Below are 72,089 nucleotides of genomic sequence, written 5' to 3' on the forward strand. Positions count from 1 at the left end.
TTGAGACAAATAATATTTTTATATTAATGGACTTGGTTTGAATAAAAAAAATGTGTATTGGAGAAATTATCAATCTTCTCTTATGGCTTGTACTACACATGTATTAGTACAATTGAAATGCATGTCATTGTAAACAGTTTACGAATCAAATGATTTCTCATGAATACATGTTTACAAGGAAAGTTGATAATAAGTCCATCACCAGAAAACTTTAGAAATGAGTGAATCTTGTCTTTTGGAATGAATACAGAGTGATTTTGTGGTCCAATGCACCCATCATGTGGATAATTTAGATATTTCATGGTTTAAATTCATGAATCAACTAAATGGTCACATGTTTGTTTATTATCAACTTGCAATCAAGCATTTGCAAAATATTAGCACAATTAGTTAAGAGATCACTTCCCAAATTATCCGTTTAAAAAAATTAGTCTTGATAATGCTAGTGAATTTACATCTTATGTTTTTCATGAGTATTGTATGTCAATGGGAATTGAAGTTGAACATCCAGTACAACATATGTTCATGCTCAAAATGGACTTGTAGAATTATGAATAAAACGTCTAAAGTTGGTTGCAATACCATTACTTATGAGAGCTAATCTTCCAATGACTACTTAGAGATATGCAAGTTTACATGCTATAGGATTGATTTGCATCAAGCCAACAAGTTATCATAATTATTCTATTATGCAGTTGGTTTCGGTCAGTAACTTGATTGTCTCATTTAAAAAATTTTGTATATGATCGAATTTTCCCACCAAAAGGGACTATGATGAGTCTTTAGAAACGATTGAGAATATATGTTGGATAGGAGACATCTTTACAGTTTCATTTGTCAACTATCATTTTTATGAATAAGTTTTTCCAATATTAGGGAGAGAAAGAAAACAATTGGATAAGGATATTGGTTGGAATGAATTACCATTATCTCTCTTGATCCTCATACAAAAAGAATGTGAACTCGAAATTCAAATGATAATTCATTCACAAATTAGTCAATCAATTATCAAATATTTTTACTAACACAAATAGGGTAATTAAATCACATATACCAACTGCTAAATGCTCCAAATATAATTGATATTAATTCATAACACGATTAAAGCGTGGTAAGCCTATTGATTCCAAAGATAAAAATCCTCGAATGAGAAAAGGAACTAAAAAGACAAGATAACCTAATCGAGGAGGTGTGAATCACAAAAGATTCCTTTGACATAATTAATAATTTGGTTCCAGAAGAACCACAGGTACTTGAAATTGTTGAAAATAATGAGATCTCAATAAATTATGTCATGAATAAGATAATATGGAACCAAAGTCAACATTGATGATGTTTTAACATATAATATAACGATGAATGTTATGAGTGACAATGAGGATCAAGATTGTCGATAAAGAAATGATTGGCCAAATGGAAAGATGAAATATAAGCAAAATTAGATTTGCTTGTTAAACAAAAGGTTTTTGGACCTGTAATCCGCACACCTGAAGGTGTAAAACTCATTGAGTAAAAAATGGATTTTTGCACAAAACAGTATTATAAAGAATGATAATTATATGAAAATCCTTGAAAGATTTAATTTATCCAACAATGCAAATTCTAAAGTAGATTATTCAATAAAATTGAACAAGTCCCTTTTATGGATTAAAACAATCAAGATGTATAGTTTTCCTTGTAAGTACTTGTTAAAATAAAGGTACTTATCGTTGTATTTATGTGAAAATATCGAAAAATGAATTTTTCATAATCTTTTCTTATGCCTATAACATAAACATCGTTGAAACTCTTAATGAGTTCACAAAGGCAATTGATTGCTTAAAGAAAGAATTTGAGATGAAAGATCTTAGAAGTACAAAGTTTTGTTTAAGATTACAAATTGAATATTTAAATACAAGTGCTTTTTTACATCAAGAGGTTTATATAATGAAGGTTCTTAAAAGGTTATATATGGATAAGTTATATCATTTTTGCACTTTGATTGTGAGGTTATTAGATGTTGATAAATGTTCTTTTAAACCTCACAATGATGAAGAACTTCTTGGTTAAGAAATACCATAATTTTAATGTTATAAGAGCATTAATATATTTTGCTTATTGTACTCGATTTGATATAGTATTTGCTGTAAATTTGTTAAGCAACATATAATTCTTCACCTACTAGAAGACATTGAATTAGTGTCAAATATATATTTTGTTACCTTAAGGATACTTTGAATATAGGCTTATTTTTATCCAATGGATTCGAAATCAAATGAGTTATGTAGATGCAGGTTATTTATCTAATCCTCACAATGGTTGATCACAAAACAAAATATTTCTTCACATGTGGTGGCACAATGATTTCATGGAGGTCAGTGAAATAAACCATAATAGCAACATTGTCAAATCGTGCAACTTTTAGCATTACATGAGGAAAAATGGAATCAACAATCATATATGAAAACAATAATGCATGTATTGCTCAATTGAAAGAAGGATATATTAAAGATTTATTTACAAAGTCTTTGCCAAGGAGAATCTTTGAGCAATTGGTTTACAAGATTGGACTCGTCATCTTAAAGATGTAAGTTTACATAAGGGGGGGAAATAGAAGATGTGATGAATAATATTATATCAAAGAATGAAGAATGATGTACTCTTTTTCCTTGACTGGGTTTTCATCCCAAAGGATTTTTCCTAGTAATGTTTTAACGAGGCACGTTCTCTTATCAATGTACACCCAAGGGAGAGTGTTATGAAATTTATGGATGTCCATTGAGTTGTTAGCAGTTACCTATGATCCATTGTTATTGATGTTATCATTAGTATTGTAACCATTGAGTTGTATCCTTTAAGTTACCTTTTGTATCAATAAATAGGGACTTCTCCTATTGATAAATGACACACAAAAAATCAATCTCTACTCTCAATTCTCTTTCCCTCAAATATTTTATAACAATTTCAAGTTTCTATAATGGTATTATAATGCATTATAGAGTTTTTCGAAAATAAATTTCAAAATTAGTTTATTAGAAATCGAGATGTACTCTTCTCTTCAATTAAGAAATTAAGAAATTTCTTTTAGTATATAAAATAATAAAGTTTGGATTTACAATTTAGAATTATAAGAGACAGTAAACAAAAATAAATTTAACATTAAAATATAAAATATATACAAAAATTTAAAGTCTTTTTAATAAATATTTTTAATGTTTCTGATCAAAGATATACAAATTCAAAAGTTCAAAAGAATTAATCATTCATAACAATATAATAATTATTAGAAAATATAATAATATTTAATAACAATGTAATTATAAAATAACATAACAATATTAACTTAATAATATTAATTAAAAATATAAATTATAAATTATAAATTTTTTAGTAATAAAATTCATGAAATTTGAAATTTGAAATATATAGTAATAAAGTTTGAACTTTAAATTTAAAATTTCAAAAAACTATAAAAATATACTACTTAAGTTTGAATTTAAAATTCAAAATCTAAAAAAATTGTAAAAAAAATGAAGTCTTTTTGAAGGATCATTTTAAACCTCTAAACAACTCTCATATATTTTTAATCTATGAGAAAAATGTGTATTTAAGATATGAACAAAATATGGAGATGAAAAAAAATAATGAAAATATGTGAGTAATTATAATTAAAAATAATAAAAATTAAATATATGATATAAAATCATAAATAAAAATATAGTATTTGGGAACAAAATCTTAAAAATAAAGAGTTCAAAATGGTTACTAATAATATAATAATATGTTATAATTCATTATAATATTCGATAATAATATAATAACAGCACTAATATATTAATAATAGTAATACTAATTAAAATATGGTGTAAAACAATAAATAAATAATTGAACAATGACATCATTACTAAACTAAAAATAAATAATTACTATATTTAATGCAATTGTATTTTCAACCAATGTCAACTGTTAAGTTATTTATACTATTTACAATTTGCTATTTCAAAGTAAAGTTTATAAATAAGAGTTTGAAATATGAATTTACTCTACCATGAGACGAATATACTCTTCATACTATTTTTTGCATGATCCATCATTTGTAGTTTTAAATTATCTACTATTTACACTTGTTTGCACCGTCTAACATTTGTATTTTCAGAGGGATTAATAATATTAATATTAAACTTAAATGTTGATATTGTAGCATCCCATTTAATAAATAAACTTAATTAAATAAAATATCACATACGATATAGTATAAGAGTCACATAGAGGAGTATATTTGTATCAACCATTACAGTTACCCACGAATAGACTGGCAGAAAAATACTAGGCACACCAAGATGCCATGAAGAGAATTAAAAAGGGTCCAAAGGCTTGCTCATAAGCAAGGGATTACAAATTAATGAAAACTCTTCAAAAGTGGGCTCAACAGTGAACCCAACACCAAACCATGTTGAAGCATTCTCGTCGCCACTGCGATCACCAAGAGTTCCCATATCTACTCACACCAAGGGATTGGTGATCATTGCAAAAAGGAAAAACCACACAAGAAGACAAACACAAGCAATAAGGGTAAGCTAGAGTAAAAAGGTTTTTATCATACAATTAAGCATGCAATTTAAAAGTCAAGAACACATCAATCAACCAAGCATGTGATAGTAAACAACAAGACTCTAAGACTCAATTTATCCAGATACATATAATCGGTCAGATTCACTGGATGATTGCACTTGTGGTGGCCTTTACTGCTATGCAGAGCCATTGCCAATGGGTTTCACCCTACCACGCACAAGGTTAGCCTTTAAACATCTAAGGCCATTATCCTGCCAAAGATTAGGACCTTCTGCTACTCTCACCACTTGAGTCAGTTCGCTCTACGTGAGACTAACTGACTCTTTAGAGTTTCAGGATGCAATCCTTACTTGAATCCTTACCTAATTATATACACTAAGGCACCACCACAAAACTTTACTAAGAGATTCATGGAATTACGTCCATCACATAAGGCACCACCATGAGATCTCACCAAGAGGTTCATGGAATTACATCCATCACATACGGCACCACCATGAGATCTCCAAGAGGTTTATGGAATTACATCCAACCCATACCATAGCCATGTCTCACCAACCAACCATATATTTATCCTACATACCAATCTCATGGCAATATACAACCAACCACCCAATCATGTTTCATACGCATATAATACATGCATATTCACACACTTCATGCTTTAAATAGGGTAATCCAATCAATCATGTAACCAACAACTAAAAACATATAAGAAAGCAGCACCAGAGCACGTCATGCACAAATCTCGCTCAAGCAGGAAGCACTTGCTCAGGCTAGAGAGGTTCTCTCGCTCAAGCGAGCTCCTTTCACCTAGGCGAGAGCTCAAGTAGTGGAACAGTGGGGCTTTCACGTTTTCTCGCTTAGCCGAGACCTCCTTGCCTAAGCGAGATGACTTCTTGCTCAAAACTGGAGCTCGTCGTCTGAAAGACAACTTGCGCAAGAGCTTGGAAGGGTTTCTAATACTATCTCTTAGGCGAGACCCACTCGCTTGGGCGAGAATATCGGGTTTTCCCCACTGTTCGCGCATGCCAGACAGAAAACAACACGACACAGCATCCAGAAGCACAACCCACGATATTGTTCACACAAGCAATAGTAACATCCAAGTTTAAGGAACATGAATCAAACCAAACACATGCAACATATTCAAAAACGAGCAGAAACCCTAGCTTCCCTTACCTGAACAGTTGCAAATCCAACGAAAGCACACAAGAGAGAACACCGCAATTCCACTGCAACTTACGAAGTTGGCACAAAGGAACAAGAAAAACGAAACTAAAACCCTAACAAAGATTAAAGTGGAACCAAAGATTTCAACTGCAATAGAAAATTAGTTTCGGAGGTTTATAGCTCTACTTACATGGAGGGAGAATGCACTACAAGCTTGGAGGAAAGGAGGAGCTCACTGAAACCCTAGCAGAGCTCTTTGCTCCAACAGTGGAAGGGGGAACGATTCCTGTTTTTTGAGAATGGGGCAGAGTAAACGGGGTTAGGGCTGGAAAAGGGTTTTGGGCACCCTATCGGCTGGCCCTTAGGCCCAATAGTTAAGGTCATGCCCTTAAACATTAAAAGCAGAAAAAGTGGGTCTTACAAATATACTTCTCTCACAAATTTTAATGATAATATTAATATTAAAATTTTAAAGTTGTAAATTTATTTTAAAATATAATTGAATTAATATTAAAAATTTCAAAATATTAATAATATATGGTTCAATATTCATGCTAAAAACAAAATTCTGTAAATATGGTGTAAAAGATATTAATATGAATTATAATTTTTAAAATATTATTTGTACTTATTTATATTAATATTAATATTCAAATTGGATTAGACAAAGACTTCTATTTCAAATTTGAAAATTCAATACACTTTCCTTTTTCCTATGTATTAATCGAACAAGCACACAATCATATGTTTTCCTTTCTCATTAATAATATTATATTTTTCATTCCTTTATCTTCATTTTCTGTGGACCATATTTTTAAATAAGTTTTTTTTTACTACTTTCTTCTTGAATATTTGAAAGTTTGTGCAAAAAATGTGATATGGTAAATTATTCTATTACTTTTTTATATGTGTTGTTTGGCATTTGAAATTTTAATTTATCAAAAATTAAAACTTTTTTTAATGATTTTAACAACCGTCACATATTCTTCACCTGCCAAGAAAGCTTAAACATTAATTTAAAAAATAATTTTGAAAACATAAACATAAGTGTATTATTACAAAATGAAAATTAAAAATTTTAAAAACTTTTAAAAATATAAAAATAACTAACAGTATTAATTTCAATTTTTTTCTAAAATTAAGATGCATATTGCTAAATTTAAAATATAGGATAATAAAATTTGAATTTAAAATTCAAAATTAAAAAAAACTATAAAAATATGATAAGAAAGTTTTAATTTGAAATTTAAAGTCCAAACAAAAACAAAATCCAAACTTTGCCAACTATATAAAAATTATCTAATTTAACATATAAATATGGCACTTATATTTATCAAAATTTATTATCTTATTACAATGATTTGTTTTGTATAAATTTATATATAAAATCAAACATGACAGTAAATAATATATATATATATATAATATTTTTTATTTAAATTATATATATCAATTGATTTTTGTATATTATATATATATATATATATATATATAATTTAAATAAAAAATATTATATATATATATATATATATATATATTTTAAATTATTATAAAATCATTTTTTATTACTAAATAGAAAAAAATTAGATAAATTACATATTTTTATAATGATTTTAAAAAATAAGTTACATTTTTAAATTTAAACTACACAAAAAGAAGTAATGACTTTTTTTAATTAACATTTAAGAATTAAGAAAATTCAAAATTAAAAATATATGGTGATAAAATTTAAATTTAAAAATTAAAATAGCAAAAAATTGGTAAAAATATAATATCAAAGTTTAAATTTAAAATTCAACATACCAAAATCGTAAAATATTCAAGCCTTTTTAATGAATTTTTAAATGTTTTTAAACAATTTTCACATATTTTTAACATTTCATAAAAGTTTAAACAATAATTTAAAAATTAAATTTTATAACATAGATATCGGTTATTATAACAAAGTGAAAATTATAAATTCTTAAAGCTTTTAAAGATTAAAAAATCACTTATGATTTCAATTTCAATATTTTTTTGCAAAATTAAAATACATATTGTCAAATTTGAAATTCAAAATATAAAGTAATAAAGTTTGAATTTAAAATTCTAAATTGTAAAAAATTATTAAAATATGATAACAAAGTTTAAATTTGAAATTCAAAATCCAAAAAAACTGTGAAAAAACGACCCTTATCAATGAGTCCACCAAATGTCTAACCTTTGTGTTATTTGGAGAGTCCACTCTTTATATTTTTCGGCATGGTCTACGTTTTGTAGTTTTCGATCTTTACTATTTATATTTTGTATGCATCATCTAATATTTGTATTTTTAAAAAATCTACTATTTACATTTATATGCACAACCATCATTTGTAGCTTTATGTCATCTATTCTTTACATTTTTTTTGTATCATCAAAATTTTTGTTTTTATAGGATCTATTCAACAATATTTATATTATTCATCATTTTTATTATTAGAAAATCTACTTTTACATTTTTCTAATTCTCTACTTAATATTGTATTTGAAATTTAATTTAATTTCTTAATTTTATTTGTTGACATGTAAAGCCAAGGTGGTGTGTCTTTTAAAGATTTGATGAAGCTTTTTGAACTACTTAGAAGCCATTACCAATGGAATCAAGCCTACATTGATGAAGATAAGGAGATTTGATGGTATTCATGTTGATTAAGTCTGAAACGTGTGCTTTCCACATGGATAAATCATTAGGAAGGAGTATTTGATGTTTGTAATTCACATTGTAGACCATGTAGCATTAATTTGATGTATTTGGTCTTTCTTGTGTTTTTTAATCTGTTCAATAGTTTTTCAATAGATTAAAATGCGTCTTTTAATCTGTTGAATGGTTTTTCAACAGGTTAAAAAGTTGGTTGCAATAGTCATAAATTGTGACTTATTCAATCAATTGATTTATTTTTTAATCGACTAATTTCACTTAAGTCAAGTGAAATAAATCGATTGATTTGGAAATCAACCTGTTGAATTTCGTAATAGTTTGGCTATAAGTGTTGTGATTTTCGAAAGAGAGGTAACTTGATCATTTTTTAGCGCTAAACTATTCTGGAAACTTGGAAAATCTCTCTCTTTCGTGATCATTCAGACTGCAGCTATTGAAGATTGATCTTTGATCAATTCTTGGAGCTTTTGGCTTGCGTTTGAAGCTTGGAGAAGATGGTTTGTGGTTGGCAGGGTTGTGCTACCACTGAGGTTTGATCTTGCTCAAGCTTTGTGTGTGTGCCTGGTGGTTTTCCAGGTCTACAAGAGGGTTCTTGTTGTGCTGCTGTGATTCTTGTGCGATTTAAGAGTCTTGTGTGTGGTTTTTGCTTATTTTGAAAGTGTAAGAGTGGAAACTTTGTAAATCTTTTGAAATAGTGGAATGTCAGACTTGGGTTGCCTTGACAACCTGGTTGTAGCTCAGGTTTAAGTGAACCAATATAAAAATCTTGTGATCCAATTTTTTCTCTTACCCTTTTCTCTTGCATAATTATTTAAAGTTTAAAGAACTTGAGTTTAAATAATCTTTTTTCATATTCTTGAGTGTTTTGATGACATCTACAGCATAGAGCATGTTTGCATAATCAATTAGAACTTGTCTTGATTGTTCTTGTGCATTGTTTATACTTAAAATCTTCAATCTGCATTTTTGCATTTTTTTCAGTATTTCAATTGATTATTTTTCTGTTTCGATCGGTTAATTATACCAGTACATAATCTGTTTAGTAAAATCAATCGATTAACTCTGTTTTTGACCAATTGAAAGTATATTGTCCAGTGATTTTTGCATCCTAACTCGGTGATCAAATTGATTCAATTAAAGATAGTTTTTAGCTTTTAAAATAGCCTAAATTTTTAACTGGTCAATTCAACCCCCCTCCCTTTCTTGGCATTTCAACCATTTCAAAACTAACATTATTAACTCAATCTTATTATATTATTTAAAATAATTATGTATAATATATTTTGTTAAAAATATATATAAATATCTTAAGTACATTTTTATCATAAAATCAATTAAAATATTTATATTAAATTTAATTATACTTTTATAATTTAAATTTTCTAAAATCTCGTGTTTTGTCCCATGCATTGCAAGGATAGAGATACTAGTTTTAATATATTATTATAATTTAATTTCACAAAACTTATTTATAAAATAAGATTTATATAATATGAAATCACGTGTGCGGCTAAACGAAGGTTACTTTTGGGTGAAATGGAGATAAGGTCAATGTTATGGCAACCGGGCTTTATCGTATTCGTAAGGCATCAAATTTGTCATAAAGCTTCTTCAATTTGGTTGTCAAGGACAGGTTGACTTGGATAACACGGGAATGTCAGCCGAACCTTTTGACTAAGGACCCTAAAGTGGATTCCTCTCGTGTGTTGTGGGAGCCTCAAATGAAAGTTGCATCGCACAGAATATCTTTATTTATTATGCATACACCTTCATCAATCTTATTTCGGACCACTGTAAGACTACAAGCAAAGGATAGTTTTCCTGAATATTCCAGTACCTTCTTTAATTTTCTCACTTTTCCTTTCTATTTTAGCTTTCATTAATTTGGATTACAAATAAAAAATTGAAATTTTCTCAACACTTGGAAATTTTAAACTAATTAAATAAAAAAGTTCATCATTAGTATGATGATTCTAAATTGCAGGGTCTTAGTTAGTTGTATTAAAGGATTATGTTTGGAAGAAAACAAAATTCTAATTAGTAAAACCTGAACCAATGATTTTTTATTGATTTAAATTTGTTTAAATTTAGCTCAAGACCTCACTACTCGTATTTAGCTTTGATATTGATATCACACATGACTTCGAAAGTCATGATACTATTACTGATGAACATTTTTTCTTCTCATTTTGGACAATTAGAATAATTCTCTTGTGAACTTCCAGAAATCTCTTCTATGTAGCTTGGCAAGTGAATTTTAAGACACTATACATGATCTTTTATATGTAAGAACTATTGGTGGTGTAATTTGGAATCTTTAAAGATAACATTTATATTTATATCATTCAATTAAGAGAAAAATTTTACTTGAAACATATAAAAGTTTGCGTAGAAAAAAAAGTAATAGATATTTAATTAAAAATATTTAAAATTATCAAGAACTTACAAGCTTAATTAAGTTAACGAAAAATTCAACCTGAATAAATCCCATCATTATGTGAAAAAAAAATATTTTATAAAATATATACACAAGTTTAGTTAAATGAAATTCCTTCACTAGAAATCGTCATTTTTATATTACGATGAACTTACATCATTTACCTATATCATAAAACTTAATATAAAATAACTAATAATAAAATAATATCATAACTATCTCAAATCGGATATTTAAACCAACATCCTTTAGATTTAATTGTTTTATTCAAATAAAATCTAATTACCTTACAGTATATAAATTTGAGCTAACGTAATTGTTTACTATAATTGTTATTGTAAGGCCACTTAATTCTGCACCAATGTTTAAGGACCTACCCTAATCAGTTGGGCCTAAGGCTAATCCATAAAGTGTCTAAAACTCTTAAACCAGTCCTAACCCCCTCATTCTACACTTTTCAGAAAAAAAAAATAGCTCCCCCACTCTCTCGTAGAACTGTAACATCAAGCTCTGCTAGGGTTTGGTCCTATTCTTGGTCACACTGGCTTAAAACTCAATTCCATCTCATGTAAGTTAGTTCTCAACCCGTACTTTCTCCTTTCTAAGCTTTGTTTTTGTGGTTCTAGTTAGGGTTCCTCTGGGTAACCTAGTTTTGCTCTGGTGTTATTATTTTTCAGCTCACTAAACTATTCTAGGAGCTGTGGTGTTTTTCTACTCGTACCAAAACCCCTCACAATAGCTTTTCCAAGTAAAGGAAGCTAGGGTTTCACACTTTTAACGTATCTTGCTTATTTTTCAACTTTGTTTCGTGCTTTATGGTGATTATATGGTGTTTAAAATGATATGAACATATACTGTGCATTGCTCTTGATGAATCTCTGTGTTGGCCTACTTGAATAGTGGAGGAAATATGATATTCTTGCCCAAGCAAGTGGGTCTCGCCTAAGCGAGAGTATCAGAAACCCTCTCAGGTACTTGTGTGAGTTGTTGCTCAGGCGACGAGCTCCAGTCTTGGGCGAGAGTTCATTTCGCTCAAGTGAGGACGTCTCGCAGAGAAAACGCGAAAGTGCCACTGTTCCATTGTTCGAGCTCTCGTCTAGGCGAAAGAGGCTCGCCTGAGCAAGAGAACCTTTCTCGTCTGAATGAGGTCTTCTAGCTTGAGCGAGAACTGGTGCAAGAATTGCTTTGTGACTATTCTTTTCCTTATTTTTAGTTGTTGGTTGTATGATTGGTTGGGAGTACCCTATTTAAAGTACGAAGTATGTGAATATGCATGTAATACCTGATTGTATGAGCTGGAATTGATGAATTTTGTATGATCTTTTGTATGGACCCTGATTGGATAGTTAGTTATAAATATTGGCATGAGATTGGTATGTATGATAACTTTATGTTTGGTTGGTGAGACATGATTTTGGTATGGTTTAGGACATAATTCCATGAATCTCTTGGTGAGATCTCATGGTGGTGCCTCGTGGCCAAGACGTAATTCCATGACCCTTTTTGTTGGGAGATCATGGTGTTTCCTCATGGTTAAGACGTAATTTCACAAAGGTTTCGTGGTGGTGCCTCATTCTATAATTTAGTAAGGATTCAAGTAAGGATTGCATCCTAAAACTCTAAAGAGTCAGTTAGTCTCACATAGAGCATACTGACTCAAGTGGTGAGAGTAGCATGATGCCCTAGTCTTTGGTAGGATAATGACCTTAGATGTTTGAAGGCTAACCTTGTGCGTGGTAGGGTGAAACCCATTGGCAATGGCTCTGCAGAGCAATAGAGACCACCACAAGTGCAAGCATCCAGTGAATCCGACTGATTATATGTATCCAGATAATTGAGTCTTAGAGTCTTAAATTGTCTGTTATCACATGTTTGGTTGATTTATGTATCTTTGACTTTTAAATTGTATGCTCAATTGTATGATAAACCTCTTTCTCCTTTTGCGATGATCATCAATTTATTGATGTGAGCAGATGTGGGAACTCCTCGTGGTCAACAGAGTGATGGAAACTTTGTTGCGTAACTTACCTTAGGTTGGACCCCATTACTCTGAGTTTTTCTTTTAAGGCATTGTGGCCTACGTATTATCTTGCCCATGAGCATGTATTTTGGGTACCGTTAAACCTTTAGTTCGTTTTGTTAATGGCATCGTGGTGTGCCTTAGTCTTTCTCTCTCTATTAGGTTTTTTTTTTTATAATTGTAAGGAGTGACATTTTTACTCTATGACAATGCCCTTTATATTATTACTAGCGTACACACAGGCGTTGTCACGACTGTATGTACGTATTTTTTAAATATGCATTATATTAGTAGGTGATGATATAAAATAAAATTATTTATTAAAAATAAAGTAAAATATATCAGAAAAGATGAGAGAATAATTGTTGATAAATAAACAAAAAGAAAAGATATAAAAATAGACCATTTTATAAAAAAATTTGTAAAAGTAATGGTTAATTTTCATAAATTTAATAAATAATTATATTTTAAAAGGTAAAATTGATATTTTAAAATATGGACATAAAAAATGAATTCTCTTTATATATATTATACATATAGATATAAATTATAAATTATGAGTGATGTTTCATTTAATTACGTTTATTTATTAAATGAAACGTTACATTGCGCAATTGCGCAAGACAATTACCATATGAATTAGCCTTTTGTCCAGTAAAATTGTTTCAAAGTGAAATTGTTTTAATTGTGCACTTCAAAAATAGTTTCTTTTACGGTTGCTTCAATTATTACTTTATTTTTTACAATTTTTTTCTTTATAAATTCGTGACAGACATCATCATTAGTATTTGTCTTTTAGTATTTGTCTTGATATCTCATTTATGCCAATATCTGAAACCACAATTATCATTTATCCTCACATAAAATTTTATTAAAATTTAATTCATAATAATAGAAAAAAGTATACAAAAAAAATAAAATCCATAGTGTTTCTATTGTTTTCCACCAGTCCAACTATACTGATTTAACTATCAATAAATCAACATTTAACACTCATAAGTTTCTTTATACTTTTATAATATTATAACTAATATATATATATATATATATATTATAACAAATTTCGAGATTTATGAGAGAATAATTTCTAATTAATTTTTCGTTGATTTCTTACAAAATATTTAGCAAAAAACTAGTGAGAAAACAACGAGATACTGAACTCATAGTTAAATTATAAGTAGTTAATTAGTGAGGAAATTTCTCCGTAGCAAACCTCTAGCAAAATATTTGTAGCAAATCCCTAATTAATCTTTAGCAAACTATTAGTAGCAAATTCCTAGCTAATAGTAAAGTAGGTATAGCAAATTCCTTACTAATCCTTAACAAAATGTTTGTAGCAAATTCATAGCTAAACCTTAGCAAAGTGGTTGTAGCAAATTCATTGTTAATTCCTAACAAAGTGGTTGTAACAAATCTTTCGTTGATCTTTAGAAAATTAATCCCTAGTTAAATCCTCACTAATCTCTAACAAATTGGTTGTAACAAATTTCTCGTTAATTCGTAGCAAACTGATACCTAACTAATCTCTCGCCAATTGTTTTATTCGATCCCTACTTAATCCATAGCAAAATCATAACAAATTACATCAGGTCAAAATATTTTATTCTCTTATTATTTTTTACCTCCATTTATTATCGATATGACGTAAAAATATAATAAATTTTACCAATCAATTAATATGAAACATGTCAAATTTATCACATTCAAAATAGTCAAAATTAAGAAGATAATCAAAGTTTTTAAACATCATAAATAAAATAATTATCAACATACATGATTAATGCCACTTGCAGAGTATACTTGTTAAAATAAATTAATGTCAAATAGGATGGTGACTCTTGTTTCTAAATCCGTATTTCATTCCCGAGGAAAATAAATAGAAAAATTATCTTATGGCAAACTTTTTTTACAAAGTTTTTATGAATAGAATTAAATAAATTAATTTTTTATTTTTTAATCAAAATAAAGTAATAATAGTAATATTTTTTTATTTAAAAAGGTAATTTGTCAAAAGTTTGTCAATTTTTTTTTTTAAACTATCATCTTCCAAATAAATAATAGGCAACAAAAGTCCAAACTCCATGGGTCAAATGTAAAAGTTTTCATTAAAAGAAGTTCATTTCCTTTCTCCTGATAAGTAGGGCATAGCAAAATACATACTATTCCATCACCAAACCCCAAATAATCATAGATGTTTAATAAAAAAATAAAACATAGCAAAATCTTTTTATAACTAAACCCTCGCTAAATAATGAAAAATTAATAAAATATATATTCCCTCGCTAATTAATAATTTTGTTATAATAATATTAAAAATATTATATATAAAATTTAACAATTTTGGTATTGTGTTAGTTTAAAAATGAAAATAGAATAAGTATGAGTTAAATCATTATTATTTATAAATTAAAACTTTTTAAAAATATTCCCGTAATTAAGTACATTAATTAAAAAAAAAATCTATGTCAATAAATTGATCAATCTAATTATTGGTTTGCAATACAAGCTACGACTTCTAATCCATAATAAATATTAAAATCAATATGATTTACCTATTTTTTATGATTGAGGAAAAAATTGACTTATTTCGTTTCCTTATACTATTGCAGCATTCTGATAGTGGGATTTATGCATTGGACGATATTTATTGAAAATACTTTATTAATGATGTACAGAAAAAAAAAAAAATTATGGATAGAATCCGAGATGTGACTAAGGAAAACTGGTTAGTATTAACTAGTATTAAATGTGTATTTGATTCTCGAGCCTCTAACCACAACCTCGTCCACCAAATTATAAAATCTAAACCGGACCTGCTGCTAACAAACAGATTCGATTGGTGGATAAGTTTTGATTGGAATTTATATCATAAATGGATGGATTTGATTCAATTAATTAAAAACTTGAAGATCCTTGTTAATTTGATTTAGAAGTTTTAGTATAATAGGCAAAATTATTATAATTTTATTAAAAATATTAATTTTGTTAATTTTGGTTTAACTCTTTCAATTATTAAGAAAAGTAAACACGTACTTTGTCTTTAGTGATTGTTATCTGTCTTTATAAAAAAAAAACATTAATATGCATTTATCTTTTAAGAGAATTTTATACCTTTAGTTGTTTATTTTGTAAAATTAAAATTTTGTAGTTTCTTTAAGAATAATTGCTTACTAACATTATTATTATTATTATTATTATTATTATTATTATTATTATTATTATTATTTTAATAGATACATACGACAATTACTAAAATTTAAATATATGTTCAATTAATTAATTATTTACCTTAATAAAGAGGGTTCAAATAAAACAAATGAAATTAAAGCTTTTCTATTAAAATTATTTTTTTAGGCAAAGAAATTTTAAAATAATTCTAAGGCTTAAATAGTCATTTGATCCTAGTTTTGGTCGACTTTTTTCACTTTGGTCATACTTTTTGTTATATTTTTTCAATAACTCCTTTTCGTTAACTCCGTCTAAATCATTAACGGATGTGAACAGTAACTGTCACGTGTCATTTTTTGATTTTTTGATTTTTTTTTAATTTTTTTGATTTTTTTTTTAATTCTTTTAAATGTACACGTGTCAAGATCATATTATGTCACGTGTCATTATTGATTTTTTATTTTGATTTTTTAATTTTTTTTAATTTACTTTTTTTAATTAAAAAAAATCCACGTGTCAAACTAATATCATGCCACATGTCAGAATCAGATTTTTATATTGAATTTGGTCCTAATATTCGTTATTTTTTTTAATTTGGTTCTAGTTTTTTTTTAATTTAGTACTTTTTTTCCTCTCCAAAGACAAAATATAATTTGTATATAAACGTGGCTTAATTGCAGTTATATGAATATTCTTATTAAAATACATTTTTTATTAAATATTTTTAATTTAAAATTAGAGTTGGTTTAAAATTAATATTTTTAACCTCTTAAAATTTTAAATTAATGGTGTTATTGCTTTTTTTTCGTTTTAATTTTAAACTAACGCTAATTCTAAATTAAAAATATGCATTTTAATATATATAAATTAAATTTTGTCTTAATTTGGAGATGAACAAAAATGTTAAATTTAAAAAAAAATTAGGACCAAATTGAACACAATTAACGAATATGGGACCAAATTGAATATAAAAAACTAACTCTGTGGCATGATATTAGCTTGACACGTGTATTTTTTATAAAATTAAAAAAATTAAATTTAAAAAAAATTAAAAAAAAATTAAAAAAATTAAAAAAAATTAAAAAATCACAAAAATGACACGTGGCATGATATTGGCTTGACACGTGTATATATTTTTAAAAATAAAAAAAATTTAAAAAAAAATAAAAATTTAAAAAAATAAAAAAAAAATCACAAAATGACACGTGGCGGTTACTGTTCACATCTGTTAACTATTTTAACGGTGTTAGCAAAAAAGACTTGATTGAAAAAATATAAAGAAAAGTATGACCAAATTCAAAACAATTTCAAAAATATGACTAAAATGAAAAAAGTCGATCAAAACTAAAACCAAATTTAAGCTTAATTCTAAAATAGGTAAAAAAAAGTTTGAATTTTGAAATAGGAAGTTGAGAGAATTAAAAAAATGACATGTGGGATTGTGCTAATTGTATTTTTTGTAAATGACAAACTTGGGCAATGCAGAGAAAGGCATGAAAAGCTCGAGAAACAAAGTAAAACGCACGGAAAACAAGGTTAATTTTTTTTTTATAAACTTTCTTTGTAACTATGGGATGAAATGGAAAGTTCAAAAATATAATAAACAATAACTGAATATCTGAATTGCATAATTGATTCTCTCGATCCTTTCACTGCATAATCAATTTCGCAGTGTATATAATTTAATATATTACTAAATAATAAATTATATATAAAGTTTTTATAATTTTTATTATAATATAGTAAATAATAAAAAATAAAAATAATACAATAATAAATAAGATAAAGTAATTAAGCTAAAATTTATATTTTATAAATTAATTTACTTTAATATAGTACTATTTTAAAATTTAATTTGTTGTTTATTCAAATTTTAGAATATTTTTTATTTTAATTTAAAATCTATTTTCATTCTAACTTATAATTTACAAATTAATTTTAAAATATATGAAAAAAAATTATTTTACCAAATCAATTACATATTCTACGAACTTTTTTATTATTTTACCGTTTTTTCTATTGAATTTGTTTTCTAGTAAAATATTACGTCTGTTTTAACTGACATTAGTCTTTTCAAACTGTCACTTTATACATAGTATAAAATGACGGTTTTTACAGCGGTTCATCTTAAACTGTCATATTATATTTTGTGATGACAAGAATTATGATATTTCTGGAAATCATCGCTCAAATAAAAAATGACGGTTAAAAATGACGTAAATTACAAAAATAACTGTCGATATTTACATTTTTTTTTTGTAGTGTTTCCATTTTTTTTTTCATTTCCATCCTTTCTCATTCTCTTAAATACATCCTAATCCAAACATATCTTAAAGGATTTAAATTATTTGTTAAATAAATTGACACAAGGAATTATAGTTATCAAAGAGTGAGATGTAGAGAACACTGAAAATTTTCAAAAGAATAAAGAAGGCATATGTGGTTACATGTCTTCGAAAATAAGACCGTTTTCAACAAATATGCAACATGTCAGTGCGAAAGTTTTGTGTTGCAAAGAAAATTATCATGGAAATGGAATTTGGAATAAGAACTTAGTATGTAAATAGAAGCTAAAAGTAATGTTTTAGGTGAAAAAATTAAGCAGTTAAATATGTTTTTTTTTTTCTAAATTATTATTAAAAATTTTGTTTTATTTTTAAACTAAATTATAAAATATTTAATTTTTATATTTTATGAAAAATAATGTAAAATATCTTTATATTATAAAGAACAAGAACTAATACTTTATAATTTAATTTAAAACCTAAATATAATTTTTTATAATAATTTAAAGATGAAAAATATATTTAATCCAACGCTGAGAGCACGAAAAATTTTCTAAAGCAACAACAGGGACAGACAAATAGAAAATTCCATGTTGACATTAACAATTTTATAGCAATTATTCAAGTGGTTTAGATAATATCTTAGTTCTATTGTGTGCCTCTAATTAATCGAGGTTCTTCTTATGTAGTCTCCTATTATTTATTTTTCTAGTACTTTCTTTTTTTTAAATGTATGCATTTTTACTTTGATTACTTGAAATTTTACATGTAAGACATTTTTTTTAACTAATTAAAACATATTGCAGGTTTAAAGCTTTGTTTCTAAACACTTTTTTTATAATATAACTGTAACACCCCGTTTAATAATTATTTTTAATTCAAATGAATGTCACACAGATAATATAAGAGACAAGTCCTGGAGTATGAACACCACTCCTTACAATATCCAGAAATACTTAGAGAAATCCAAGGCACACCAAGATGCCAATACAAAACAAAGTACAAGAATTGACAGTAAACAATTGATACTCCAAAAACAAGGTAATACATGGGCCATAACCCTAAATAAAACTCAGAGAAACGGAGACCATCCCAAAGGAGCTAAGCAGCGGAATCATCATTTCCCTGTTGACCACGAGTAGCTCTCGCATCTGCTCACATCAATAAATTGATGATCATCGCAAAAAGAGAAGAACCACACACATAGCAATCAAACAAGCAAAAAGGGAGAGCTAGAGTAGAAAACAGTTTATCATACAATTCCATATCATTTTACAGTCCAAGATGCATATGTCAACCAATCATGTTATGTCTTTTCAAACAATACACTAAGACACGACTCATACGGATACATATAATTAGTCGAATTTAGCGGAAGCTTGCACCTGTGGTGGACTTCCCTACTCTACCGAGCTAAATGTTATAATGTCTCATGCCCCCCATACAAGGTTAGTCCTTAATAAGTTTCAGGCCTCCTGCTACTCTCACCACTAGAGTCAGTACGCTCTTTGTGAGACTATCTGACTCTTTAGAGTGTCAGGATGCAACCTTACCTTGAATCCTTACTAAATTATATAGATGGGACACCACCATGAACTCCCACTAACAAGGGTTATAGAATTACATCCCGACCAACTGAGGCACCACCATGAGAACTCACCTAGAGATTCATGGAATTACGCACTAACCCAATGAGGCACCACCACGAAACTATCGTGGAATTACGCCCTAACCACATACAAATCATATTTCCAATAATCATGTCGAATCCTTTATCATGCCATAACCATGCCACTTTGATAACCAAAAATCCCATTCAAGTCACATGCCAAGATCATACCAAACTTATCATTCACAACCAATAAACCATATCCCTCATGCATAATCATTCTCCTAATGCTTTTAACATAACAATCCAATCAAACATGTGCCAACCATCAAAGAACAGAGAAGCGACAAAATAGAAATGCACCCTCACCCAGCTCCTCGAGCAGAGGGGAACAGTGGCTTACGCGTTCTCTTGCTTAGGCGAGACCTCCCTGCCTGAACGAGATAGACTCTCGCTCAAAACAGGAGCTCGTCGCCTAAGCGACAGCTCACGCAAACAACATGGGCGAGTTGCTGCAAATCTCGCTTAAGCGAGACACATTCGCTTGAGTGAGAAAACCAGAACCCTCCACTGTTCACGCAGGCCAACATCAATATTCCATCAGAGTAAAGCACAAATTTCATTCACAACATTGTACACACCATACATACATCAGAAATACGAAACATGCCAAAAATGGTAAAGAATCGATTTAAACTAAGAAACTCGACCCCAAGCTACTGAGTACGACGAACCTCGAAACAGATTCACGAAGTGAGTAGGAGCTGAGTTTTTGAGCTAGCTTGACTAGGAGGGGACCAAACCCTAACAGAGCTTTCTGTTGGGAAGAAAAGGTGAGTTGTAAGCACTATTTCGCAAAAGTGAAACCAGAATGGGGTTTTGGATGCTTTAGGGGGCCTTGGCACTCAATGGCTAGTCTTAGGCCCATCTGATTAAGATAGGTCCTTAAGATTTAGGACAGAAAAAAAAAAAATAAAGTGGGTCTTACATTAATTAAGACTTTAAACTTTATAATTAATTAAAATGTGCAAGTTTTACTATTATGCATTTATTTATGAAATTTAAATTCTCATTAAAAATAAGCATACAAATATTTCGTTCTAGAATTGATTATTGTATTCATTTTTATGATTTATCATAAGGTTATTTTACTCTTTTATTGTACTTTTCCATCTAAACCAAATTGATAATCTTAAATTGTTAGTCTAAAAACATTCACAATTAGTATTCATTTTGTAATGAATAAAATTAAATGTTTATTTTCATGTTATAATCATGTTTTGCTAATTATGACTTTTTACTATTAAATTTTAATATAAATACGAGTAATTAATTTTTAATAATAAATATCAATATAACATTTATATAAATAATATATTTGGTCTTAAGAGAGAGATAATATTTCTCTATTTTGTAAAAAAAAATATTCGGACAAAATTGAAACAAATAGAATGAAGACTAAATTGAAATAAATAAATATTTGTGGGGACTAAATTAAAACAAATAGATATATCTAGAGACTAACTTGAAATCAAGAAAATGACACTTGGCAGGGACATTGACAACGTAACACTGATAATGCCACGTGAGACACAAAGGATCTGACACGTGGCATTTTTTTTAAATTAAAAAAAAATTAAAAAATTAAAGATGACACATGACACGGTGTTAACAGTGTTAATAATCTTTTTCTACAAGAAATCTAATGGAAACAATTCTTCAAAAATTGGGACGAAATTGAATTTTTTTTTTTAAAAATAGATACCAAATTGAAATTTCTGAACAAAAGTAAACATCAATCTACTAAATTAAAACAAATAGATATATATAAAGACTAAATTGAAATTAAGATAATGATACTTGACAGGGACATTGACAACGTGACACTGACAATGCCACGTGCCACACTAAGGATCTGACATGTGACAATTTTTTTTTTAAATTAAAAAAAATTAAAAATTAAAAAAAAATAGAGGTTGACACATGACGCGATATTAATAACATTAATAATCTTTTTAAAAAAAAGATCTAATTGAAACAATTCTTCAAAAATTGAGACGAAATTAAAAGCTTTTTAAAAATAAGTACCAAATTAAAATTTTTGAACGAAAATAAATATCAATATACTAATTAAACCAATAAATTTTTGAACGAAAATAAATATCAATATACTAATTAAACCAATAAATGTATAATTAAAGTGGACATATAACTATCATCTCAGTTTATAACTTCCAAGATCTAACTATAGTCGTAAAATATATAAAACCTTGCTAATTTAACTCCAAAATTTATTTGATCACCAAATGTATGTGTATTTTGTTACGAATATCTATTTGTTTCCAGAGATACGCAAACATGTTGTTGCAAACGTTCTCTAAATCATGCAGGAAGAAACTTTCATAGGGAGCATCGATCAACAACGACACATTATTCACTAGAACTAAATATTCAATTTTCCTAAAAGTTCACCACAATTAGGCCTTTACTAATGAAGCCATCAACATTTAGCATACATGAAGATGTAAGAGAAAGTTTAGATGTAGCTAGATTCGCCATGTTACTATAAAATGCAGCGTAAATTAGAGCTAAATATTAAAAACCATTTGATTATTTCATTATCCAAACTTACAAACCACAAGACGCACCCAAAAAGAAACTACAAGCCACACTATGCTGAAGGCTCAGTTGCAGCCACGGCAATGCCTGTAAGACATGATTCTGCTTATTCTACAACACATGATCTTCAAAGAAACAACGTAGCTTCAGGATATGGAGAACATGTATTACTGTGTCTCACTCTTATTACACAAACCTAAGATCATAGAGAACATCATAGATTTTAACAAAGATAGAAGCTCATATTCATGGAATGGGAAAGATAACAACTTTTCCCGTTGCCCTGTTTGTTTCGAGATGGGCAAATGCTTCAACCGTCTGAGAAAATGGAAAGGGGCTCTTGGGGTCAAGTATTGGCTTCAACTTACCACTCTCAAAATAGGGGTTTAGTTTCTCTAAAATACCCCCATCAGTACTCAGAATGAACAATATAGCTGGAGGAAACCCAGGTGGTACTATGGTCACAACTTTGCCTCCTTCTTTCAAAGCCTTGAATGCCTGTTCAGTTTGCCCTATTTTGGAGTTTAGAAAAAAAAGTTAGTGTTCCATAAGATGCATGATCAACTTCATGGTCTTCTGATAAAAGAATGGGTTCAGAATCTGACCTACTGTATCATACACCACATCAAACTTTTCAGACAAGTCTTCAAAATTCTCTTTAGTGTAATCAATTGGCAAGTCAGCCCCCAAATTGCTCAATAATTCAAGTTTCGTACTGCTAGCTGTGGCTGCTACCTTGGATGCTCCATATACATGCTTTGCAAGCTGTGTCAACAAGGCATTATCAATTACAATCACTTCCCATGAAAATTACTGTTCTCTAATTTTAGGCACTACTTTGTGTAGTTTGGAGGTGCTGCACCATGTAAGCAATGTCAAAGCCATTCAATAAAAGAAAATGAGATAATTTGAAACTAGTGTCCATCTTAATAGATCTAAAAAAACAAATTGATTAATGAATGAATAACATTGCAAGAGGTGTTAGTGTACCTGAATAACATGGGTTCCAACTCCACCAGCACCTCCAAGCACAAGGATAGATTTCCCTGCAGAAAACCCAGTTCGTTCAAGGCCTTCATAAGCTGTCTCAAGTGTTAAAGGAAGGCTAGCAGCCTCAACAAAGCTTAGACTCTGTGGCTTGTGAGCCAATAATCTCTCTTCTGCAGCAGTGTACTCAGCCAAAGAACCAATCACTTTCGGATATTCCAAAGCTTTCAAATTTATATCACCATAAACTTCATCCCCAACCTTGAATTTCTTCACTTCACTTCCCACTTTCACCACCACTCCAGCAACATCAAACCCCGGAACAGTCTTCACATCAACCCCACACATAAAATAATTAATAAAATCAAATAAAAAAGAAGAAATTAACGATAAAATTAGAAATTCAAAAATATCGCACTATTTTATAAACTTGGCGATTCTATTCTATTTTCTAGTTGAATATATTTTTGGCCATTTTATTCTATTTTTGGTTCTTGTCTTACTAAAACTTACAAACTAAAAATATATTTATCCTTTCTAAAAGGATATGAGAAGTCACGTTCAGCCAAAATATTAAAAAAGTAATGCCTATTTGAAAACTAAGTCAGTGTTTTGCTGTGATTTGTCAGTGCTCAAACGGTCTTTTGGAGAGAGTGTAGGCATGCTTACCTATTTTTTAAAGCGTTCGGTTGCGCATTTGATGAAATTTCTTATTTCAAACTGAATTTTATTTGTGATAAATATTTTTTTATAAAAATGCAATGCTTTTGCGTACCTTGTCAAAAATACATTTAAAACAAAAAATATTTCATGTTGGTAAAATTAATTAGTTTTGAATCCCTTCAGCATCAATTCAAATATTGTAAGTGAACGAGAAACAAAACTAAAATAATTGGTCAATTAGAATCTGGATCTGAGCAGTCAATCCCCAAACTCCGTCTATGATATGAGAGTTATATGCAGTATTTTCACTTTAATTTTAGTCAAATAAGGTTGAACAACACTTTCCTCGTACTTGGTGCAATACTTTCCTCGTACTTGGTGGTATCGACTTTAGTTTATGAAAAATATCACGGGTGACCCAATAGCATATTTAGGATAAAGAGATTAAACCTCACCGACAAAAACTATTTATATATCTCAAGCCAACTTGATTTATTTTTAATACACATGTTGAGTGTAAAGGTTAGTAATTAATAAGGAAAATGATATCTTAACCCACTTTTTTTGACCCACTTTTAACCCATTGCTTTAATCATTATTGGATCATCTTTTTTTATTCTTTTTAGTGATGTGATGTATGATCTAATGGTGATTGAAGTGGTAAGTTAAAAGTGGGTCAAAAAAAGTGGGTTAAAATATCATTGTCCAGCTAATAATGCGAATACATTATTTTGTACAACTAGGACAGGAAAAAACAACTTCCTTCTTAAGTCATCAGCAGATTCCAGTTTGACCATAACAATATATTACATATTATTATTTTACAAAAAATAAATAATCAGTTTAATATAATAAATATGTAGGAGTTTCGCTTTTAGTACAATAAAAAAGATAATTAAGTTTTAGTACAACAATTTGATTATATTGATTTCATTTAAATTTCGTTAATGCTTGAGGTAATAATACCATGTGTGTTTATTAAATGGACAATTAACTAATATAAAATTAACATTGAAAAATAAAAATAAATACTAAATTCACATAGGACAAAAGCAAAAAGTAAAAGATTCTAATGACATATTAAAGTTAATTTCTTTTAACAAAGATATATAATAATTCATAAAAGTTAAATATGTGTTCTATTTTCTTAAACATGAACGAGACAAAATTAACATGATTAAAATTATTATACTACAACTGTAACATATTTTAGTCAATTGTTTATCTTTTTATAAAATAACAATGATATTTTTATAAAAGAAATTTTTTTTTTTCGTGAAATGGCGAGTTAAGGATAAATTAACAGTGATCCTAAAAATGACAAAATATAAAATATAATGTTGGAAAAAGTTAGAAAAAGGGGAAAGAAATTAGGGGTGACGAAATAATGTTACTTACAGGTAAAGGGGAATCGGAGTTCTTGAAATGACCTTCCATTCTCTTGTAATCAATGGGGTTAATGGAAGCAGCAGCGACCTTGATGAGGACCTGATCTTCCTTCACCGGAGGTAAAGCCACGCTGTGGTTAAACTTGAGAACTTCGCCGGATTTCCCATACTCCGAGTAAGTCCAAGCTTTCATGTGTGAAGGCACTGATGTTGCAGCCATGCTTCTTCTTCTTCTGCTGCTGCTCCAACAAGGATGAAGGAAAATTACGAAATAGGTGACGGAAAGTAGGAGTCAGATGCAGAGTGAATACGAAGGGAAAGTGGTTTTAAGAATAAATATCAGCATTCTTCACTGGTGGCCATACGATTGTAAAAGCACGTTTAGCATGATTAATTGTTGCTTCGGAGTAATAATTCTTAATTACTGTCTCTTCATCGAAGAGAGTAGTTTATTATTATTATTATTATTATTATTATTATTATTATTATTATTATTATTATTATTATTATTATTATAAGTTAACTGAGTCAAAAGGCACGTGCATAATTTTACTGATTAGTTGAAAAGTTTTATTTCATTAATAAATATGAGAAATGTTTTATATTTTATTTAGATTAGATGATGAAAACTATCAAAGTGAGTGAAAAGGGAAAATAAGTATAATAAAAAATAGTTATTTAAATTAAAAAAAATAATAAAACAAATAGCTAATCGAATGTATTTTTTTATTTTTATTAAATACTAAATAAATATGTTTGATAAATATCACGATGAACAATAAATACCGATATTTAATAATAAGCTACTTTATAGGACACATACAGATATCTAACCCGCACATACTCCTTAAAGATTAAGAATTAATTTTATTTAAATATTAAAAAAAATCAAGTTATAAAATTATAATTATTGGTATAACAAATATTAACGCTAAAAGAAAAATTTTCATTAAAACACAACTAATTTTGATGTTCAAAAGTTTTTAATTATTACATTAACTTAGATACCAATTTATAAAATAAAAGATTATCAGTTACTAAAATAATTAGAGTTATAAATAAAAAATTATAATTAATTTTTAAATTGATTTCTAAAATTTAACTAAAAAAAGAATTAGTTTATAAATTAGTCTTTAATTAATTAGTGATCAATTATAATTTTTAATTAATAATAGTGAATAAATAATTTTATATTTTTTAAATTAGTATCTAAATTATCAATATAATAACTAACGACTTTTGGACATTAAAATTGATGTTTAATGAGACATTTTCTTTTAGTGTAATAATTGACTTTATATATATATATATATATATATATATATATATATATATATATATATATATATATATATATATATATATGTTTTTGTAAGGCCTGTTAAGTTTGCTCATTGTCTTTTAGTCTTAAACTAAAAGGGTTGTCCTTGTAAGTGGACCTAGGGGCTGGCCCAGTAGATAAAAGTCAATCTTAGTTGCCCTAAGTCTCATTTTCCATTCATTTCAGAGAACCTAAGTCTGCAGCCGTCAACCCCCTCCGCTAAGGTGTTGCTTCCACTGTCACGTTGGGCTAAGAGGACTTGTACTCCATGTAAGTAACCTTCCAAACCGTGCTTGTAGCATTGCTGCGATTACGCTGAGTAACTCATTCTTCCCCTACTCCTCTTTTCTTTCCAGTACCTCGAGTTGCCCCTTGTGTTGCTGTTCTCCGCTGTTTAGGGGTCGAGATCTCGTGCTTGTAATTTTCCAGGTAGGGAAGCTAAGACCTTATTCGTATGTCCTGTTTCCTTCGTTGTTTGGCTGTTATTTTGAGTTTGTGTGGTTGGTGTGTTGCTAGTTTGGTTCTGAATGCTTGAAACTGTGGTATGAATATGTTGTTTGGGCTGGAGCAAGCAGCTGTTGCAGGAAAACAGTAGCGAGACCTGTGAATCTCGCCCAAGCGGGCCAATCTCGCCTAGGCGAGATGAACAGGGACTCGCCCAAACCTTTTTGCGCGAAAGGTCGCCCAGGCGACCCGTTCAAATTTTTGAGCGAGCGAACACCTCGCCCAAGCGAGAGGGGTCTCGCCTAAGCAAGATCCCGTGATGTTCTCTGGATGCTTCCTCGAGCCCTCGCCTAGGCGAAGGGGGCTCGCCTGAGTGAGCACGTCTCGCCTAAGCAAGACCCTTCAGCCTGAGCGAGGGGCTGGGCGAGGCAGTACGCTGTTTGGGAGCTTGTTTATTCTTGGATGATTGGTTTTGGTTTGGGTATGAATGTTATGATGGGAAACATGTATATAATGGAATATTATGTATGCTTGGCATGAATCATGAATTGTAGATGATGGGTTTGGTATGAAAATTGGCATGTGAACTAAATGAGATGGGTATTATTAAAGTGGCACGTAAGTGAGATGAGTTGGTTCCTATGTGCATGGATGGATTATGATGAGTTGGACCTGGAACGTGAAAAGATTGGCTTTAAAGGTTGATGTACTGGTTATATCCTTGCATGATGAATACTATTTGACTGCGTGATCATATTTTGTCTGTGTCAGTGCTTAATTCCTTGGGGTCTCTAGGTGAGACTTTCAGGGTTGCGCTTCAGTGGTCGGGATGTAATTCCATGGCCCCTGTTAGTGGGTGCCCATTGTGGTGCCCCATCTGTATAACTAGGTAAGGATTGCATCCTGATACTCTGAGGGGTCAGTTAGTCTCACTTAGAGCGAACTGACTCTTGTGGTGAGAGTAGCAGGAGGCTTGAAATTCATTAAGGGCTAACCTTGTGGTGACGGAAATTGATTCATTGAAACAATTGTAACACATAGCTCGGGGGTGAGCAGAGATATCCACCACAAGTGCAAGCATCTGCTGAATCCGACCAAGATTATACGTATCCAGATGAGTCGAGTCGTGTCGTAGTGTATTGTTTGGAAGGTCATAACATGCTTGTGTGACGTTTGTATGATGGACCAAGAATATGTATCTGACTTCATTGATGAAATGATTTTATGCTCTAGCTTACCCTACTTTTGTTGTTATGTGTTTTGCTTTGTGGTACTCTATTTTGCGATGATCATCAACTTGTGGTAATTCCGCTGCATCGTCCGCGTGGATTGGACTTTAGTTTCTTTTGGGATTTTCTTTAGGGCTATGACCCATGTATTGTTGGTTTTAGATTTATATACTTTTAGTCAAATCGTTATCCTATTTCTGTTGTTGGCATCGTGGTGTGCCTAGTTTCGTAGGGGTGGTGTTAAGGACCCCAGGACTGCGTTGTTATACTATTTATGTGTGGCGTTTCTTTTAGTTACGCGTATTAATTAAATGGGACGTTACAGTTTTGACATAAGATATTAAAGTTATTTTTCTAAAATAAATAATTATTTAGAATATATCCTTTGGAAAAATCATTTAAATTTATTTTTTTAAAAAAATAAAATTTATTTGCATTAATATTTTAGTATATAATTTTATTTAAATTGTACTTTAAAAATTAATTTTGTACTCATATTTTTAATACTTATACTTACATAATTTTATTTAAAATTGAAATATATATATATATATATATATATATATATATATATTTTTTTTTTTTGAGTATTTTATGCTTATGAATTTTTTTACACATTTATTTGATAAGTAATAAGACAAATATCCTTTTAGACAAGATGGATAACGGATAAACAATACCTATATTGTAACGTCTCATTTAATAGAGAATAAATCATATAAATGAAACATCACATAAAATATAATATAAAGAGCAACGCCATGGAGTATAAGTATCACCCATTACAGTTATCCAAAATATACTCGAAGAGAAAACTAAGGTACATCACGATGCCATTAACAAAACATAATGTAATAGTTTGACAGTTGACCAAAATACATAGGCAACACTGCCTACAGAGAGTACTTGAAGGAAAGAGATCCAACCATAGCCTAGCTACACTGTAGAGTTTCCATCACCCTAGTGACCACTAGGGATTTCCACATTTGCTCACATCAATAAATTGATGATCATTGCAAAGAGCAAAACCACACCCAAAATACACAAGCAAACAGAAAGGGTAAGCTAGAGTATAAACCATTTTAACATGTTATGGCACACAGATACTTAAAATAGATCATAAACATGCAACAAGATAGGCAAACACACATGTGATAACAAACAACCAAGACTCTAAGACTCAATTATCCGAATACATATAATTGGTCGGATTCACTAGATGCTTGCACTTGTGATGGCCTCTACTGCTCTGTAGAGCCATTGCCAATGGGTTTCACCCTACCACGCACAAGGTTAGCCTTCAAACATCTAAGGCCATTATCATGCCAAAGACTAGGACCTCCTACTACTCTCACCACTTGAGTCAGTCCGCTCTACGTGAGACTAATTGACTCTTTAGAGTTTCAGGATGCAATCCTTTCTTGAATCCTTACCTAATTATATACACTGTGGCACCACCATGAAACCTTACCAAGAGGTTCATGGAATTATGTCCATCACATACGACACCACCATGAGATCTCACCAAGAGGTTCATAGAATTATGCCCATCACATCCAACACCACCATGAAATCTCACAAAGAGTTTCATGGAATTACGTCAATCTTATACCATAGCCACGTCTCACCATCCAACCATAGATTTATCAAACATAACAATCTCATGCCAATATCCAACCAATCCACTAATCATGATTCGTACACTTATTCATGCCAAACTCATCAATTCTAGTCCATAAATCATATAATACATGCATATTCACAAACTTTATGCTTTAAATAGGGTAATCCAATCAATCATGTAACTAACAACCAAAACATAGAAGAAAACAACACTAGAGCACGTCCCTGCACAGATCTCGCTTAGGCTGGAAGCACTCGTTCAAGCGAGAGAGATTCTCTCGCTCAGGCGAGCCCTTTTCGCCTAGGTGAGAGCTCGAGCAGTGGAACAATGGAGTTTTCGCGTTTTCTCGCTTAGGCGAGACCTCCTCGACTGAGCGAGATGACTTCTCGCTCAAAACTGGAGCTCGTCGCCTGAGCGACAACTCGAGCAAAAGCTTGGGAGGGTTTCTAATACTCTCGCTTAGGCGAGACCCACTCGCTTCGGCAAGAATATCAGATTTCTCCATTGTTCGCACATGCAACACAGAAAGCGACACAATGCAACATCCAGAAGTACAACCAAGACATTTTCACACAACCAACAGTAACATCCAAGCTTAAGGAACATGAATCAGACTATACACATGCAACATATTTGAAAACGAGCAAAAACGCTAGCTTCCCTTACTTGGAATATGCTAGCAAAAGCAATAGTGCCCCAAGAAAGAGCGTTACAGCTCTAGGAATTGATTAAGGAGCTGAAAAAACGCATACAAGAACGAAGATGGGGTTATAAGGATAAACCTTATACTGTACAAGCACATACACGATGAAAAAGGAAGAAAAGAGATGTTCGACTTACTTGAAGAAGGCTTTCGACTGGCCCGTAGAGGAAACTAGCTCAAACCCTAGGAGAGCTCTAAATAGAGAGAAGAGTGTGTGAGGAGAAAGGGGTCGTCTTGCGATATGGGGGCATAATGAGAGGTTTAGGTCTGGAAAAGGGTTTTGGACATCCTATGGGTTGGCCTTAGGCCCAACAGAATAGGTTAGGCCCTTAACGTCATTAATAGATTATCGACGAATTTGATTAACCCATGGTAAAACAGTACTTACCCACGCTTTTGAAATCCTTGGTATTTATCGGCGATTTGGAACTCCTGGTATTTATCGGCGGTTTGAAAACCCTGGTATTTACCGACGATTTGAAACCCCTGGTATTTACTGAAAATTTTGAAACCCTTATTATTTATCAACAGTTTTGAAACCCCTAATACTTTGCGGCAATTTTGCAAACTTTTGTTAGTTGTTAGTAATTTTAAATCATTTATACTCTATGATAGTACTGAAAGCCCCTTTTCAATGTTTTTTATCCTTACAATGCATTATTTATTTATATTTTTACTTATGTTTCAATTTCCCTTAATTTTATTTGTTACATTTTTTTATGCATATAGTTTCTAAAACATATGATATGAAAAACAAAATTTCTAACATTTTGACATTTATTTATAACTACTAAAAGATCCAAAAGTAGTGAAGAAAGTTCAAGGAAAAATAAGACTTTGGGAGGTAAAAGAGACTTTATAAATGGAGATGAAGTTGCAAAGTTTCCCTATTTGAAGGTTGTGATAAAAGAGACATGGGCACAAAAGAAGAGAAAAAGTTATAGCTAAAACAAAAGCAGTTCCCTACTCTTGCACATAAATATTTTAAGAAAATTATTTTTAACTTTATGTTTTTAGACTTTATGTTACGACTATTTACATAATGGAAAAATACAAGTAGCAGCATCAAAGTTAAGACATATTTAGTCATTGACAAAATACTAAAACCATGTAACTTTTAGTAAATGTAACGACAAGGAACATAAACTTTTATAGCATTTTAAGTCACCAAAACCATATATTTTATACTATTCTTTGAAACATGAGAGGACATTTATTCTATAGTGTTAACTTCATAACATAATACTAGACTTGCCTCTTGACCTCCAATTGCAGCTGCTTGGTACATCAGGTGTAGAGATATTATATCCTGGCTATAGAAATAGCCTAAATTAATGCAACATGAATTGATCATTTTAGCAACATCTGTTCTACAAACAATCCCACAAAAATAATATTTGACTTATCTAGTGTTTATATATGTTAAACAAGTTGATAGTACTTATTAACCCATATATCAAATACATCCATTGAACTTCATTGGATGTCTATTAGAGTGAATGGCAGAAATAGAATCTTGCAATATTTTTCTTGTTATCATCCTCTGACATGTTACTACTAGAGCTTTGTCCATCTGATCTTGCATTTGTCCCTTCTGCACTTCCCTATTGTTGTCATGTTTCTCATTCTTCTTGCACCATGTGTTGTTCTTCATACATCCTTGCACCTGATATTGAAACACAAAAAAGATTGTTATCAATGTGTTTAAACTCGTACTTGAATTCCTAACAACAATAAGAGTAAGAATTTGAGTTGCCAAATCTTGATTAAGTTTCACACTCTCCTGGTTGCAATGTTAACGAGCGATGGAGCAAAGAAGGGAAACAAAATTCGGTTCCAATGATTGATGCATCTATACATAAGGACCACAAATCTAGTTTAAGGGTATTTACAATGGGAACACTTCCCCAAGATTAGCAAGATTGGATCATGTGTGCCGGACTTCTTAACTATTTGAAACATAGTCTTTATGTTCTTTTATGTGCAATTTGGATTAGGTACCTCTCTACAAAGCCTAATTACGTGTTTCTAGATTACACCAATATAAAAACATCCCAACATGTGAAGAAGGAATAGAATATACCTGTTCGATTTGGGGCTCATGTAGATTCCAAGCATGGTTCAACAGATCGTTAGGGTCAAAGTTATTCTACAGTGTAGAATCACTTGATGAAGGTTTTGCCACACACCAACTCTTTTGGGCTTCCTGTATTTAAAACAAACTATGAGCCTTCATTTATATTAATATGCAGAAGATACTAACTCGTATTGATATGGAATTTAGACAACTAAAAAGAGAAGATATATTAACGTAGAAAGGGAGAGAGAATATGAACTTTCAGTTGCCTTGCCTTATAATCCTTCAAAATCAGATGCCTTAAGTTACTAGCTGCAAGAAAAGAAAACTCATGATGGGCTATGATAATCAAACCAAAGAAGTATAATCATGAGCCCAAGATAAACACAACATACCCTTAATGAAAGCACAATATCTTACAGCATTACTGGAAAATCTTTATTGGGGAATTCTGATTTAAAAATATGTTAATCCTTAACATAACAAAATTGTTTATCAACCAAGTGCTAGGAAATTAATGATTTAGCTAGCGAGATTAACAAATCAAGTTACTAAATCTAGCTAAAACTCAAAATATGGTTACTTAAGACCTAAAATTAGCACTAGAATATACTAAAATTCAAAATCTGAAAATTGGTTTAAACTACTATATGGACTATCTTCTAACTATTTGGACAGCTTCAAAATTGCAAAAGAATGATAAAAAAAGCCCAAGTCACAACTCACAAATACCACAAATTCAAAATATGCCTAGTAAAGACCTAAAAACTAGAATGACTAAAAATGTGAAATCTGATAACCACATTAGAATTAAAATTGAAATTGCTATCTAACTACCTAGACAACCTTAGAATGATATAATAAATATAGAAATCAAGTTAAAACTCAACTAACAGTAAACTCAAAATTTTCCTAGTAGAAACCTTAAGTTTCTAAGCAAATTCTAAATGATGAAAGAATGCTAAAATCTACTCTAACACTACTAACAACAAAAACTAGAAACTATACTAAACAGAAAATAAAACTAAAATATAACAATCAAGATAAGTTCTAAATGCCAAGGGATTACCATACACTGAACTAACTACTACAATTTATTAGAAAATCAAAATCTAACTATTTTACTAAAACTAGTAAAAAAGGAAATCAAGAAACTGCATTAAGGCTAACTTCTACTTGAAACAGAATTTGCAACAAACTATCTTCACACAACTTCAAATTCATTGACCTAAACTAATTTTACTTCTACCTATTTAAGAAAGCATGAAATCTAAAATATGTTGACATGAGAAGCCAAGGTGGTTTGCTTCTTGAAGATTTGATGAAGATTGAATGAAGCTCGTTTGAACTATCTTAAAGCCATTACCATTGGAATGAAGCCTACATTGATGAAGGAAAGGTGATTTGATGATAACCATGTTGATTAAGGCTGGAACGTGTGCTCTCCATATAGTTACATAATTTAGAAAGTGTATTTTAAGTTTGTAATTCATGGTGTAGACCTTATAGCATTAATTAGATGATTTTGGTATTAGGTATGTCTTTTAATTTGTTGAATGGTTTTTCAACAGGTTAAAATGTCTCTTTTAGTTTGTTGAATGGTTTTTCAATAGGTTAAAAGATTGGCTGCAGTAGTCTTAAAATGCAACAAATTCAATCAATTGATTTAGTTTTTAATCGACTGATTTCACTTAAGTCAAGTGAAATCAACCGATTGATTTGAAAATCAACCTGTTGAATTTCGTAACAGTTTGACTATAAAAGCTGTGATTTTCGAAAGAGAGGTGAATTGATCATTTTAGAGCGCAAATTTGTTCTTGAAACTTGTGGAAACTCTCTCCTTCGTGATCATACGTGTTGCAACTGTTGAAGATTGATCTTGGATCAATTCTTGGAGCTTTTTGGCTTGGTTTGAAGCTTGGAGAAAGTGGTTTGTGGTAGGATGGGTTGTGCTACCATTGAGGTTTGATCTTTCTCAAGCTTTGTGTGTGTGCCTGGTGGTTGGTCTACAAGAGGGTTCTTGCTGTGCTGGTGTGATTCTTGTGTGATTCAATAGTCTTTTGTGGTGTTTTTGCATATTTTGGAAGTGTAAGGGTGGATACTTTGTAAATCTTTTGAAATAGTACAAAGTCAAGCTCAGGTTGTCTCGACAAACTAGATGTCGCTCAGGTTTGAGTAAACCAATATAAAAATCTCGTGGTGTCCTCTCTTCTCTAACCTTTCTCTCTTGCATTTTCATTTTAAAGTTTAAAGAACTTGTGCTTTAATCATCTTTTTCATGTTCTTGCATGTTTTCATAGAATTTGCAGCATTGAGCATGTTTACATAATCATTTGGAACCTATCTTGATCATTCTTGTGCATTGTTCCTGGTTTAAAATTCAAATTCGCATTTCTGCATTTTTCCCAATATTTTAGTCGACTGTTTTCCTATTTCAATCTGTTGATTATACCAGAACATAATCTGTTTAGTAAAATCAATCGATTAACTCTGTTTTTGATCGATTGAAAGTGTACAGTTCAGTATTGTTTGCATCCTAACTTTGTGATCTATTTGATTCTATTAAAGGTGGTTTTTAGCTTGCAAAGATAGCCTAATTTTTTTAACTAGCCAATTCAACCTCCCTTCTTGTCTTTTCAACCATTTCAAAACTAACAATTGTTATCTAGAGCTAGGCACTTGAAATTTGCTCAAGTAAGGACGTAAATCTATTTTGAACTACTTGAAATGGCTGAAGGTGCCTCAATTCATAGATCCCCTATGTTTAGTGACATTAATTACCAATTTTGGAAAATTAGGATGAAAATCTTTATTGAGTCAATAAATCAAGGGATATGGGATGCAATCATAAATGGATCATATACTCCTAAGCATATTGTTGATGATGTGCAGGTTAATAAGCCATGGACTCAATGGACCGAGGAAGAAAGGAGGAGAGCTCAATATGATTGCAATGCAAAGAATATCCTCACTTTATCTCTCAATATGGATGAGTTTTTTCGTGTTTCACAATCCTTCTTTTCAAAAGAAAACCAAGAAGTTCTCTAGTTTCTTTTCAAAAAGTATGCTAAGTGATATGCCATTCATTTCATGCAACTACTGTATGCAAAAAGGTCATTTTATTAAGAACTGTCATGCTAGAAAATATGATGTTCCTAATGGGATTATGAAATGGATCTCAAAAGGATCTAGAAAGGCATAACCAAATAATCCAAATATGTTTTGCAGGTTATAAAAAGTGATAAGAAAGACTTGTGGTACCTTGATAGTGGTTGTTCGAGACATATGACAGGAGATAAAACCAAATTTGCAAAGTTGGAGTTGAAGGAGGAAGGGTTTGTAACTTATGGAGACAACAACAAAGGAAAAATCCTTGGAAATGGAGTCATAGGCAATGGATCCTCTTTCAACATCAAGAATATGCTGCTGGTAGAAGGACTTAAACACAATTTGATAAGTATAAGTCAACTATGTGATAAAGGCTTTAAAGTCATGTTTGAACCAAATAGTTGTTTGGTATATGATGCACATGGTAGTATTGTCTTGATAGGTAAAAAAGTCAATAATATATATCTACTTGACCTGCATCATGCATCATTAAGCATCCATTGTTTTCTTATAAAAGAGGATGATACTTGGTTATGGAATAAAAGACTTTGTCACATACACATGCATCATTTCAATCGGCTGAATAGAAAACAGTTGGTTGAAGAACTACCAAAACTCAAGTTTGAGAAGGATAGAGTGTATGAAGCATGTCAAAAAGGAAAAAAGACTAAGGTCTCTTTTAAACCCAAAAATGTTGTTTGAATTGAAAGACCTTTAGAGATGCTTCACATGGATCTATTTGGTCCATCTCGAACCATGAGCCTTGGTGGCAATCTTTATGCATTAGTTATTGTTGATGATTTCTCTAGGTACACATGAACTTTGTTCTTAGCTGCCAAAGAAGACACTTTTCATGCCTTTAAAAGACTTGCCAAGATGCTTGAAAATGAAAAGAGTTCCAAGATAGTGTTTATTCGAAGTGATCATGGTAGGGAATTCCAAAATGAAAAGTTTGAACACTTTTGTGAAAAGCATGGTATTAACCATAATTTTTTTGCACCAAGAACTCCACAACAAAATGGTGTTGTTGAAAGGAAAAGCAGGTCACTTAAGGAACTAGCTAGAACTATGTTGAATGAAAACTCACTACCTAAGTACTTTTAGGCTGATGTAGTCAACACTGCTTGCTATGTTTTAAATAGAGTGTTGATTAGGCCAATTTTGAAGAAAACCCCCTATGAGCTTTTCAAAGGGAGGAGGCTTGTTTTAAGTAACCTAAAAGTATTTGGATGTAAGTACTTCATCTTAAATAATGGCAAAGAAAGTCTTGGCAAATTTGATTCAAAAGCGGATGAAGGTGTTTTTCTAGGCTATGCTACACAAAGTCATGCATATAGAGTCTATAATAAGAGATTGATGACTGTTGAAGAGTTTATGCATGTTGTATTTGATGAAACTAACCCAAAGTTACAAGATCAAGTGTCAAAGAATGCAGATGAGGAAGATCTACTGCAGGAGCAAATTTCTGTTGCAGAAAAGCCCACTGATGCAGGAAATCAGTCGGCTGAAAAGGCAAAACAGTTGATTGAAAAAGCTGCAGACAACAACTTGCCCAAGGATTGGATCCAACCTAGAGGTTTATCAAAAGAAAACATCATTGGTGATATCAAACAGGGAGTATCTACTAGACGTAGGATTGTATTTTATGAACATGTTGCTTTTGTATCTCAAATTGAACCTAAGAATGTGAATGATGCTTTGAATGATAGTAATTGGATTGTTGCTATGCAAGATGAACTCAATCAATTCACAATAAATGATGTGTGGTTTCTAGTGCCTAAAACTAATGATATGAATATAATTAGAACCAAATGGGTTTTTAGAAACAAAATGGATGAAAATGGTAATATTGTAAGAAACAAAGCTAGACTAGTTGCTAAAGGTTATAATCAAGAAGAAGGCATTGATTTTGATGAAACTTATGCACTTGTAGCTAGGCTAGAAGCTGTGAGATTACTTTTAGCATATGCTTGCATGTGTAACTTTAATTGCATCAAATGGATGTGAAAAGTGCATTCTTGAATGGTTTCCTAAATGAAGAAGTGTAAGTATCACAACCTCCTGGATTTGAGGACCATCTCTATCCTAACCATGTTTTTAAATTGAAAAAGGCCTTATATGGTTTGAAACAAGCACCAAGACAATTATTTATAGGAAAGGCTAAGAAATTTTATCTTATCAAAAGGTTATGCTAGAGGTGCAGTGGATAAAACACTCTTCATTAGAAAACATGAGAATGATGTTATACTTGTTCAAGTGTATGTTGATGATATCATCTTTGGTTCAAATAACAACACATTGTGTGAAGTGTTTGTTGCAGCTATGCAGGGAGAATTTGAGATGTCCATGATGGGTGAGCTTACCTACTATCTAGGGTTGCAAGTCAAGCAACTCAAGCATGGAACATTTTTAAACCAATCAAAATACTGTTTTGACTTGTTGAAAAAGTTCAAAATGGAGGATTGTAAGGAAGTTGTCACTCCAATTGCAACAAACTATCTTACGGATGCAGATGAGGCTGGCCAACCAGTGGATTCAACCAAATATAGAGGGTTGATTAGGTCTTCCTCTATCTTACAACAAGTAGGTCAGATATTCAGTTTGGAGTATGCTTATGTGCTAGGTTTTAAGCAAATCCAAAAGAATCACACTTTAAGGCTGCAAAAAGTTCCTCAAAGGAACAACCAATGTTGGTTTATGGTATCCATGTGATTCTAACATAAATCTTAGTGGTTTTTCATATTCAGACTATGTAGGGTGAAAATTGGATAGGAAAAACACAGGTGGTACTTGCCATTTGCTTGGATCAAGTCTAATCTCATGGAATAGCAAAAAGCTAGCTTGTGTGGCACTTTCCACAGCTAAAGCTGAATATATTGTTGCTAGACATGGTTGTGCACAAATCATATGGTTGAAGCATCAACTTTTGGACTATGGTGTAAGGCTAAGCAAGGTACCTTTGTATTGTGATAATACTAGTGCAATCAACTTAACCACGAATCCTATACAACATTCTAAAACCAAGCATATAGAGATTAGGCATAATTTCATTCGTGATCATGTTCAAAAGGGGGATTGTGAAATCAAATTTGTTAAAACTGAAAATCAATTGGCAGATTTACAAAACCATTGGCTAGAGATAGGTTTAACAAGCTAAGGACTAAACTAGGCATATTAGACATCAAGAATGTGGTCTTATGTGTTTGTAGCATGTTAATCTTATGTACTCATGCACTGGTTTCATAAAAATCTGCTGTTGTATGCAAAAGTTGAAAACTGTCATATTCAACCTGTTGATTTTGCATTTCAACGTGTTGATTTCAGTTAAATCCGCCACTGTTTGCAAAAACATGATCTGTCAACCAGTTGATTCTGTATTTCAACATGTTTATTTCACTTAAACTACCACTGAATGCTGAAAAATTGATCTGCTATGATTTTTAATCTGTTGTTTTCACAATTCAGTATATTGATTTCATTAAAACTGAATCTGGAAAAATGAAGTTAAATTTTACGATTTTCAATCGATTGATTTTCAAAATCAGTCACCTGATTTCACTTAACCAGATTCTTTCTTTTAATCTCTGATGCTCTGATGCTGTTTTAGTCGACTGATTCTGTTTTTCAACTTGTTGATTTTACTTAAACTGTGCATTTACTCACGAATTGAATTGTTAAGCTGACCCAGTCAAAGAAAGCATCTTTTTGTCAAGTACTATCTGCTCCTAACTCCCCATTTCATCAGCCATGTGTTACTTTTACTGATTTATTTGACCAAAAAGCATTCTAGTGTACAATTCCAATGTGCATGCAACTCACATGATCTGAACTGATTGATTCACTCATAAAAACACATTGAAAACATCATGAATGCATGAGATACTGCTTTGGACTGCATTAAACTGATTTGGGTAACCTAAAACGAATTAATTAGAAAAATCTGCACCATTTAATCAACTATTTCTGAAAATCAGCTGGTTCAATTATAAATGTTGCACTTGTATTGCTGCATATCCATCATACATCTCTTAGAAACAGTCATACCAACACTCATCATGCCTCGTCGTTCCCAAAGGGCTATCCAATATGATGATGAACACTCCACTCCTCCTACCCCAAGGTCTCCAAATCATGAAAGCCATGGAAGAATTGAAGCATGGTTTGAGGATCATGAGGACAACATTCAAGTGTTCCTCATTGAGATGAATAGGAAACAGATCAACATTCCTAAGGTGCTGAGGTTCTCATGGCTAAGGGCTGAAGGTTTTGAGAGCCTATTCCAACAACTAAAGCATCAAAAGTTGAAGTCCTTCCTTGAACTTTCAGGGAAAATCTATCCAGACTTGGTGAAGGTGTTTTTCACCAATGCTTGAGGAATCCTGTTGCTAAAATCAAACACTTCCATGTTGGTGGTCTCAAGGTAGATCAAAGGCTTCTTGCTATGATAGTCACAAAAATCATAGTTCCACGTGGTAGCAACCATTCAACATTGAATGAGGGAGACTTGATACTCATGTATTGCATTTAAAACAACATCTAAGTGGATTGGATCTATGTGTTTCGTGATCACATGCTCAAGGCCAAGAGGCTCACGGATTTTAGGCTACCATATGTGGTTTTAGTGTCTAAATTCATTGAATACTTTGGAATTGATGTAGAGGATGAGCTAGAAGAGTCAACTGGATTGTTGAACCATACCTCCAACCAAAATCTGCATAAAATGGGCTTTCTCAAGGTGGGAAATGGATGGACAATTGTTGGAGCTGTTGTTGGTGGTTCACATGACCATGAAGCTGGTCCAAGTGGTGCAAATCAAAAGGAAGAACCAACTGCTGGACATATGGACTTGATTCCCTACAACCCTCCAAAGGATAGAGGCCTTGTGTACTCACATTTTGAGAGGATGGTGCTGGACCAATTGCATGAGCTCAATGTGTCCCAACATGCACATCACAACTTTTGCAATGAGAGATTTAATGTATTGGATGGCCAAATCCATGACATCCATGATATGCTCCACTCATTCTAGACCAGAAATGATCCTCAGGATGACTGAGTGTGGTGGTTGTTTAGGATCATGCATTGCATCCTTGTGTTTGTGATTTTTCAGTTTGAGTTTTGTCTGTTTCAGTTGATTGTTTTTCATTTCAGTCGGCTGATTGTATCAACTTTATGCATCTGTTTTCTGATTTCTGTTTCTGTTGGCTGTATTCCCTTCAAGTATTAATAAAATGATATGCAATGCTTGTTATCTTTATGCATTTATTTTGTTTGATGAATCCAAAGGGGGAGAAAAATTGGAAAATCAGAAACCAATTAAACTAAGCATTGAACTAAGCTTTAAAATTGGAATCAATAATCAAATCTAAATTTGAACCCATATTATTGATAGGGGGAGCATGATCACATTTGTATACTTGCTAGCTTGTGCGTAGTGCTACTGTAAATGTCTTTCAGGTTCACAAGCTTCAAGCTAAGGTGTCACTTCATCAAGTTAATGGTATCCAACAAATGGAAGCATTTGCAATGAAAGATAGAAGAAGATAGATGAAATGAAATAGAGGTTGGCTTTATCAAATCAGGGGGAGATTGTTGACATGAGAAGCCAAGGTGGTGTGCTTCTTGAAGATTTGATAAAGATTGAATGAAACTCTTTTGAACTATCTTGAAGCCATTACCATTGGAATGAAGCCTACATTGACGAAGGAAAGGTGATTTGATGATAACCATGTTGATCATGGCTGGAACGTGTGCTCTCTATGTAGTTACATAATTTAGAAAGTGTATTTTAAGTTTGTAATTCATGGTGTAGACCTTATAGCATTAATTAGATGTTTTTGGTCTTAGGTGTGTCTTTTAATCTGTTGAATGGTTTTTCAACAGGTTAAAATGTCTCTTTTAGTCTGTTGAATGGTTTTTCAATAGGTTAAAAGGTTAGCTGTAGTAGTCTTAAACTTCAACAAATTCAATCAGTTGATTTAGTTTTTAATCGACTGATTTCACTTAAGTCAAGTGAAATCAACCGATTGATTTGAAAATCAACCTGTTGAATTTCGTAACAGTTTGACTATAAAAGCTGTGATTTTCGAAAGAGAGATGAGTTGATCATTTTAGAGCGTGAATTTGTTCTGGAAACTTGTGGAAACTCTCTCCTTCGTGATCATACGTGTTGCAGCTGTTGAAGATTGATCTTGGATCAATTCTTGGAGCTTTTTTGGCTTGGTTTGAAGCTTGGAGAAAGTGGTTTGTGATAGGATGGGTTGTGCTACCATTGAGGTTTGATCTTTCTCAAGCTTTGGGTGTGTGCCTGGTGGTTTTCCAGGTCTGCAAGAGGGTTCTTGCTGTGCTTGTGTGATTGTTTTGTGATTCAAGAGTCTTTTGTGGTGTTTTTGCATATTTTGTAAGTGTAAGGGTGGATACTTTGTAAATCTTTTGAAATAGTGCAAAGTCAAGCTCAGGTTGCCTTGACAAATTGGATGTGGCTCAGGTTTGAGTGAACCAGTATAAAAATCTCGTGGTGTCCTCTCTTCTCTAACCTTTCTCTCTTGCATTTTCATTTTAAAGTATAAAGAACTTGTGCTTTAATCATCTTTTTCATGTTCTTGCATGTTTTCATAGCATTTGAAACATTGAGCATGTTTACATAATCATTTGGAACCTATCTTGATCATTCTTATGCATTGTTCCTGGTTTAAAATTCAAATTCGCATTTCTACATTTTTCCCAGTATTTTAGTCGACTATTTTCCTGTTTCAATCAGTTGATTATACCAGAACAGAATCTGTTTAGTAAAATCAATCGATTAACTCTATTTTTGATTGATTGAAAGTGTACAGTTCAGTACTATTTGCATCCTAACTTGGTGATCTATTTGATTCAATTAAATGTAGTTTTTAGCTTGCAAAGATAGCCTAATTTTTTTAACTAGCCAATTGATGAGTTCAAATTTTTGCCCTCATTTAATGTTTAAATTTGGGGATTTTAATAGAATTTTTGTGCTTAAGGATTGATTTAATTGGGATTTGTGATTATTGGATTTATTGAGTACGTAAGGTAAAAATAACGTAAAAATTGATTTTAGTTGCATATAATATTATCGGATATTCTAATGTTTGTTAATGCAACTGAAGTTTGGTTTGAGTCATTAAAAGTTTGGATTCGAAATATTCAAAGTTACAAAATAAGTTCAAAATCAGGAAATTCTGGAAAAATTTAAATCAGGACCTAAATGCACCCCCAGTTCTTATTTACACACTCCTCTTGCAAGTGGACCACAAAACCTATTATGCTCCCCCAGTTTTTACTAAGTTGCACCCCTCCTACCACTTAAACTCCACTCAACCAGATTATGCCACGTGGCAATCCTCACCTTCTAAATCTGTCCAGGTTTTGCTTCAAAAGTATGGGGTTGTGCACAAACTTTCTACACCATATCACTTCCAAACTAATGGGCAAGCCGAGATCTCAAACAGAGAAATCAAGAGGATCTTGGAGAAGATTGTGCATCTCAACAGGAAGGATTGGAGTAATAGACTTAAGGACGCTCTTTGGGCTCATAGGACTGCTTACAAGGCACCTATAGGGATGTCTCCTTATCAGGTTGTCTTTGGTAAGCCATGCCACCTTCCAGTGGAGATAGAGTACCGAGCCTACTAGGCTGTCAAGTCATGCAACTTCTCTCTTGATCAAGCTGGAGAGGAAAGGAAACTGCAGTTGAACGAGTTAGATGAGATCCGTCTGGAGGCATATTAGAACTCTATGTTCTACAAGGAGAAGACCAAGAGATTCCATGATAGCTCCATAGCTTGCTGGTTTTGCTGCTGCTGGTTACCCTGGTTTCCCCATCTCAAATTAGGGTGATTCCTCCATCCTGGATTGTATTTGTTTGTTGACAAATCATGGTTTTACTACTGATGTTGGGGTCTATTGTTGTGGAAAATATTAGCTGCATAGGCCTTAGAAGTATCCACTGGTGTAGAATAAGAAGAAGAAGCAACAACCTATTGTTGCAATGTTGGGCAAGAGTCTGTAAAATGATCAACAGATGTACAAAGGCCATAAACTCTTGCAGCTGGAGCTCTTTTATTGGAAGCAAGTTGATTGGCCAGTGTGGTAATAGCATCAATCTTACTCTCCAAATTCTTGGTATACTCGGCTGCCTCTACATCATGGACTCCTCTAACAACTATAACATTAATCCTTGTGCCAAATTGTTGAGAATTGGAATCCATGTTCTCAATTAGTTGCCTAGCTGCAGCTGAGGTCATGTTACCAAGAGCACCACCACTTGCGACATCAATCATGTTTCTATCCATGTGGTGCAGGCCTTCATAAAAATACTGCAAAAGGAGATGTTCAGAGATTTGATGGTGAGGGCAGCTTGAACAGAGATTTTTGAACCTCTCTCAGTACTCATAGAGGGTTTCCCCAGATTATTGCTTGATGCCAGAAATTTCCTTCCTTATGGCTGTTGTCCTTGAAGCTGGGAAGAATTTGGCAAGAAACAATCTCTTCAGGTCATCCCAGCTCGTGATGGACCTGGGTGCAAGGTAGTACAACTAGTCTTTCACATTGCCCTCCAATTTATGAGGGAAAGCCTTCAAGTATACATGGTCCTCCTGGACATCTGCAGGCTTCATGGTGGAACACACAACATGAAACTGCTTCAAGTGTTTGCACGGGTCCTCACTTGCAAGGCCATGAAACTTTGGCAACAAGTGTATTAATCCAATTTTTAACACATATGGAACTTCCTCTTCAGGGTATTGAATGCATAAACTATCATAAGTGAACTCTGGTGCAGTGAGCTCACTCATGGTCCTCTCATGAGGTGGAGGAGGTTGAGCCATGTTATCAGTATGAAAATCAAAATGCTCAAAATAAACAGTATGCTCAGAATGCAAAGAATGAGGAGTGTCAGGAGTATGATGAGAATCAGAAGAGTTAGGAAAAGTCACTGAATATTCAGCATGCAAAGATAGATTCCTAAGATGTCTACGTCCTCTGTGGAATTTCCTATCAATCTCAGGGTCAAATGGTCGTAATTCACTTGGGTTTCCCCTAGTCATGCACCAACATAAGGTATAACTACAAGTATACTCAAACGAACTCCAAATGACTTGAAAATTGGTAGGATTGTCCTTTGAGTGCTCAAACAGAACCACAAAAAAAATCAGATCAAAACCCAAAGTACAAGTACTTTTAAAATGTTTTAAAAAGTGAAAAAAATGAAGAAAAATCACAAAAAACATTGCTGAAATGTAGAAAATGGCATTTTCTAGAGAATCTGAATTTGCAAAAGGGCAAAGCGTGTACTAACAAGGTAGGAAATTAAATTTCATCCCAAATGCATATAAAATAATGATGATTCTGATAACCAGAGCAAAAGTTATGGTCCTCTGAAGTTTCACTAAAAATCAGTCCAAAAAGTTTTTAAATCTCTCAACTCAGACCATACGAACTGCTCCAACTATTTTTCCCATCAAGTTCAATGTCTTAGAAGTGGGGGGAAAAAATTTCAAGTCAAAACAAGCACCGTAGCTACCAGAAAAAAAAATCCACAAGTTAAATGCCAGAATCGTACATTATTCATGCACTATTCACTACACTAGAATTGACACTATTCATGCGCCGCGACACTATTCACTCTACTACAACACAAACAAGGCGCACACGACAGAAAACACACTAGAATGGAAACAAGCACTGAACAAAACAATAACATCACAATGAATATATACCAACTCAACCACACTTGAACTACACACACCAAAACACTTAACATAAACACACTAAAATTTTTACTTTGAACAAACACTACAAAAAATCATGTATATAACGATGTTTTTAATACGACGGTTAATTAAAATTGTCGCTTTTCGCAGTATAATATGTCAGTTTGATAACAACCATAATGTACATGTATAATATGACGTTTCTAACTACCATATTTTACATTGTCATATTATATTTAAAATTGTGTCATTTTGAAATGCCACTTTATATAAAATATTATTTTTATAATTTTATGAAATTATTTCCTGTATCATTTTTGTCTCGATACTTACTTTTTTTTTTTGTAAAACTTTGTTCCTTCTCTTTTCTATTTCATTTTCCCACTCAACAATTTAATATTTTTTTAACTTTTCAAAAACTTTTAGTTTCCAAAATTATTATACAACTGTCATTTATAACTTGGACAATGATACTTTAATCCACTTTTTTTGACCCACTTTTAACCCACCACTTCAATCACCATTAGATCATCACATCACATCACTAAAAAGAATAAAAAAAGATAATCTAATGGTGATTAAAGCAATGAGTTAAAAGTGGGTCAAAAAAAGTGGGTTAAAATATCATTTTCCTTATAACTTTTGTAAAACTTTGTTCCCTCTCTCCCCGTTTGCCTCTTTCTTCTTTCTCCTTTCTCCTTCATTTCACCCTAAATCACTTCACTCTCAGAACGTTCCCTCACGTCTTCGTTCGCTCTCCGTTTCTCCTTTCTCCTCTTCGTTTCCCCTCTTTCGTTTCACCTCTTTCTCCTTTCTCCTTCATTCGCCTCCATTTGCGCCTCCATTTGCACCTCAGTCCATGATTGCCGCCGTTCACATTTGCTCGATTGGGTTATTCAACCTCGTTCTGAAGGAGAAAGGTTCGATTGCTCGCATTTGCGCCTCAGTCCACTCCTTTTCTGTTTCTGGTATGACATTCATCAAAGTATTGTTGCGTTTTTGAATTTAATCTTGCCTATTTTTGATTTGAGTGGCCAATTGTACGATTAGGGTTTTCTGTTTGATTCCTTCGCGCGAATGTGAATTTGAGTGTGAATGTGAATGGGGAATCAGAAGCAGAAGTGGACGCAAGACGAAGAAGACGCACTCATCGCCGGAGTAGAAAAGCATGGTCCCGGAAAGTGGAAGAACATTCTCAAAGATCCCCAATTTGCCCTTTTCTCACTTCTCATTCCAACATCGACCTCAAGGTAAATCCTTTAACAACCAACACTTTTTTCTTTTCTTCAATCATATTACAATTGGGTTAGGGTTCTTAAAACTCCCCCTCTTTCAGGACAAATGGCGGAATTTGAGCGTCATTTTCTATATGCAATTCTGTTATCGATATCATGCTTTGTAGATCTTGAGATTTTAGTTCCAGTTGTTTTCTAAGGTTTCTGACTTACCAGAGCAGTCTTATTGGAGAAGTAATCAACATTTTTTTGTATGTCAAAGTATAAATATTTTGGGTGGTAACAACCGACTTGTTTGCATTGTTTTAAATTATCCCTTTGTGATCTTCACTATTTAAGATCAATTCTTGAACTCCAAGACCCTGATAATGGTTTTGTTATGATCTTTTAAAAGTAGTATGTTTAGGCCCTGCTCCTTTTCTGTGGCGGAGAGGAGAATTGGAAAATTACTTTAATATGGTTTGTTTATTGCCTATATTATTTTTAAGCATTACCATTTTTATTTGAGAATGATATTTGCTAGGTAAATCATGTATTAAATTATCTTTCCACTAACATTGTTCATGAAAATTAAACTCCTAAACATGCTCTTTTTATTAATTTTACTTTTAAGCATGCATTAACTAATTTATTTGTAGGTCCAGAAGTACACTAAAAGATTAGTATGGGTTCTTCAATAGTATTTTTCAGCAGTCTCTTCGTGGACATGGTATTCCAATATGGTTGAATATATATTTTTATGTTCCTGAAAGGCTGCAAGAAGCTATATTTCTAATTTACAATTTTTTGTGTCATTTGATCTGTCTCTGATTTGGTGTAACACACATTTGATGTATAACAGATGGGGATGCCCTCAAGGCAAATTCCCATGGTCATATGAAGAAAAAGAGACTTACTATCTTGTGGAAGGAAAAGTGAAGGTGTGGGTTAAATGAATCAGTTCAAATTTCTGCTGGTGACTTTGTTGTGTTTCCCAAAGGGATGAGTTGCACTTGAGATGTGCCTGTTGGTGTGGACAAGCACTATAAATTTGAATAAATCCTACAAAAGGTGCTTTTTAGCTTTCAAGATGCTATTCTTTTCTTCTGTTTTTCTCATGCTTTTTGTACATTTCACTTTGTTTAGTAACACAACGTTAACAATGGAATGGGTTGGATTAAAGTTGATGGTAATATCTCAATTACCTTTTTCCACAGAAGCAATATTTGACATTTAATTATTGTTTAAAGGAGAGAATCAACAAAATGAATATTTCTCCACAGATAAAATATTCAAATATGTATATAATAAAGACACCAGAACATATATAAGAAACAACATTTAAGTTTTGTTTGCTTATTTTTCCACTCACACTTTATTTAATTATGTGAAATTATCTTACTAGTGTTGATTGTATATGTTAATGATTGGTGTGTCTGAACCATTTCAATTTTCCAGATCTAATCCAAGTGTTTTCTGAGTTACTAAGGCATATCAATTTCATACAACATAGCGGTCAATTGGGTTTGAAACTGTAAGTGACATTGCTCCCATATTAGTTCAAGAATTCAATAAATTAGTATTATTTAATCTGTATGGTTATTTAGTTGTATTTTGGTAATTTTCATTTTAAAACTGTTTTCTAAATATAGTTTGTTTAAATCCTTATTGATTTCATTTTTAACAGTATATCTATAAATTAAGGAAAGATATATAGTTTATAAATTACTATTAACTTAAAAATTTAAGCGATATGAAATTTTTAAATAAATAAAAGCAATGTGTTGTTAATTTTTCTCCACTTTATTAAGTACTAAACCATATAATTTTATTTTCCACGGGGACTTTCCACGCAAGCAGAAATGTCATATTGAAGTTTATGTCTTGAAGCTTGTTTTTAGTATTGTAGGAGTAATCTACTCTTTACCCTTACTCATATATACTATATTATTTCTTCGTTGCAGGCACCAGATATCGAAAGTGGTGTGTCATCTCCGCATGAAATACTAGGATCAAGTGGTGGAAGCAAAACACCTTAGACTTAGGACTTTTAATGTTGTCTTTTTTTTCTTAGATGCTTGAATATTTTGGTACTCTTAATGTTGTCTTTTTTTTTTCCAAATGCTTGAATTGGCACTTTGATGTAGTTATGTTATATTGACAATGAATCAATTTAGTTTATCAATTTCTATTTGATAGTGCTATAATTTTTTATATATTTTAAATTATCATGAAAAAATAATTTTATCGAATTATGAAAGTATAAGAAATATTAAAAAAGAATAAATAATTAAATATTAAAATTACGTCATTTGATACATTTGATAATGACGTAATTAATCTCAGAATAAATTGTAATTAATTAAATTGGTGACATTTAAAAATGTCATAATATAATGATAATAGTGTCAGTTTAAAGCGTCATTTTTCACATTATATTTGTCATCCAGTAAAAATATTATTTGTTAGCTTTAATTGACGCTTTTTGCCTCTTTAAATCGCCACTTTATACGTTGTATAAAATGACGGTTGTTGCGGCGGTTCATCTATAACCGCCGTATTATACTTTGTGACGACAAGAATTACGACATTTCAGGAAACTGTCGCTCAAGTAAATAACGACAGTTAAAAATAACGTAAATTACAAAAATAAACATCGGTATTTACATATTTTTTTGTAGTGAAAACGATTGGTCCCTAGCAACGACGCCAAATTTGATAGAGGTCGTACCCCACCAAATTAAAACAGATAAAATGCAGTATATGAAAGTGAACCAAGTCGTCTCCCAACGACCAATATTTTTGTCCAAAGCTTCAATTTCTAGATTCAAACACAACACAATAACACATGGGGGGTTGGCAGATTTCGATTCATAACAAACTTCAATTCGCAGATAAATTTAACAGTTGTATGAAAACGCAATGATTTCTTGATTCAATTGAAAGTCCACCAATCATAGATCACCAAATAATTGTTCTATTCGAATTTGCTCTCATGAGTCCTAAGTAATCAACTAAGCGAAAATTACCATGGACTCATTATCATTAAGCATAACAAATTTCAGGAAGTTAACACCCACAAATTAAAGCAAGCTATGACAGAACTCATAAACATTAAGCATGAATACGAGCCATTAATGTGCACACATGAATTTGAGATTAACATTGCATCAAAAACATGTTTATCATCTAAACACAACCTGAAATAAAGACCATTTCGAATGGAACCCCAAAAATGACCAACAATCTCATGGTTTCATTTCAATTTCGTCAAGGAATCAATGCAATAGGGTTAGCTAGACATCAAAATGGAACAATCAAGCACTTCAAATCTGAAACAGAACATCAAAAATCGAAAACCCTAACTTACGAATTCTTAAAACGCAGATCAAGAGCAAAAGAGAGATTTCAAAGCTTCAATGGAATGTAAAATGGTGCTGTGATATATAAATACGAAAACCCCATCAATGAGTGTTGTTCCAAGTCAATAAATTCCGCAAAATGAGCTGCCCATGCTAGAAAACGAATTCAAAACATGAAACCCTCATTGGGAGCTGTCAAATGTGCAAAAAAACGGTAAAAACTAGGCAAAACGTGAAAAATCGCAAGGAGCACCTCTATCGAAGCTTGGAGAACGAAAATGCAGGTTGGAGAGAATGGAGAATAGAGGTGTGCGGCTGTTGCATGAAGGAGAAGACCTAATTTCGTGGTCACATCAAATCTTCCACTCATATTTATAAAATTGCCACTCTGCCGCTCAGAATTACAAAAATGCCACTCTTGGGCCTCTAATGTTGGCCCATTCACTCAGATGACGTGGAAATGATGTGGAAATGATGTGGCGATAATCTTCAACTAAATATTGATGTCCAAGCTCCAAAATTACTTCATCCAAATACCTAAAAATAATTAAAAACGAAAATTAGGCCAAATAATGTGAAATTAGTCCAAATTCGGAACAGTGGCCCAATAAAGCCCAGCAGATGAAAACACACTAAAGATGAACAATTAAGCACTGAAAAACTGTCAAATGGGTACACAAAGGCTAGTGGAATGAAGGAAAATAATGACTCATCAGGAGTGTTTTGCCTTTCTTGAAGACTCTTGGTGGAATTAAGGGTTGTGTGAGGTTTTCCGTACTTAGAGACCTAATTATGACTCTTTCGCCTGTGTGAAGCAGTGGAAATGGGTCTTCTTCGCCTGTGTGAAGTAGTGGCAGAGGATTGGTCCGAGTGTTGTCCTCTCTCGCCTGTGTGAAGTAGTGGGGAGCGGAAAGATGTTTCACCTTATTTTGGCTCGTTGCGAGTATGGTGCCCGGTGTGCGATGCATCAACGTTTTTACTCATAATTCCTTAAGGAATATGGGAGACAGTCTGACTGCCATAGCGGGACACATCGAACGATCTATTTTTAGGAAACTAGATGTTGTTGTGGGGTAAAAGGTCGCGGAAAACAAAAGCTTGATCATGATTACTATGTTTAAGGATTCTAGATGAATGTGATAGTCTGTTTGGTTTGGTATGGTTGTTTGGATTTTGGGAGTTGTGTGTTCAAAACCAAGTTTGATTGTGATCATAATGCTTAAGTGTTACTTGAATGTGATGTTGAGTATTATTTGTGATATTTTATTTACGATTTTCTTTTATGCATCATTGTTTTTATGGTTAACTTACTCCTATTTGTTTGTTTGTGTGTTTGTTGTACGTGCGCTGATCGTATAACGTGTGTGTTATACAGGAGATGATAATGTAGATGCTGTTATACGAGAGGCTGGGGTGAACTCATGAGTTTTTATAATTTATTTAGTTGTTTTAAATAAGATACCGAAGACTATATAATTTTCTTTTATTCGAAATTGTTATTTGAATTTTTTTAAACAAATGGACTATTTGAACTGTGTAATTTAAATCAAATTAAAGGTTTTTTTAGTACATTTTCAATGATAATCTGTTTACGCCAATCGCGTTCATTTTCTAACTTTCCATGACATCCCAAAAATTGGGATGTTACACTTCAATTCAAAATAGGCAACAGTATCTACAATAAAACACTATCACATCACCACTGGATACAACTTCAATGTTGTCGAATCGAAAGCCCATCTTTACGTGGCACGATGCATCAATTACAACAATGGATGTCAATGGCGTTTGAGGGTTGCTTACAACAAAATCAGACATCATTGGGAAATCATGTCCATTAACGACTGACATACATGTTTCTCAACATTAATTTCTCAAGATCACTGCAATCTGAATTAGACTTAAATTCCTTCGATTGTTTTCCATTTAGTCAGGACGAACACAAGCATTCACATTAAAAGCTTGGTGGTAGACGTCAAAAGTTGTTATGAATATACCGTGACATATAGAAGAGCATGGATAGAAAAGGAGAAAGCAATTGTCATCAAGTATGGCGATTGAGACCAATCTTATAATGAAGTTTCCAGATCGTTACAAGCTACCCAACACACTAATCCTGGGACAATTTTCCAACTTTTCAGTCCTCCAATTAATGTTAATGGTGAAGATTGGACATCCAGATACATTATGGAATGTTGCTTCTGAGCATTTGGACCATGCATTGAAGGCTTTAAGTATTGTAAACCTATTGTTCAAGTAGATGGAACATTTTTAACAGGTAGATACCATGCGACCTTGCTAACTACAATTGCTCAGGATGGAAATAGAAACGTATTTACTTTGGCATTTGAAATAGTCAAAGGTGAGACAAAGGAGACAGTGATTTGGTTCTTTCAACTACTACGAGAACATGTAACTCCTCAACCAAATCTATGCCTCATTACTAATAGGGGCAAGGGCATTTTGTTAGCCATACGCTCAAAAGAAGTTGATTGGGAATTAGACAATCCTCCCTCCATCTACTGCATACATCATCTGGCTTCTAACTTCAACAACATGTTCAAAAATGCATATCTAAAGAAAGATTTCATTGAATTGGGTACTACATTTTCCTAACCATGCATTCCATATGAATAAAATTTTTCCTTCAAACTAAATATTATTTAATTTAATATGTGATTTCTTTTTCACAGCTTACGAAGTCAAACAACCTACTGTCCAAGCAAAACATTCACCTATGAGGTCCTAATTCCCATAAGCAGTGGCTTGCATAGATAAAATTCCCTTACACAAGTAGTATCAAGCTTATGATGGGGGGCAGAGGTACACCCACATGACAACAAACTTGACATAGTGCATGAACTTCGTGCTTAAGGGGGCTCGCTCATTACTTATTTGTGCACTGCTAAAAAAAATTGAAAACACAAATGTGTGGTTTGTTGAATGTGGCTTGAAGGTAGACTATATGTTAAGAGTAGGTCATCAGTATCTAGAACACATTACTGCCCTATTCCAACAAAATCACCAAAAATCCGCATATTGTCATGTTCAATGCTACAATCGAGATAATTCAAAATTCGAGGTGCAAGAGATATTGACACCCCATCAATATGGGCCAAAACCAATCTCATTCACTGTCTAATTAAATGATTGGTGGTGTGGTTGTGGTCACTTCCAAGCTAGTTGCCTTCCTGTCATCACGTCATAGCTGTTTGTTGTTTTGCTCATATGCCAATTACAAATTTTATCGATCCTATTTATAGCTTTGAATACATAAATAAGGATTATCAAGTCCAATTCCACCCACTGGGAAATGAGGACTATTGGTCAACATATACAAGTCCAAATTTCATTCCATGCCCTCAAACTAGGCGCAAGGCTTCTAGACGACCAACAACGACAAGGATCCATAAAGAAATGGATAAACTAATTCCAGATAAACCGAAAAAGTGTTCTTATTGTCGCACTGAGGGTCATCATAAGGACCAATTCCCATTTCGCCAATGAATTACGTTCCTTTTTAATTTCAATATCTTTACTTTTCAATTTTCTATTCTTCTATCTTGTATGTCAATATTAAAAAAATATTATGCCATTATCATATTTTCTGCCTTCATACCCTTTTGAGAAATCGTTTGGGGGCAGAACAATTTGCCTACCTCCATAATTTTTTAAAAACTTGCCTAGTTCGTAGTTAGGCCGACTGAATTGCCTAGTACGAAAAAAAAACCCGTAAAGCAACTAATATCTCTCATATTGATGGAATCCCCATGTCCATATTAGAAAAAAAATCACAATATTAAAAAATAGAATATATATATATATATATATATATATATATTTCTAGAAAATTTATAAAACTAGTATTAATTCTTAATGTTTGTGTTAATTATCCAGTGTCACTAATATTGTATTGTCTGCAACAAAATGTAAGAAATTTTGAACTACATGTACATCACTGGTTCAACCTTTATGGTTGGATGAGGCAATTCAAGAGGGTGATTCATTTATTTGGAGAATTTGAAATTATTTGTAATGAAATGCTTTGTTTCGAAAAAGAAATTAAAAAGCATTTAAAATGCATTCATTTTTTTTGAAGTATTTCAATTAGATAAATTATAAGAAATTAAAATATCCTTAAAAAAAGGTGGAATTTGAAATTCTTCTCACTCAACCTCACACTCTAGACTTAATCCCAAACGGACTCGATAAACCAGACAAGCATGACAAGCTAGGTTGGCCAGATGATCCAAACGGATCGAATCGGCCTAACGACCCAAACGTACTAGGGTGACCTGATGACACATACGGGTCAAGCGGGCTTGACAACTCAAACAGGTCAATCAAGCTTGACAACCCACACTGCCTGACGGCCCGACGACCAAGATGTGTCAGGTTGGCCCAATGACCCATATAAACTAGCTAGCCCGACAACATAAACGGGTCGAGCGGGCCCGACGATCCAAATGGGACTAACGACCTAGATGAGTTGGTGGGCTCAAAGACAGATATAGGCTGAACCGACCTAACAAGCAAGACGAGTCAGCGGGTTTGATGGCGCAAGCAAGACGTGCAAGCTCAACCTAGAGGTGTCAAGCGACCCACACGGCTTTGGCAGGCCAACTGACCTGTTAACCTGACAGGCCTGATCGGCCCGATTACCTAGTCGGGCCCGACCGATCCGATGACCTAGACGAGCCCGACCAGTCCGATGACACGGCGATACCGACCGGCTTGATGATCTTGCCAGGTCGAGCTTGCCTGACGATACAGACTTGCCAAGTGTGTCCGATTACACAAACGGGCACGATAACCTATATCGATCGGCAGGCCCAATGACCTAGTGGGGCCAAAGCCGAGTGAACGACCTAGACGGGTTGGTTCGGATTGGGTCAACGAACTTGACAGTTATGACTGGCTTGTATTGGCCGTTAGGCTAATCAGGCTTGTTTGGATCGTCGGGCCGACCCAACCTAGCCCGTCTGATTTTCCTGGTCCGTCTGAGTCGTCGGGTTGGCCCAACCCATTTGGGTTGTCGAGCCTGTTTCCAAATTTATCATGAATTCAAAAAATAATTAAGCCTAAAATAAATATTGTTAAAATGAAATTTTATCACACAAGAAATTTAATTATTTTATCCAAACAAGAAATTAAAATGTAAGGTATTTTAATTTCTTTATCCAAACAAGTTATTTAGAAAATGAAGGGAATTTAATTGCAAGCAATTCAAATACAATGCATTTCAATTTCTTAGCATTGTTAAAATGCTTTATCCAAAGCATTTTTGAAATTCTTCATCCAAACACAAGGTTAGAGATATCAAAAATGATAAAAGGGGATCACGATTACGGTTTTGTCACTCTACTTTGATCCACCACGTCTAGCTCGTCCAACTCGGAGGTCAAAGGTGGACAAGACAAGCTAACATATGCCAAATCGTATTAAACTAACCCGTTTACCATTCATAAGATTTATTCCTAATATATAATTATCTTCTATTTCAATCCTTAACGCAACTTCAGTCGTATAGGGTTCCATGGAAGGTGATATATTCTCAGTGTATTGCCTCAATATTGGTGTTTGTGTCACTATATTTATAAAAAAAGACCACTTAATTTTATGTTCTGAGAAGTTTAAACTTGAGCAAGTTTAATCAGCTATATTTTTTACAATATGTAAACCAATCAAATAATGTTTTCATATCTTTTGAAAATAGAGAAAAAATACGCAACTGAAGATATAAAAGAAAAAATGATATTGTGTTGATAATTACGAAGTATTTGCTTTAGAGAATATGCAAAGTTAACCATAGAAATTGTAATGCATGTAGCTGACAAATTCTAGCAAAATAATTACTAAATGTATTTTAAGTATTGCAAAGTTTAAGATACAGTAGAATCAAGTTTGACATGTAAGCACTAGGGTTAAGATGCCATCATAACAATTCCACAAAGTCCTTCAACAGCACCCACACCCCTTTGCATCCTAATGTACCCTTCTTCACGCCACTCGGTTCCCCATGAGTTCCACTAATAAACAAACTCATATTTCTTGCCAATTCTGTTTTGAAATTTTTTATGTAGGAAATACTTATAAATTTTGTTATGAAAAAAAATTTGCAGGAAATTGCCCCATTTTTTTTGCAAAATATTTTGTATAAAACACTTTTTGCAACAAATTTTGTAGGAAATACTTGCGAATTTTATAATTTTGTAGGAAATAATTACCCACAGAGGAATTACCTGCCAATTAAAATTCTTAGAAAAAATAGCAGAAAAATGTCTTTTCTTGCAATTTTTTTTAACAAATTTGCAAGAAAATTCCCATGTAATATGAGAATTTTTAGTAGTGTTCTTAACCAACCAATACTCACTTCCATCATCACTAACACCATATCCCACAACAGTCACACCATGATCCAAATAGGTTTCACAAGAACCAGTGAAAACACCTATTTTGTAAAATTGATAGTTAGAGCCACTAGCATCGATGGCAACATAGATTGGTTGATTGACAAAGCTTTTTGCAATGCCTTCTCAATGTTGGCACGGACATGCTCAATTTTCCAGTACTCAGTTTGTGAATTCCTTTAGTTGTTGCAACAACAGAAAATGCCTAGCAGCATCCTGCACAAGGTGAATTAATAGTTAGATAATGATCCTATTTAAGTTTACTTAAAAATGTCAATGAGTAATGAAACACTTACCACATTAGCTTTGGTCCTTGACTGGTGTCACTGCACCCTTTGGCCTCCGGTCACTATTAAAAATTTTCATATTACATGAGATTTTTCTTGCAAATTTGTTAAAAAAATTTGCATGAAAGGACTTTTTCCTGCTATTTTTTGTAGGAATCTTAATTGGTAGGTAATTCTTTTGTACGTAATTATTTCCTACAGAATTATAAAATTCGTAAGTATTTCGTATAAAATTTGTTGTGAAAAATGTTTTATACAAAATATTTTGCAAAAACAATTGGTAGCAATTTCATGCAAATTTTTTTTCATAACAAATATTACAAGTATTTTCTACAAAAATTATTTCAAAACAAAATTGACAGAAAATATAAGTTTTTTAGTAGTGAGTCCCTAGTGGATGGCACTACAATGACATTTTCATACTTAAAAGTGGTTGTTTTTGTTATTGAGGAGCACACATGCTCCTTGAACTTATTTCTTAAAGTTATGAACTCCTCGTTGGTGAGGTCTGCAAAGTGATTGATGGCTAACTTGTCATGTTTATGGGCAGCATTGTTGAAGGCTTCAATGTAATTCACATTTTCCTTGAATATCCTGAAACTCTTTTCCCTGTCATGGGAGTCTTTGTACACTTTTCCATGATGAGCCATCAATTCCTCATGCCTCTCGTACATGGAGGCATCTTGTAGAGTGCGACATTACTCTTGAAAAGCCAGGAATCCCATGCCAATGTTTGAAAAGTGCTTTAGGTTGGTTAGTGAAATGTTTGAAAAGTGCTTTAGGTTGGTTAGTGAAATGTTTGAAAAGTGCTTTGAAAACACCATATCTGATATGTTGCAACCATGGTGACTAAATAACTACTTTAGGTTGGTTAGTGAAATGTTTGAAAGTGTTTTTTGTCGTGTATTCAGGATTGTGTGTGGTGTTTATATAGCCATGTTACCGTTTAATTTTTAATTAGCTTTTAGTTTCTAACATAAATCTCAAGGCACCACCTTATTGTATGTACCTATGATATTTTTCTGAGTTAGACCATTGCTTATGGATATTGGTAGGATTGGGCAAAGTATACTGAACTGCAATGAACCATTAAAAACTACACTAAACTAAAAAATAGTTCGTCTGAACTGCACTGAACTGGAAAGCAGTTCAGACGAACTGCACTACACTATAATATGAACTGAACTATTATAAACTAAATTGTTGTACAAATTGCACTATTTTTAAACTGAACTGCATTATTTTTAAACTGAACTACACTATTTTTGAACCGTTTTTTAACTAAACCACACTAATTTTGAACCAAATTGTACTATTTTTTAACCGAAATATACTTCATCATTTCAATTGTTAATAAATTATTACATCAATTTAAATTGTTGAATTTTTTGTTAATTTTTTTTTATTGTTTTGCTAATAAACTTAACAAGTATATTAATAACAAATTAAGTTAAGGTATTTTTTGTGATATTTATTCATGTACAATAGTTTGAAATTAACATTTATTTGTAAGTAAAGAGTATTTTATATATTTACAATATTTTTAAATTTAAATAAAATATAAATTTAGTTAAAACACTATATATTTAAAACTATTAAAAAATATTTGAAGAAAGAAATACAAAGATTGAAAAAATAGTATTAAATTAGATATAATATGACATGATTTTGTTACGTAATAAAGTGATAATAAAAATAAAACATAAGATATTATTTATAAAATTTAATTCTCCCACTATTATACCCTCTTCCATGAATAATAGTAATTATGTGAGATATAAAAAAAATACAAGAGGAAACTATAATTAAAAGAGGCAGATTTTATTTTATGTTCAGTATAAAAAAATATTTAGAAAATATCGGTCCACCTTTCCCACCCCCATCCACCATCCTATTCCACCTCACATGTTACCACCCCAACCACCTAGGCACCACCACCCTTTTACGATTTCATTGCCAACATCCCTTTCTTTGCCCAGTGAGAACCTTTCACGTTGGACCGTTATGCAGGCGACACTGATCCAGACGAGCACCTCAAAGTGTACATAACACATGTCACCCTCTATACATCCCATGATGCTGTTTTCTGCAAAGCCTTTCCAACCACCCTTAAAGGCCCCGCACTCGAATGGTTCACTACTCTACCACTATATTCCATTGACTGCTTTGACACCCTCTCCCATATGTTCACTACTTATTTCGCTAGCAGCCGTCCACATCAAACCACAACCCTCTCTCTCCTTGGCGTCAGACAGGAACAAGATGAGACGGTTGCAGACCTTCATCGACCATTTCTGCAAGGCTGCCTTCCGCACACCTCACCTCAACCAAGAGATGATACTGCAATGTATGGCCCTTACCCTCAAACCTGGCCCCTTCGCTAACAACGTCTACCTACACCCACCCACATCCATGCACGAACTGAAGCTCCATGCTGCAGACTACATCCGCATGGAAGAGATGCAAACCCTCCACACGAAGTTTTGTAATGATTATACATCCTCCACTGCCACCCCCCCAAACCACCCTCACGGCCTGATCCTAGACCCAAAGAACCTCGACAACCTCGCTTCACCAGATATGCACCCCTAAATGTCCCCAAATCCCGCCTTCTTGATGAAGCTCTTCAACCCGACCTCATCCCACCACCTCGCAAAACATCCAACCCTCCCAACGCAGACATGACCAAATACGACTGATATCACTGAAACAATGGCCACACTAGAGACGAATGCAAAGCACTCTAAGACAAGATCAAAGAATTGGTTCGTGCTGGCCATTTCCGTGGCTTCATCCACAGAGATGACCACCCACATCCTTCCCGATCCGATCACCGATACCCTCCCCATGATTCGCGTTGTGACAGACGTTCCACCCAACCTACGAGCCATGACCCCCAACCTGTTCGCACTGATGTTGCCCGAACGGATCCCCCACTACGCGGCATAATCAACATCATCTCTAGCAGCTTTGCTAGTGGCGGGTCCACCTCCTCATCCCGAAAGAAACATCTCCGCCAACTCCAGTCCATTAACCACATAACCCACTCCCACCATAGACGCTGCATGCCTCCCATTACCTTTACAGACGATGATTTCCATGGCGTCGATCACCAGCAGAATGACCCAATGGTCATCACGGTCGAACTCAAAAACTACGCGGTCAAGAAAGTTCTTATCGACCAAGGTAGTTTAGTTAACATCCTATATTGGACGACATACCAGAAACTACAACTTGGTACCACTACCATGGTCCCCTATGATGAACCTATATACTGCTTCTTCGGGGAGAAGGTCTCCACTCGCAGGTACATCGATCTCCACATCGTTTTTCACGATGACACTCAAACCAAAACCATCCCCATTTGTTTCCTTGTCGTAGACGTGCCTACATCATACAATGTCCTCCTCGGCCGACCATCCCTCAACGTCATAGGTGTTGTCGTATCTATGCCACACTTGTCCATGAAATTCCCCTCCCCATCTAGTGACATTCTTACCATTCACGGCGACCAACGGCTCGCACGCCAATGTTACATGGCCAGCCTACATCCACAACTACACATCCTCCAAACACACAACATTGAGCACCCTTCCAACTCTAACATAGCCTTATATGGGGATGACTTAAACCCTAGAGTAGGCCGCGATGCACGCCTTGAGCCAGTCGATGAAACTATACCCTTGGAACTCCCCATGGATGCACACTTAAACTGGGCGCCGGCCTTCAACAAGAACAGCGTGACATACTAATGCCTACCCTCATCCGCAACACCGACCTCTTCTCCTGGTCAGCCGCTGACTTACCCGACGTTAGCCCTCAAGTCACGTTCCACAAGCTCTCCATTTATAAAGAAGCCAAATACGTCTCCCAAAAAAACAAAAACTTGGCGAAGAACGTCGACTAGCAGCGCAAGTGGAAGTTGACAAGTTACTAAATGCAGGTTTCATCGAGGAGGCCCATTACACCACCTGGCTTTCTAATGTAGTTCTGGTAAAAAAAGCAAACGGAAAATGGCGAATGTGCGTCAATTACATAGATCTCAATAAGGTCTGCCCTAAGGACGCCTACCCCTTACCCAATATTAACCGGCTAGTCGACGGTGCAGTCCGCAACAAGGTCCTCAGTTTTCTAGATGCATATTTCGGATACAACTAGATCCCAATGGCCACAACCGACATGAACAAGACTGCCTTCATCACAGACGACGCCAACTACTTTTACAAAGTCATGTCGTTCGGCCTCAAAAACGCAGGAGCAACTTATCAACGGTTGATGGATAAAGTCTTCAGCCATATAATGGGCAAGTGTGTCGAAGTGTACGTCAACGACATGGTTGTCAAATCCCCGAGTCATCACCAGCACGCTCAAGACTTATCTGCAGTATTCTCTGCGTTACGACAATACAACCTCCGCCTCAACCCCAAAAAATGTGTTTTCGATGTCGATCGTGACAAATTCCTTGGCTTCATGCTGACACAACGCGACATAGAAGCAAACCCTAAAAAATGTAATGCTATCATTGAGATGAGAAACCCCAACAATGTCAATGAGGTACAACACCTCATCGGCCGTCTGACCGCCATATCCCGTTTCCTACCCAAATTAGTCGACCAAACCCAGCCCATCATTCAACTACTCAAAAAATCCACAAGGTTCTCTTGGAACGATGAATGTAACAGGTGTTCCAAAACCTCAAAACTATTTTAACATCATTACCCATCCTTCATAAGCCGAATATCCATCAACCCCTTCTTATCTACATTACCGCAACAGATCACACTATAAGTGCCGCGCTAGTTCAAGACGTAGCTGGCACTCAACATCCCATATACTTCGTCAGTCGAACGTTGTAGGATCCAGAAACTTGGTACCAAATGGTGGAGCAGCTAGCCTTATCCCTAGTGCATGCAGCACGACGCCTATGCCCTTACTTCCAAAACCACAACATCATCATCAAACCGATTACCTCATTCAGAAGATACTCCAAAAGCCGAACCTTGTCGACCGCATGTCCTCTTGGGTCGTGGAACTATCCGAGTTCAACATTCGCTACGAACCCCACAACCCCATCAAAGCTCAATGCCTCTTCGACTTCGTCAATGACCTACAACACACCCTCGAAGAAGACCAGTGGACACTTTATGTAGATGGTTCTTCGAATTCGAAGGGGGCAGGGGTCAATATCGTCTTTGAAGGCCCCAACGACATCCTCATTGAAAAATCCCTCCACTTCGCCTTCAAAACCTCTAACAATCAAGTCGAATATGAAGTCATCCTAGCTGGCTTATCCCTCGCACGAGAAGTTGGTGTCTAAACACTCAGGTGCAAAACCGATTCCAAACTCACAGTGGGCCATCTAAACGACGAATTCCAAATCAAAGACCCTAACCTCCTGCAATACTATCACCTAGTCCGCAATGTCATTCAATCCGCTTTTGAACGTGTGTCGAACACTCGTTATATATGCTTTTAATTGCTAAAGTTCCCCACCCTTGCCACAAGTAAGCGACCTGGGTCGAACACTCATTATATACGCTTTTAATTGTTTAAGTTCCTCAACCTTACCATAAGTAAGTGGCCTGGGTCGAACACTCGTTATATACGCTTTTACTTGTTAAAGTTCCCCACCCTTATCACAAGTAAGCGGCCTGGGGTCGAACATCGTTATATATGCTTTTAACTATTTAAGTTCCCCACCCTTACCATAAGTAAGCGGCCTGGGTCGAACACTCGTTATATACGCTTTTAATTGTTTAAGTTCCCCACCCTTACCTCAAGTAAGCGACCTGGGTCGAATACTCGTTATATACGCTTTTAATTGTTTACGTTCCCCACCCTTATCACAAATAAACGGCTTGGGTCGAATACTACAACTTATATATCATCCACACAATAGTACCCTAACTATAATACAACAATCAATAATACTCATCCCAATAAACAACATATACAGTAACAAATTGAATACATAACAACATCATTCAAACAAGCGCGTTCCTATCACATATACTATCGTCAACAATCAAACAACAGATATAATCTAGAATATGCATCACATTAAGAACAAAGACAAATATTGTACAAGTTATCGAGAATAGAAAACATTAGACACTTTATCTAAGCTTGATCATCATCACCCATCACGGCCTTTTCATTGTTCTTGTCTTCGTCAACCGTCGCCTTCTCTCCCTCCTCCTAAGGACTCGACTCAACTTCACTAATAAGTTACCCATCCACCACGTTCTTGTTCACATCAAACCTCGCGTCCGCCACATCCACATCTTTACAGAAAAAGGATGCCTGCCTCAAGCCTTTCTAAAATCCGTTAATGTGTTCTTGGATAATGCACCCTTTAAGGTCCTCCACCTCCACCTCCAGGCCCTCGTGCTTTTCCTTCAACTCATCATAATCAGCCTCAAGATCAGCAATTTTGGCTTTAAACTTTTCTTCAGAATCTAGACAACGAACCCTCCATGTTCCCAGCCTTTTCTTCTCTTCCTTCCATTCCTCCCTTTCCTTTTCCCACGCTTCCTTCTCCTCCACATACTTGTCGACTTGAATTTGCAGCTCCTCCAACTTTGCCCGATTCCCCTCCTTCAATTCCCTTTGATATAATGACCCTACTTGACGCCCCAATATTAGTGCCTTATTATTAAACTCCACCATCGCCCTCACCAAAGCATTGAGCTCCATATTGTCAATTGAGTTAATCAAAGTCTCCGACACATTAATCTCAATATCTCATCAAACAACCGTCTCCAACAGCTTGATTAGCCCAGCTTTAGGCCCCTTTCCACTAGCAGATGATCCCAACCCTAACAAAGCAGTCCTGACTTTCTTCACATCCTTTCCTTTATCGGGCTAGCCGACAATTCATCCTTTCTCTTCGTACCCCCATGAACGTGTACTTCCACCAGGGATTCTTGTAGATTGGGAACTTTAGTACTCCCGACAACCTTTGCCCTTGCGCCTTCTCCTTCCTCAGTGTTTGAAAAAGTGTCAAGTTCTTCTTCCCAAGTTGTGCCATGTGCCCTGCATTGTTCACACCAAATACTGGTTAGTTAACTTACACACATTTTAACACTTGAAATTACAAAAAGATACCTTCAATATCAATAATCGGATGAACCGAATTATAAACCTCCTTATCCGCCATCGACAACTTCTCAATCTTCATGTCCTTATATCGCCAAGGGTTATCAGTCCAACTAAAAAGGAATTTAGTACTCCTGTCATCGTTATAGAAATACAGTCTCCCAACCTCTTTCACCATTGCTTTGAAGAATCCATCCTTGAAATGTTTGACTGACTGGGTGAACGCGTCCAGTATGCTTATACTCGGCCTACTCACCAAAGATAACCACGTGGTCGGTTGTCGTGGCCTTATGTCATAGAAATAAAAAAATGCATGCAGAGAAGGTTGCATGTGTAACGAGAGGCAGAGAACGCGAAAGCCTTGCAACTACGCCTAGCTATTCGGATGTAGTTGGTTAAGAGCAACGTTTAGTAGACGAAGTACCCCCATGGTAAAGTCGTCGAATGGTAGCCTCACGTGCAATTGTGAAAAATGGCACATTAACATGTAGAAAAATTTATCAACCGCTCCTGGCCGTGGCAGACACGTTCAGTAGCACTCACCCGCTCCAACGACACTATATCATGAATTACATCCCTCCCTACGACTGGAGTACATTTAAGCCATCAGTTAAGCAACCTCGACCATCTGAATAATGAAGATTCGTTCTGGACATCAGTAGCGACCCATTCATAACCAGTCTTGGTCGGCCAGCTACTCTCTGCTATCTCCTCTAGAGGGTCTTCCCTAACCTCAGTTACTGTCTCCATCGAGATCTTTCTCGTCCCAACCACAAGAATACCACTCCCCTCATTAGACTGTCTACCTATATCTTCTGTAGACCGCCCACTCCCACTACTTGATGTAGATAACGACATATTATCGCTAGTACTAGACATACCTTTTGTAGTAAGAAAGATGTCGGTAGGAACACAGAACTAATCGGACAGCTCTAACGCACACAAATCACTGATCTCAGATTTCTTACAAATGAGCCAACGTGAACACACTTTCAATAACATCCTCATTTATAAACATTGATCTGAACCACTAAAACTTCTTCCCGCCAAAAGTTCCTGCCAAAAGTTGTAAAGCACACGAAGCGTCATAATGCACATGAAAAGTCACAATACTTCAAACGACGGCGCAAAACCCTTTTGATTAGACCCCTGACATCTGCACCTTTTCAACTACTACAACCTATTAAGACTTTAAGCCTTAACATTGTTCAACACACTTAAAGGCTGGGGGACTGGTGTACTGCACCTAGGCGGCCTAACAAAAATGCTCACACTTCTCATTCTTTGCTGCTATAGGTATACCGACACAGGCTGGGGGACTGGTGTACTGCACCTACGCGGCCCAAAATGACTATAACCGTAAAATCTACCTACATAAACCCTAAGGATTCAAATAATTACCAGATAAGGTCAAACGGACAAGAATAAGCAGCCTAAGCCGCTTACTTGCGTACATAACCCCCAAGGATGCAAATAATTACCTGATAAGGTCAAACGGACAAGAGTAAGCGGCCCAAGCCGCTTACTTCAGAAAATGAAACGAAAACTGACAAAATCGAAGCATTACTAGCAAAGCCCCTAGGGCCCACAATGATCGAGATAAGGGACCTGGACTAGGCCCAAGCCCACCTACGGCCCAAACAAGGGCCTAGCCCATGATGTAGTCAGATATAATTAATAAACTATAAATATGTGTGGACCCCAGCAATTAAAGGTACGCATTCATTAATCCCTTAATCACGAGATTTGACTTTTTGAGAATTCTTTGCTGACTTGAGTGTCAAAGTCCAAGCCGAGACACCAGCAGATAACATATGCCATCCGGAAGGAAGTCTATTAGGGAGATTGCAGATTGAGTTAAGGTGATATTTGTGTCTGACATCTCTTATTTGTTCTCCGCAGGAACAAAATAAATATTACAGACTAATTTTTATAAAATGAAATAATTAATATCAATGGAACTGTAACTTATAATATAACCATAAAATTTTCACTTAAATTTATTATTATAATATAACCTAAAAAGTGTTACATATTTTTTTCTTATTATTGTATATGAAATGAAAAAAAAAAAAAATCAAAGGACAATAAATTTTGTGCATAATGTACTGCCATATATGAGATGAAGAAATATAGTGACTGTCGTACATTACTAGTACTAACGAAGTGTGAAACAAAGAGGAAAAACTAAAATGCAGTTTAGTAAATAATTAACTCATTTAAGTTCAGTTTTTGAAAACTGTATTGAAAAATAGTATAGTTCAATTTTTAATACAACTAATTCAGTTTATTTTAGTATAAAACAATACAATTAACTCTAATACAGTACAATTAAATTAATTATGCCCAGCCTTACACATAGTAGTGGTAGCAATAGTAGTCGGACCTTGATGTTCTCTGATGGGTTGTCATCCAAGAATATAAAGGTGGTGATTGAGACAATTACTAAGAATAGGGAGGATCCTGCCAAGAAGCATGCTGAGAGTGGGTTACCTTATACATTTATTTAAAAATACAGATTTAATAGTAGAAATAACTTGAGATTAGTTAAAAAAAACAAGTAATTAATCATTCATAAAGATTTTATGGATATAATTAAAAAAAAAACATAACAATATCACTGCTCTGGGTTAGTTAAGTGGTTGACAAAGAAACATTTAATTTATTTATATTGTAATTTAAAATCAACGAATAGTTTGACAATTATTTTATGTTTTTCGAAAATTATCAAACATAAAAACTAAGTAATGGGTGAGATTTCAATTCATGTACTTTTAAGAAAATTAAAAAATAAGTTTTCCAGTTAATTTCCAATGTATTTATAATTTTTAACTCCATATTTCCAATGTATTTGTACCGCACCTAGCCAAACTCAACCAACTAAACAAGTATACACATCAAAACCGCCTAGCATCTAGTATCCGGACACCACCAGCACAAGACATCTAGGCAAGTGGCCGGTCAAGGCCGACTACTTACCTAGAAAGTTAGCTAACATCGATGCTCCTCCTTCAATAGGTCCCCAGGGCCAGTTTTGGGGCCCAGGCCCACTCATGGCCCAAGCTAGGGCCCAGGTCAAAACCTAGCCCATGCAATGGTCAAACGTCATTAATGTTCTATAAATACACGTGGACCCCATCATTTAAAGGTACGCATTCATTAATTGCTGATTTGACTCTTTGAGAGCTTTGACTTACTTGAGCTTCGGAGATTCTTCTGCAGGTAGCCCCTCCTGGGTTCAAGCCGGCATGTATTGAATGGGAAGAGGCCAACTAAGGAGATAGCGGACTACATGGTAAGGTGACACTCGTGCCTAACTTATCTTATTTGTCCTTCTGCAGGAACAATTGGCGCCCACCGTGGGGCACGAGACGAACACCCTTAGTACCCGCTTTTCTCTGAAGATGGTTTCTACCTGCAGCAAAGCTGGAGCTAGCAAGCAAGTTGACGCTGGTCCCTCTGGACCTTCTGGCGTCACCCCTGATTTGGCCGCCATCTTAGACGGCCAGATGAAGATGCAACAGGAACTTGCAAACCTGAAGAAACGCAACGCTGAAGAAATAGAAGCGCTCAAACAAGAGAATTCCCGCCTCAGGAGGAAGATCGAGGCAGATGCCGACCTGAAAGGAAAAGCCAAAGAGACCTCTGAAGCTGTGAAGTCTCCGGCTTTCCAACCTACAGAGGAAGAAAGTGAATACAACCCCACCCCCCACACCTTCACCACCACCCAACAAACCCCTCTCACTACCACACACCCCCAACATTTCCCACCAGGTCACCCAGGACCCACCGCACCCTCAACAACCCACGTTCCCCACAACATACCCACTACGCTTCACACCGCGTACGTCCCACCCTACCACCCCCCATATCTTCCCACAACCCACATCCCCCCTCATAACATCACCTCCACCTTCCCTACCATGATCAACCACCCACTCCCACCCCACATTCTCCCCCCCACCAGCCCAGACGCCGCCACCCATTCACAGACTTTATCGCTAACACCCCTCTCCCAACCCAGTGGGAACCATTCAACCTCGATCGCTACACTGGCGAAACCGACCCCGATGAACACCTGAAAGTTTACATCACACACGTTGCTCTGTATACGTCCCAGGACGCAGTCTTCTGCAATGCTTTCCCCACAACACTCAAAGGCCCCGCCCTAGAGTGGTTCACCACCCTCTCACCCTACTCCATTGATAATTTCGACACCCTTTCCCACATGTTCTCCACACATTTCGCCGGCAGCCGCCCTCACCAAACCACCACCATGTCCTTACTGGGCATCAGACAGGAGCCCAATGAACCTCTCAGAACATTCATCGACCGCTTTAGTAAAGCAGCCCTTCGCACACCACACCTTAACCAGGAAATGATACTCCAATGCATGACCCTCACCCTACAACCCGGACCCTTCGCTAACAACGTCTACCTTCACCCACCCACCTCCATGCACGAACTCAAGCTGCGTGCCGCTGACTACGTTCGCATGGAAGAAATGCAAACCCTTCACACTAAATTCTGCAACGACTATGCCGCCAACACCGCCACCCCCAATCCCAACCCCGTACCCAATCCCACCCCACAGCCTCACCCGCGCCCCGATACCCGTCCACGTGAGCCCCGCCAACCACGTTTTACCAGATACGCCCCACTCACAGTAGCCCGCTCCCGCATCCTTGACGAAGCCCTCCAAGCTGACCTCCTCCCCCCACCACGCAAAACAACCACCCCTCCTAACGCTGACATGACCAAGTACTGTCGATACCACCGCAATCACGGTCATACTACAGAAGAGTGCAAAGCGCTACAGGATAAGATCGAAGAACTGGTACGCGCCGGCCACTTTCGCCGCTTCATCCGCAGAGATGACCACACCTCTTCTCGAACCCACCACCCCCCACGACACGACCACAGATGACAACCAAGCGGTGCCAATCACGATAACCAACCCGCCCAACCCAATGACCAACACTCACAACCCGCCCACACCAACATCACCCCTGCCGACACCCCCTTGTGAGGTACTATTAACACCATCTCTGGTGGCTTCGCAAGCGGAGGCTCCACCTCATCTGCCAGAAAGAAACACCTCCGCCACATACAATCTATCAACTACATCACCCAAACCCATCACAAACGACGTATGCCCCCCATCGTTTTCACTGATGATGACTTTAATGGCCTCGACCACCAACAAGACGACCCCATGGTCATCACAGTCGAAATCGAAAACTATGCCGTTAAAAAAGTACTGGTAGATCAAGGCAGCTCAGTTGACATCCTCTACTGGGCCACTTACCAAAAGTTGCAACTCCCTGACACCGCTATGATCCCATATGACGAGCCCATATACGACTTTTCTGGCGAACAAGTCTCTACCCGGGGCTACATAGACCTCCATACCGTCTTTCGGGAAGGAACCCAAACAAAAACAATCCCAATCCGCTTCCTAATAGTCGACGCACCCACATCCTACAACATACTCTTGGGCCGTCCTTCCCTCAACACCCTCGGGGCAGTCGTCTCCACCCCGCATTTGGCCATGAAGTTCCCAGCACCATCCGGGGATATCCTAACCATCCACTACGACCAACGTTTGGCACGCGAATGCTACATGGCAAGCTTAAGGCCCCAACTCCCAATCCAACAGACAAACCACATCGAGCGACCACCTAATTCACGCATAGCCTTATCCGACGAAGACCTTGATCCCATAATAGGCCGAGATGCCCGCCTCGAACCAGTCGAGGACACAACCCCCCTGGGACTCCCCAACGGCCATTCCATCAACTTGGGCACTGGTTTAAGTCTTGATGAGCGTGCCACAATTACACCCATCCTTATAAAAAACACGGATCTCTTCGCTTGGTCAGCCGCCGACCTCCCAGGGGTAGACCCTAACGTCGCATCCCACAAGCTCTCGGTGTATAAAGAAGCCCGCTACGTATCTTAGAAAAAACGCAAACTTGGTGAAGAACGCAGACAGGCAGCCAAAATAGAAGCCGAGAAGTTGCTGAGCGCAGGATTCATAGATGAAGCGCATTACACCACCTGGCTCTCTAACGTTGTCTTGGTGAAGAAAGCCAATGGTAAATGGCGGATGTGCGTGGACTACACAGATCTAAACAAGGCATGCCCTCGCGACGCCTACCCCCTACCCAACATCGACCGCCTTGTAGACGGCGCGGCAGGAAATAAAGTACTTAGCTTTCTGGACGCATACTCAGGTTATAACCAAATACCCATGGCCGCAGCAGACATGCACAAGACCGCCTTCATCACAGACGATGCCAACTACTTCTATAGAGTCATGCCCTTCGGCCTCAAAAACGCTGGGGCAACCTACCAGCGGCTAATGGACAAAGTCTTTAGCCACCTCACAGGACACTGTGTCGAAGTCTACATCGATGACATGGTCGTCAAATCCCCAAGCCATCATCAACACGCTATAGATTTGGAGGCGGTTTTCTCCGCATTGCGCCAGTACAACCTCCGCCTGAACCCTGAGAAGTGCGTATTTGGCGTGGACCGGCGTAAATTCCTCGGTTTCATGTTAACTCAGCGCGGCATAGAGGTCAACCCCGAAAAATGCAAGGCTATCATCGAGATGCGTAGCCCAACTACCATCAAAGAAGTACAGCGACTAATTGGCCGCCTCACAGCTATATCCCGTTTCCTACCAAAACTAGCAGAACAAACTCAACCCATAATTCAGCTCCTAAAGAAATCCGCCCGGTTCACGTGGACTGAAGATTGTGAACAAATATTCCTCAAGCTCAAAGCATCCCTAACCTCACCCCCCATCCTCCGCAAACCTGACACTAGCCAACCCCTGCTAGTGTACATCACAGCCACCGATCACACCGTCAGCGCTGCCCTTGTCCAAGAAGCAGAAGGCACCCAGCACCCTGTTTACTTTGTAAGCAGGACACTCCAAGACCCTGAAACCAGATACCAGATGGTAGAAAAACTAGCCCTATCCTTGGTCCACGTTGCACACCGCTTACGTCCATATTTCCAAAACCACACCATAACCGTTAAGACCGATTACCCAATTCAGAAAATATTACAAAAACCAGACTTAGCCGGGCGCATGTCGTCATGGGCCGTGGAGCTCTCCGAATTTAATATTCGCTATGAACCACACGGCCCCATCAAAGCCCAATGTCTCTTGGACTTCGTCAACGACCTACAACAAACACCTACCGAGGACCAATGGACGCTTCATGTAGATGGCTCCTCAAACCCAAGGGGTGCAGGTGCCGGCATCGTACTGGAAGGCCCCAACGACATCCTCATTGAGAAATCTCTCCATTTCGCTTTCAAAACGTCGAATAATCAAGCCGAATACGAAGCTATACTGGCCGGTCTCTCTCTAGCCCGTGAAGTAGGCGTCAAAAAGCTAACATGTAAAACCGACTCCAAACTCACAGTAGGTCATCTGAACGACGAGTTCCAAATTAAAGACCCCGTCCTCCAACAATATTACCATTTGGTCCGCGCAATCATCCAATCCGCTTTCGAACTAGTCCGCATCGAACACATACCCAGAACCGACAACGTCAGAGCCGACATCCTTTCCAAGTTAGCCAGCACCAAACTCAAAAGCCGCAACCGGTCCTTGCTACAGCAAACACTATCCACACCCTCCGTCACACACACTTGCCAAACGCTAACCCACCCCCCGTCAGACAATACCACCCCTACCCAAAACCCAAACTGGACCACCCCTTACATTCAGTACCTCAAAACTGGCAACCCCCCGCCCGACGCGGACAAAACTTGGCTGGCCAAGGCCGCCAGGTACACTATGGTAGGCGACGACCTCTACAAACGCGGATATGGCCAACCCCTACTTAAATGTGTCACGCCAGAACAAGCCCAGTACG

General features: G+C 34.7%; 1 protein-coding gene, 1 long non-coding RNA gene, 1 other non-coding gene and 1 pseudogene across 3 annotated transcripts; 2 read left to right on the forward strand and 2 right to left on the reverse strand.

Moving 5' to 3' along the window:
* Positions 1 to 22,505: 22,505 nt before the first annotated feature.
* On the reverse strand, positions 22,506 to 25,919 carry LOC114185889 (2-methylene-furan-3-one reductase-like). Its single transcript, XM_028073829.2, has 4 exons — positions 25,591 to 25,919; positions 23,533 to 23,856; positions 23,148 to 23,307; positions 22,506 to 23,054 (listed from the first exon to the last, which is right to left on the reverse strand). Exons 1-4 carry the CDS (start codon positions 25,798 to 25,800, stop codon positions 22,789 to 22,791), a joined length of 960 nt encoding a protein of 319 aa, XP_027929630.1. The 5' UTR covers positions 25,801 to 25,919; the 3' UTR covers positions 22,506 to 22,788.
* An 18,528-nt stretch (positions 25,920 to 44,447) lies between these two features.
* On the forward strand, positions 44,448 to 44,554 carry LOC114186435 (small nucleolar RNA R71). Its single transcript, XR_003605093.1, has one exon. It is a non-coding gene; the product is annotated as a small nucleolar RNA R71 (small nucleolar RNA).
* Positions 44,555 to 46,875: 2,321 nt separating this feature from the next.
* Positions 46,876 to 49,241, forward strand: LOC114183931 (uncharacterized). Its single transcript, XR_003604527.2, has 4 exons — positions 46,876 to 47,070; positions 47,897 to 48,105; positions 48,493 to 48,568; positions 48,999 to 49,241. It is a non-coding gene; the product is annotated as an uncharacterized LOC114183931 (long non-coding RNA).
* Positions 49,242 to 56,331: 7,090 nt separating this feature from the next.
* Positions 56,332 to 59,873, reverse strand: LOC114184497 (senescence-specific cysteine protease SAG39-like; annotated as a pseudogene).
* Between the last annotated feature and the right edge of the window lie 12,216 nt (positions 59,874 to 72,089).

Source organism: Vigna unguiculata, chromosome 5 (genome assembly GCF_037176805.1).
Source record: "Vigna unguiculata cultivar grain cowpea cultivar isolate G323 ecotype 2 chromosome 5, ASM3717680v1, whole genome shotgun sequence".
Lineage (NCBI taxonomy): Eukaryota > Viridiplantae > Streptophyta > Magnoliopsida > Fabales > Fabaceae > Vigna > Vigna unguiculata.

Excerpts from the sequence above, each read along its gene's own strand:
- LOC114185889 (XM_028073829.2), bottom strand. The coding sequence starts at position 25,800 with ATGGCTGCAACATCAGTGCCTTCACACATGAAAGCTTGGACTTACTCG. Across the intron at positions 23,308-23,532 it reads TTGGAACCCATGTTATTCAG|CTTGCAAAGCATGTATATGG; the intron begins GTACACTAACAC and ends TTGTTGACACAG. Across the intron at positions 23,055-23,147 it reads TGTGGTGTATGATACAGTAG|GGCAAACTGAACAGGCATTC; the intron begins GTCAGATTCTGA and ends ACTCCAAAATAG.